The sequence below is a fragment of the Harpia harpyja genome, chromosome 4 (genome assembly GCF_026419915.1).
Source record: "Harpia harpyja isolate bHarHar1 chromosome 4, bHarHar1 primary haplotype, whole genome shotgun sequence".
Taxonomy (NCBI): domain Eukaryota; kingdom Metazoa; phylum Chordata; class Aves; order Accipitriformes; family Accipitridae; genus Harpia; species Harpia harpyja.
The window spans coordinates 21,602,679-21,674,767 of NC_068943.1; positions in this window are offsets into that span (position 1 = coordinate 21,602,679).

The following is a 72,089-nucleotide window of genomic DNA, read 5'->3' on the forward strand; positions in this document are numbered from 1 at the left end:
AAGCCACCTGTGTGACAGAGCTAATGATATATTAGTGTGATTCATCATTAGTGATCATCAACAGCCGATGATGTATTAGTACGTTGCTCCAAGGATGGCGCTATCCAGAAAGAATGAACTTCTGTAATTAAATTATGGCACAGAAGTCAATGACAAGAGCATAGTCTAACCCAGTCAACAGCAGGTAGGAACACCGGCACTAAATCAATTTGTCTAGAATTTTTTGTTTTGGCTTGCTAGTGGCAGTTGTGCAACTTTGTTAATCAGGTCTCATTACCCTTGTGGCAAATTATATTTGCTCTACTTCCTTTTCCAGTAGCATTTGGCAACACTTACACTATTAAACCCTCCAATACTTAGAGAGGGGAACATTTTTCACATAATATAAAAAAACGCAAAGCGTCTTGCCAATAGCACTGCTATGCTTTTCTGTGAAGGTGGCAAACTAGGCATCTATAAGAAGTTTTTACAGTGCCACATAAATTAACTTAATATACACTTTTCAGCTTTGCCAATTTTTATCTTTGTCATGGTAACGGTCAGCAAAAATTAGAGAGCAGGAAGCTAAGACAGACAAAATGTACTAGACGAGTAGACCACTCAGACCAACCTAATCATTTTAGCTTCAGGATTAGGTCACAAAATCCAGTTTGGAATGACAGAACTATGACAACATAAAACTACATTGTCCTCCCCTTATAGCAGACAAAAAGTCCTCTGGAAGTCTACTTCTACTACTCAACCACCTTCTTTTCGTATCCCACCTAGATGATAGGCACCTGTATCCATTTTTTTTCAGAATCTTCTTTCCCATTTTAAGCTTCTCTTAATTCTCATGTCTAGATCCTTGGTCTAACATCTGTAGAAAGGTGAAAAGGCAGATCTGTGTCTCTATGTTTTGCCCAATGTACCATGTGCTTATGGTGCAGACCCACCACTCTTGGCATCTAGCTTTCTGTCATTCATACTTCTCTTTCAGCCAGGTGAACTAAACTTGTTCAACAAGGCCAAGTGCCGGGTCCTGCACTTGAGTCATAACAACCCCATGCAGCACTCCAGGCTTGGGGAAGAGTGGCTGGAAAGCTGCCTGGTGGAAAAAGTCCTGGGGGTGTTGGTTGACAGCCAGCTGAATATGAGCCAGCAGTGTGCCCAGGTGGCCAAGAAGGCCAACGGCATCCTGGCTTGTATCAGAAACAGTGTGGCCAGCAGGAGCAGGGAAGGGATTTTTCCCCTGTACTCGGCACTGGTGAGGCCACGCCTCAAATACTGTGTTCAGTTTTGGGGCCCTCACTACAGGAAGGACATTGAGGTGTTGGAGCGTGTCCAGAGAAGGGCAGCCAAGCTGGTGAGGGTCCAGGAGCACAAGTCTTATGAGGAGCAGCTGAGGGAACTGGGGTTGTTTAGCCTGGAAAAAAGGAGGCTGAGGGGAGACCTTATCACTCTCTACAACTACCTGAAAGGAGGTTGTAGTGAGGTGGGTGCTGGTCTCTTCTATCAAGTAAATAGTGATAGCATGAGAGGAAATGGCCTCAAGTTTCACCAGGGGAGGTTTAGATTGGATATTAAGAAAAATGTCTTTACTGAAAGGGTAGTAAGGCATTGGAACAGGCTGCCCAGGGAAGTGGCGGTGTCACCATCCCTGGAGGTATTCAAAAAAGCGTAGACAAGGCACTTCAGGACATGGTTTAGTGGGCATGGTTGACAGTTGGACTCGGTGATCTTAAAGGTCTTTTCCAACCTAAATAATTCTATGATTCTAAGGACAGGGCATAAAAGCATTTCCCAAGGCAACCCAAACTCCAGAGTAAAAATTCTGTAAATCTTCGGAACAGTAGTTTGTAGGTGGCCAGTTTGCAGGCTTCTCCAAGCAGAGCATTTATGCCGCCTTGCACATCTCTATGCAGTCATATAGAATAGAATAGAATAGAATAGTTCAGCTGGAAGGGACTTACAACGATCATCTAGTCCAACTGCCTGACCAATTCAGGGCTGACCAAAAGTTAAAGCATGTTGTTAAGGGCATTGTCCAAATGCCTCTTAAACACTGACAGGCTTGGGGCATCGACCACCTCTCTAGGAAGCCTGTGCCAGTGTTTGACCACCCTCTCGGTAAAGAAATGCTTCCTAATATCAAGTCTAAACCTCCCCTGGTGCAGCTCTGAACCGTTCCCATGTGTCCTGTCACTGGATCCCAGGGAGAAGAGCTCAGCACCTCCCTCTCCACTTGCCCTCCTCAGGAAGCTGTAGAGAGCAATGAGGTCGCCCCTCAGCCTCCTTTTCTCCAAACCAGACAAGCCCAAATTCCTTAGCTGCTCCTCATAGGACATGCCTTCCAGCCCTTTCATCAGCTTTGTTGCCCTTCTCTGGATACATTCAAGAACCTTCACATCCTTTTTAAACTGTGGGGCCCAGAACTGCCCACAGTGCTCAGGGTGAGGCTGCACCAATGCTGAATACAGCGGGATAATCACCTCTTTTGACCGGTTGGTTATGCTGTGTTTGATGCACCCCAGGATGTGTTTTGCCCTCTTGACTGCCAGGGCACACTGCTGACTCGTGTTGAGCCTGCTGTCGACCAGCACCCCCAGATCCCTTTCTGCAGGGCTGCTCGCCAGCCACTCCTCTCCCAATTTATACTTGTGCCCGGTGCTACTCCATCCTAGGTGCAGAATCCACTAGGCAGGTGACCTTACCATAGAAGGATATCAAATTAGTTAGACAGGACCTTCCTTTTGTAAACCTGTGTTGACTGTACCTCATGATTCCATTGTCCTTTAAATGCCTTTCAATAACATTTGAAGTATCAGAGTGCTCTGCTTCAAGTCCCTGACGGTTTTTGAACCTCTGACCTCATCTTGATCTCTTTTCTTTTTCTTTTTCTTCCCATTTATTACACCTGGATTTACATGGATCTCACTTCCACGTCACCCTTATTTGGGGATAAAACTCCTCTGAGAAATTGAGTAGAAACAATGACCAGAGCAAAAATAAAGTTAAAAAAAAAAAAGGCAAGTGTAATTGATAGTTCCCTCAACTTTTAACAAACCACAGCCCCGGGATTTCTGAGCCGCAACTTGTCCACATCATCAACGTAATGTCCACATCACTATGTCTAATAGCCTTTAATGAACTTTTCTTCTGTGAATGTGCCTAATCTTTACCTGAACCCCTTTAAATATTTGTAAAAATTTTTATGGGTTTGAACCCATTTATATTTTTGGCCTCCACAGCATTCTGTGGTAATAAATCTGACAGCTTAATTATGGGAAGAAGTACTTTTGTTTACTTGAAGCTTGCTGCTGATTTAAAGTTCTCTGGCCATCACATTGAAACTGGACCATATTGTAGTCAGGAAGGGATGAGTCAGTGTTGAAATAAATGCAAGATTCATGGAGATAGCAAGGCATAGAGCAGGAAGGTGGCTGGTTCCATTCCTCACAATTAAGAATTCTTTTTGCCAAAGAAAGTCATGGGTTTCCCAGCTTTACTTCTGGAATTTCTGCTACAATTTATAATTATTTTAGTAAAGAAATAATCCAAGAGCTGTAGCACTCCAAAGTGAAAATGCCTACTGATTTCACGTGCCTGCAGGAGTCAAATGGTGTTTGACAGTACAAAAACTAAATCACTTTCTCGAATATAGACAGTCTCCACTACTGTGAATTCATTTGGCTAAATGTGGATGTTTACAAGAGAAATATCTACATCTGAACTAGTCACCTACAGTTATTTTTGTAGTCAATGGGAAGAGAAGGAGCAACTTTCAGAGAGCAGTTGATTTCATCCTGGATTAAACATCCATATTTTATCAGATGAATCACATTCTAAAAGTGTCAGTTCTCCAACATTTTAGAGTCCTAGACAGAACACAAACTAAAGTACTAAAACTTTCTTAAAACCAACCCTACTGTCCCTGACAAGGAAAAGTCTTACGTAGAGAATCTGAATTTAAAGCCCTGATAAATTCTGTGATGAAAAGTGACAAGTATGGTCAGGATCATGTTGACTGACAGTACTCTTCCAACCATATACACTTGGAGGAATCAAAAAGGTGATACTCCAGTAAAACACTTCTCAGATACATGATCTGGCAAATACCTATCTTGTTAGACACCTGATAAATGGAAAGGAGGACGAGTGATTAAATATTCCCATCTTTCAGGTGGAGAAGGTCCTAAATGAGAAACCAATTACCAAAGACATTCCAGTTCTGAATGAAGTCGGTTTGATTTAGGTGGATCACAGCTGTCAATACACACTCAAGTTATAGCAAGGTGACATTTTATACAATCTGATAACTCTTGCTGAGAAGTGTACCACTTCCTTTTGATGAAGAACCACTGCCCCTCTTCATTTTCTGGCAAAATGAACATGGCATGGGTGGATCAGAGAAAAGAAGAGAGAAGCCCAGTGAAAGCTAATGAAAGTACAAGTGCTTACAGGAGGGGAAAGATGCAAAATGAGAGGCAAAAATGGTGTGGGGACATGTACCTGAATGTACTACATTTTTGCTAGTGGGAAATAGCTAAGTGAGCTCTGGTAATTTCAGAGGAAATGAGGAGAAAAAAGTGGATGCCAGGTGCCCACCAAAGCAGCTCTATCACTCCCCCTCCTCAACTGGACAGGGGAGAGAATATATTACAAAAGGCTCGTGGGTTGAGATAAGGACAGGGAGAGGTCACTCAACCAGTTACTGTCATGGGCAAAACAGACTCGACTTGGGGAAAATTACCTTAATTTATTACCAATCAAACCAGAGAATGGTAATGAGAAATAAAAGCAAATGTCAAAACATGTTCCCCTCACCCCTCCCCCCTTCCCAGGCACAACTTCACTCTTGAATTTTCTACCAGCAGCGCAAGGGGATGGGGAATGGTGGTTACAGTCAGTTCATCACACTTTCTCTCGGCCGCTTCTTCCTCTTCAGGGGGAGGATTCCTCACCCTTCCCCTGCTCCACTGTGCGGTCCCTCCCACAGGAGACAGTCCTCCATGAAATTTTCCAAAGTGGGACCTTCCCATGGGCTGCAGTTCTTCATGAACGGCTCCAGCATACGTCCCTTCCATGGGCTGCAGTCCTTCAGGAGCACACTGCTCCAGCATGGGTCCCCCGCGGGGTCAAAAGTCCTGCCAAAAAACCTGCTCCAGCCTGGGCTCCTCTCTCCATGGGGCCACAGGTCCTGCCAGGAGCCTGCTCCAGCATGGGCTTCCCACGGGGTCACAGCATCCTTCAGGCACCCACCTGCTCCGGCATGGGGTCCTCCCCGGGCTGCAGGTGGATATCTGCTCCACCATGGACCTCCCTGGGCTGCAGGGGGACAGCCTGCCTTACCAGGGTCTTCCCCACGGGCTGCAGGAGAATCTCTGCTCCGGCACCTGGAGCACCTCCTCCCCCTCCTTCTGCACTGACCTGGGTGTCTGCAGGGCTGTTTCTCTTACATGTTCTCACTCTGCTCTCCGGCTGCTGTTGCTGTTGCACAGGTTTTTTTTCCCTTCTTAAATCTGTTCTCCCAGAGGCACTACCACCGTTGCCAATGGGCTCGGCCTTGTCCAGCGGCAGGTCTGTCTTGGAGCCGGATGGCGTTGGCTCTGTTGGACATAGGGGAAGCTTCTGGCAGCTTCTTACAGAAGCCCTCCCTGTAGCCCCCCAGCTACCAAAACCTTGTCACACAAACCCAATGCAACACACAAGCAATGGATAGATGATAGAAAAAGAACACATATCCTTTGGTCTTCTCAGAGAGTCCTCTCCTAAGCTAATTGTGCTCCTTGTTTTTTTGGTGGCAAGAGGCGTCAAGATGTCAGGAATGTCTTCCTTTCCTTCTTCCCCCAAAAGATACATTATTTCCAGATTACATCAGACATACAGCAAGACATACTGCTGGCATGGTCCTTGTGATTGAAAGGGATGCAAGAATGTTTTCCATCCCTCCATCCATCCTGAGCTGTCAGGTGTAAAGTCCTAAATCCTGACATGGTCTTCAGCTTCCTGTGCAGTATTAACCTTATCTAAAAATTCTTGCAGAGGCATCCACTTTCTCTAGTAAGATAGGAAGAGGTTTGGTCATACACTGTTCTTTCTAGAAGCTTTCTGAGGTGTTCTTTCTGCTTTGATCATGAAAATACTTTTGGTGCATTACCTTGGCAGCATAAATCAGAGTTCAAGGGTCAAGTACCTAATTTTTAAATAGTCTCAAAAAAAAAGTAAAGACAAAGAACTTTTATACTATATGAAAATATCCAAGAGAACTTACAATACTCTGAAACAAAAGAATGGCCTCCACAGACTTTAAACTTCACTTGTCCTGCCTTAATGAAGGAAAAAAAATAAAAAGAACCTTGAAATCTCATTAAGTTTGCCTGCTTTCCTCCAGGTTTTGTAGGATATTTCATCTTCAAAGGAATATAGAAGGCACAAACCCCATACACTTGAATTTACATAGCAATAAATAATTGTTCATCCTCAGAGGGAATAATCCAAGTGATCCAGAATTTGAAGTCCAGATAAAATTATCAAATGAAATTAGAATAGTAATCCCTTAAAATATGGCCAGTATAGGTAAAAATAAGCTAAGCAGTATAAACCAGATTATGATTTGGTTTTCAACAAAATAGATCTAAATTAACAGGATAAAAATGGAAACTGAAATGACAATATCTCAAGAACAAAGAGAGGATACTATGAGCTGAATAATTTATTTTTTCAAGGACTGACTGGAAGAGCCCAACAATGAAAGAAATACTGTTACTGATATAAATGTTGGGACATGGAAAGAAAATTGCATCTTTTCTTATTTCTTTGAAATTTTCTCCATTTCTAGTATGATATCCAGAAAGAAAATTCATTCTGCTGAGTCTTTTCCACTATCAACACTACTATCAATGCATAATAAATATGAAATAACATTCATTAAATTTAAAGCTGCTAAAACTATATTCATAGTCATATAAGATGAAAAGTAGAGGAGAAACCTCATATGTCATAAGTCTGGTCTTGTGAAAACTTTTTTGATACATCGCTGCCATAAGTGAAAAAGGGGAAAACATAAACATCATAACCTTTTTGTCACACTGTGGTAAGTACAGTTCATTCTTAATAGACTCAGCATTAATAAACAGAATAATTGTATCAGTAAGAGAACGATGTAAATCTGAGAAAGGTGTTAGAAAAATACATGGCCATACTGTAAACTTTGCTTTGATTTTATGGACTCTGTGTGTTGTTCTAGAAAAACAGTTCCATCTCTCTAGAATAAGAAAAAAAAAAAGGTGTGCCAGGATTCTTCAGAGGAAATTACTGACATTAAAAAAGCTATGGCAGGCAGGCAAGCAACACAGCACACTTTCATAACACTGGATTCCTCTGTTGCTGTTAAACAGAGTGTGACTAGGTCGGCAGGCCTAGCAGAGCAGATTCTGGTTTATTCCATGAGGTCCTGAACAGGCAACTTATAAAACAGAGCACTCAAAAATGGAAACTGTTGGAAAGAATACATGTGATTAAGCCATGGAGGTATCTATGGCAACTGAGGTTTGGAGTCTGAAGCATCTCAGCCAGCAGACTTCCACACATGAAGGGATAACAGTGAAAGAATTGAAGGAAAAGGTAGAACTCGGTCCTACTCTGCTCAAAAAGCAAAAAAGAACAGAGATTTACTATTTGGGATCTAAACCAAACAGCTTTGTGGGTGTGCAGCAATCCTACTAGTGCTGTAAGGCCAGTATTAAAAAGCTTCAGTGTGGGGGCTAATCTTTAAGCTAGCAAATCTGACTCAATTTTTCTTGTATATGTTTCAGCTTCTGCAGCCTCTGCACTATATAACAGTAGTCAAACAAATATTGGTATTCGTGTCTAAATATTGTGAAACCAAAAATTGTCTTTGTGTTGATTCAAAAGGGAATTTTAATCTCCTTTAACACCCTACAGTAAATTTTGTCCATACTTCATTATTACATCAGTAGATCAGTTTCACAGCAACAGGGAATGTCAAATACATAAACTGAAAATGTGATAGATCAGAAATTTGTGTTTAAATATAACAACAGTTCAAGCCAAAGTGCATTCAAATTTACAATATGTTTATTTATATTTCTGTGTCTGTTGAAAAGACATACAAACCATGCAGCGTCAAGGAAAGTGAAGAATGCTCTGGATATTTATGTTCTTTCAAAGCAGACAATGTAACACAATTTTTACAATAAATTTATAGTTTTCCTCAGTATCAGCACTTACTTTCAATATCCCAAAGCTAAGAAAAGGTTTAAAGACATTAATATACAATCAATATTGTTTCCTGTAAGTATTTTTAAAGTTTGATTTGATATTTTAGATGTTAAACTATCGTTAATAACTCATCAAAATGAGTACATTTGTAAATCCCATAAAAAACTTTAATCAGTATTCAGTTCTTATGGATAATTTTCATATTTAAGTAGCTGTATGAATATTAGAAAAATTAGGAAAATTTCCAAAGATTGGTTATTTTAGTATCACTCTGGCACTAGTAAGAATCTGGAAAAGAAAACAGGTCGTTCATGGGTATGAAATGATAGACAAGGACTTTCGGTCACCCAGTTTCAATTGTAGAGACGCTATGGACCCTTTCCATTCCTTTTAATCCAACTAGAATGGCATCTGAAAGCAGTTCCAACTTTTGGTTTCACAGTTCCTAAAACTGATGTATCTGAACAATCTTTCAAAGAGTTGCAAATATGCTCTTAAAATCTGTCTATAATGCCTGGCAAAGTTACAGACTTCAGACACCCATTAAGTCAAATCTGCTGAGTAGACCTGACTGCTAGAGAGCTCTACTAGTCAAGAAGAAATTAAACTACAGTTAAAATCCAAGTGTTCTCTAAACAAAAGGCACTTTCCTTAACACAGTCAACAAGTAAATTTTTTCCACAAAATTGGAAGCCGAAGGAGAACCTAACTGGAGAGAAAACACCAAGGCAAGGCAAGAAATGGGAAGAATTGACATCTATCTGCTTATGAGTAGTGATTAGATTTCACAAGGAAATAGCTGACCTAAATTCTAGCTCAGATATAACTCTTGAACTTGATAGGAATTGACCCCAACCCCAGGCTCCCACTTTTCAGGAAATATTCTAATTGTATGGCCTTTAACACCCTTTGTTGAATCTGGGAGTGCTTGCAGTCCCAAATAGAAGAGGCATGGAAGCAATGGGGAGATCTACTTTTTATATCTTCAAATTCAGGGCATTTTTCCAAACACTTAACATTTACCAAAGACACTATAACTTAGTTTGGATGACATCCTTAAATTTAGGCAACAAAATTTCAGCCTCCCTTATTTTAGACACCAACATAGACTTTCTGGATCTATTCCAAAATCTCCAGGCCAGCTAGTAAGTCATCTGTCATTGTCTTCAATTATGTGTATCAAACCTGTCTAAAAAAGATGTAAGAAGGAAAGTTGTTCTACATTGATTTTGAAATTTACCTCAAATTCCCAGCAGCAAGTGAACAATGCAACACAATCATCTCCAAACATTTTTGTTGTTAACAGAATACAATATTGGTAATTGTTAACAAATAGTTAATTGCAGTTAATTACTGCAGTTTCTGTGAATTTATATTACTTACATTGTAAGTAATACAATGTTGTATAATATTGTATTGTTGTAATACAATATTACATTACTCTACTTACATTGGCTTTTACTGTGATCCTGACTGTTCTTACTTGCTTAGAAAGGTTGAGGTCAGCCCATGTGGAAAGCTTCCAAGAAAAAGCTAGATGGTACAAGAAATAGTACTAGTGATTTAGTGGGCAATATTTTCCCCTCTGATTCAACACTGAATCAGTGCCTCTGCTTTTAAGGGGCACTCTGCAGTTGTAAGGATGATATTTCAGATGAAAAATTAGTTCTAAGAACTTGACTTCACTATTTCTGGTCAAATAAAGTACAATTGCATATATTTATCTTGTCTTCCTTGCCAAGTTGTCTCCTGCAGAGTTACATTTTGTTGTACACTTCTTTTTATATTTCATTTCAATAAGGGTGTTGGGGGTTTTTTTGCTTTTCACTTTATGGCTTAAACTACTGAGTATCCACTGGGCAAAATTACTTTGCCCCTTGAAAGAGCTTTCATGTTCTATATCCTTTTCTGTGACGACGTTTTTCTAATATAATTTTTATTGCCATATGGGTATAGTAAAGCACTAGAACAATGTTCTTAGGGACACTGTAGAATCCCTTTTGGAAGCTTTTCAGAACAAGTTAGACAGACTCTTGTCAGAGACAACATCAGTGCACCTGATCCCATTTCAATACAGAATTGGACTGAATAGTGAGAGTGGTTTCTCATGTCCTTTCAAGCTCTACATTTGTCTTATTCTCACTTTCAGAGTTGATTAGAAGGGCTCATTAAGTACTTTAAATTAAGTAAGTTGCCTCTATCCATGGAAAGTGTCAGTAATAGTACAAATAATAAAAAATAAATTAAGAAAAAATCAAAGTTACTCGTCTTCAAGTGCTTCAAATGTTAAAAGCCTAAAATGAAACAAAGTGTAGTTGCAGAGGCTTTCAAGTGATTCCATACAGGTATGTCACTGAGTTGATCTTTGACCCACAAATACTGCTTACAGTACAGTATAAATATATTGACCGTCTACATAGTCACTTTTTCTTCCTGAGCAATAATTGCACTTTCTTTCTGCAGTACTCCCTGAACATTTATCAAAACACCAGTGGAAATAAGGAACACATCACAGCATCAGCCCTCAGGAATAAAGTTGATGCTGAGAACAATAACCACGTAAGTCACTTAAAATACACAAGAGTTCAATACTAATATTTCATTAGCAAATAAAAGCAGTCAAATAGACTCTTGAGATAAATTCTATACAAAGAATTTTGGGCAATAAAATGAGTGTTTTCCTTCAAAAATGAATGAAACCAATGTAGTATAACATAAATAGTTACAAGTGCATAAAATAGTCCCGATTTCTAATTTAATTTTGAGATTGATATGTATTTTGCCAAGCTAAATAGTGCCACTTATTTGACCTCTTACTTTAGGCTGTGCAGTATTAGTTCATTTACTTAATAGTATTCCTAAATATATTTTATTACTCCAGTGAAAATGATTTATCTACTAAAAATTTATGTACAAGTAAATATCTGGGGCAAGATCTAAAATGGACATCAATCAAAATTGTTCTATTAAATTACATGGCAAGTGGCCAAATTCTCAACTAGTGTGAAAGACTTCACTTTTGTGAAAATGAGCTCAACTAACCTGTGGAATTATTTGGAGGAGTTTCTCTAATATTTCAACAGGCAACAAAAGTGAATAAAACAGTGAAAAGCATGAGAAAACAAGAACCGGGGAGGAGAAGGTGTGTGTATATATATATAACAGATAATAGATAGATAACAGATAAGAGCAGATAACAGATAATAGAAAATAGAAAATAGATAATAGATAATACATAATATAATATATTGTGGTGGGTTGACCCTGGCTGGGTTCCAGGTGCCCACCAAAGCCACTCTATCACTACCCTCCTCAGCTGCACCGGGGAGAGAAAATATAACAAAAGGCTCGTGGGTTGAGATAAGGACAGGGAGAGATCACTCAGCAATTACCATCACGGGCAGAACAGACTTGACTTGGGGAAAATTAATTTATTACCAATCAAATCAGAGAAGGGTAATGAGAAATAAAACCAAATCTTAAAACACCTTCCCCCCACCCCTCCCTTCTTCCTGGGCACAGCTTCACTCCCGTTCTCTCTCCCTCCTCCCCCCAGCGGCGCAGGGGGACGGGGAATGGGAGTTGGGGTCAGTCCGTCATACCTTGTCTCTGCCGCTCCTTCCTCCTCAGGGAAGGACTCCTCAGGACTCCTCACTCATCCCCTGCTCCACCATGCGGGCCCTCCCATGGGAGACAGTCCTCCATGAACTTCTCCAACGTGGGTACTTCCCATGGGCTGCAGTTCTTCACAAACTGCTCCAGTGTGGGTCCCTTCCACGGGCTGCAGTCCTTCAGGCACAGACTGCTCCAGCATGGATCCCCCACAGGGTCACAGGTCCTGCCAGCAAACCTGTTCCAGCATGGGCTTCCCACGGGGTCACAGCATCCTTCAGGCACCCACCTGCTCCGGCATGGGGTCCTCCCCGGGCTGCAGGTGGATATCTGCTCCACCGTGGACCTCCCTGGGCTGCAGGGGGACAGCCTGCCTCACCATGGTCTTCATCACAGGCTGCAGGGGAATCTCTGCTCCGGCACCTGGAGCACCTCCTCCCCCTCCTTCTTCACTGACCTGGGGGTCTGCAGGGCTGTTTCTTTTGCATGTTCTCACTCTGCTTTCCGGCTGCACAGGTTTTTTTTCCCTTCTTAAATCTGTTCTCCCAGAGGCACTACCACTGTCGCTGATGGGCTCAGCCTTGTCCAGCAGTGGGTCTGTCTTGGAGCCGGCTGGCATTGGCTCCATCAGACATAGGGGAAGCTTCTAGCATAATCTCACAGAAGCCACCCTTGTAGCCCCACATGTACCAAAACCTTACCACGCAAATCCAACATATATATTTTTTTTTTCAGACAGTGTACTAGCATAATACTTATGAGACAGAGAGACAAAAAGCAAAATATGTAACTGAAAGATAACTTACACAGGGTGCCTTGGGCACTAGTCCTTGGTAATGACTAAATCAAATTATTGAATAAATACAAAATGGTAACAATAATCACATTGTCAAAGTCTTTGAAATGGAATGGCTCTCTTCCTCTTTTCTAGTGCAAATGATAGAATACTCTATATGCTCATTAACAGTTAAAGACTCTGAATATGTTTCAGCTAAGCTTTCCTTATTTTTGTTTGCATTTGAAGGGTATTCTGCAGAATTACTTTATATCCAGAAAATGAATGGAAAAAAACACCTGAATTTGGGGAGAAAATTAGTCAGTACCACAAACTAACTTTAACCTTAATGTCCAGTGAAACTTAACCCATACCTCTCAGCTTTATACACTGGAAAGCTATATAGCATACATAGGAACTAAGGAATACTTTATAAATTATCCTTTTTTTTAAAGGAGTAGAACATAAAAGACTGCTTATGGTTAGAAATGAGAGGCAGATGAAGTTAATTGAATGCATTCCATATCTGAAATTATTCACTGAGCTATATAGATGTTAAGACTTCTGGCAGCTGCCAGCAAATAAGGGTAGGATTAATCTGCCCTGGTTTCTAGTCATCTGACTAGGCATGTCTGTTTGAGCTAATCACTCCAGGCTTTTTCATAGTCTGTGGAGAATGATCAGTATCTACAGAGCCAAATCGTCTCCCCTTAGGCATTTAAGAGGCAAATGAATCATCCTTAGCTTGTTTCAATCTACTATCTCAAAAAGGATAACTGGCTGAGGAATAGACTTGTAAGCTTTATATGCCTCAACCTAGGGCAGAAGAATGGCAGAACTACTTGAGGAGTAAGAAAAAAAACCTGACTTGATTACAAAGATGGTTGAGATTTGGTGTTTTCTATAACAGCAATCATGGGCACTATTAGAAGGAAAAGGCTTGTTGATCAATTCCTACCTGCTTACTTTTTTCCTTGGGCTATAATCTGTCAAATGGATTTGCAGACAGTGTGACCCAAATGAAACATATCTGAAAAATTCACAATTTTATTTTTAGGCAGAAATTCAAGTAAAAATGTATTTGATATATTCTTCACTTTAAATGCACCATTAAGCTTTCATTATATGCCAAATCCTGCAGCTCTTACTTAGTCCATATCCAGATAATGTTTGCTTTTGAAGTCAAGCATCTGGCAAAATATGAATACTCCCAGACATTTTTAAAAATGAAGATGTCAATGGGATCTGTGCTCTCTCACCATTTCAAAGGGACCATCAGTAGGAGTTGTAAAAGGCTTGGTTCTCCTAAAACATTAGGTTTTCTGCTGAAAGCCAAAAGTTCTGTTTGAGAAAAACCCAGGAATGAGATCCTATTCCTATTTTCATGTCACAGCGGCCTTCTCAGAAGTTACGATTTGAATCCTTATGCTCCTGTCTCAGGCTTCTGCAGAGTGAGTTCCAGAATTTCCCTGAATTTCTTTACTAGTGATGTGACCTTTGAAGAACTGTGATATATATCATCTAGTTCTAGTGTCCATTTTATCCAAGTTACATTTTTACATATTCTGGGAGCGATAGATGTTTATATTCCAGAGAAATGTCTAGAACTGGCAGAGAGTTTTCAATTTAGAAGTTTTAAGGAAAAAATTGAAGGGGGGGGATCTGTTTTTTAATTTACTTTGGGACTTTCTCCAGAACCTCACAGTTAACAGAAAGACATTGACTCACCTTCAGAATTTGTCTCTGGAAAAGAGCAGGTTGTCTTTGTGGTTTACATGTACCTGGAATACTGCCTGTTTGTCCTTGAGAAATGTTGGACTCCTTTTATTGAGCTTTCAGAAACATTAAATCTTATGGTGCTATAAGTTTTCTGTTGTTGCTTTGACTGTGTAATTTCTTCCATCTAATCAGTAAACCTCAAATGTTCTTCACCTTTACATCCTTTTTTGATCTTAATCCAACACCTCATCATTACTTTAAAAATAAAAAAAAAAAATAAGCTCCATCTTCATCTTAACCCTTGTTTCTAACCCCTCTTCCTCAAATGCTCTGTACACTCTTCTTGCCTTGCCATCTGCTTTGCCTCTTCCCAATGTGAAAGTTCAGCTATATTTTAGCCATTTCAGATAGCTAAATCTTGGCTGCCGATTGCTCTCCAGTTGTGATCACACATCTTCTTTCTTTCTTTTGTATTATTCTGATCATGAGGAAGGAAGTTTCTCTGATCTAGAGGCAACAATACAAAGGCAGGGATCCTGTAACATTCACAAGAATAGTTTCACAGCTTTTGTTAACTTATGAATAAGTAATACAGCAGAGCTGGCTTAACTTTCTTGTTTAAAAAAAAAGTCTTGTTTTGTTTGTTTGTTTTCTACAGGAACTACATTGCACAGGCTGATGAAGCAATTTGGAACCAAAAGCTTGTCTATTTTTTCAGTTAATAAAGATCTAATGGAAGATATTGCTTCTTCTGGCACACTCCGCCTCTAAAACTCCATAAATGTCTTTGAAAAATGAGTTTTCCTGTTTTTTTCACAGAACTATTTTGATCATATTCTAGAAAGTAAAGTAAGCAAAGAAAGTACCAAGTCCTTTAAACATGTCCTCATGTCTCAGGTCATTTATGCCATTTTCTTGCCTGTATCCTATCTCTGTACTGGGCTGGCTTCTTTGGCAGCTGGATGGAGAAGTAATTGTTACATTAAGTGCTATATATCAGCTTATTTAAGCAATGAAACTGAAACTGGATATTTCTTCTGAACACAAAAACATTAGAAACTGCTATAGAACGCATGGAAAAAATTAGCTTGTTATAATTAAAAATCAAGATGAAATTAGACAGATTTGAATAGCTCTAAAATTTGAAATATAATACAGCAACGTGTTGTGATTGGACACTGAAATAGAGGGTCTCCACACTATAAGCCAAGGCCTAAGGGTGGGTACAGAGGGTGTTTATTATTCCACTACTATTCCACTAAAATTACTCAGAGAAATGTTAGATAGAAAATGTGTTACCTGTACATAGGGCACTGTAATTTTCATCATCTTAAGCTATTTTGAGAAAAGAATGCGCTGTGAGGCAGAAGATTTATGGAATCATGTTAGACATTTCTAATTGTCTTCAAGGTTGTTATAAAATTTTGAAAATAATTTAAAGAAAGCTGTCTAACTGGGCCATCATCCCATTTTTAGTGATGTGGCTCAAGAGGCGCAGTTCAGTAGTTGAGGTCTAAATCCTTTACAGAAGAATTTTGCAAAATAATATCAGACTTTGTTATTTTCACTTGGTTAAATTAAATTTGTTATTTCCATTTAGACTACTACAAGTAGGAAAGGAATTTCTTCTTTTAAATTATAACACAATTTCTGATTTTCCTTGTGCAAACTGCCCTATGTTGACACAGTATTCAAAAACTATAAATGTTTTGAATACTGCTGATTGAACCATCTAACAATCTGGATTAATTATTATTTATGTCATGTATGCTCTGTAGAATGAGTTAAATTTGAGCTCATGGTAATACACGCTGTCTGGGTTGTTACCTGATCAAATATGACTGCAATAGAAATACAGGTATACTGGTTCTATTGCTTGATTTGCTGTTAACTGTTTTTGGCTGAGTAAGATTATTTTAACACAATATGGGGGGGGGGGGTAGTAAAAACATTTAAAACTACTGACATTACTTAAAATAAACTTTTTGTGTTTAAAAACCTTTATGTCTTACGGGTATGAAACATCTAAAGATGTAAGCAACAATTTAGCACTATTTACTTTAACAAAGAGTAGTCTGCAGTTTTACATCTTTTTTTTTTTTTTAAATCTCCAATAGCATGTACAGTTGAAAATGAGTATTTAACTATAAAACAGGAGAGTAAAAATAGATTGACTACCTTTTCTGATGGTTGAGATATTTCATAATGAATTTTAGATATGTAATACTTAAGCATCACCCTGAGATGACTAATTTTACAACACCTACCATAATATATTCTTGAAGGTGTGTCTTGTGTAGATTTTAATGGAATGAGCAGTTTTATTATCAATACAATAGCCAATAATACAAACCCTACTGCTATGTCTACATTGCTGTAATATGCACTGTAGTTCATCTATGTGTGTATCACATTTGTATGTCTGCTGTATTCTGATATAATGACATATGGTTAGAACTAATTGAATGTTTAATACATTTCATTTATATACAGATTAAAATAAGTTAGGAGTGCTATATCTTGCAAGGCTGCTATTGTCATTCACCCAAACCAACTATTTTTTTATTATCATTTATCACCTCACCCTGTGATTCAATTGATGCAGCAGTCCATTTTTTGTATGGGTTTATTTTCAAAACTGTATTTGAGTGTATGTACATGCATATTTTCAATAAAATGAAAGACAATTCACCAACAAAAGTATTGCATAGCAAACTATATGTTCTTTTGCATTCAGAACAAGTAATCTGAATGCTGAGGATCTGCCAAGATCAGTCTTTGAAATCATATCATGTTGTCTCTTGTGTACTTACTGTATAATAACTTGCCATAAAGCAGAACCTGCAGCTCAGAAGCTTAAAAGCCCTTACAGTTTAAACAGGTCTGTGGATAACTCAGATTATACTGATGTCATTTTCAAGAGTGCCTGATTTGATCCAAAACAACATTTATTTCTCAGACTCTAATTTTCCCAAAACACATAGACAGTAATAGGTAATTATTTGGGGGAAATAAATTTGTTTCCTTAGTGTAAATACATGTACTTTCAGTAAATTACATTCAAGTTTAGATAATGTTACTTCATTCATGAAGAAAGCAGTTCAAACATTACTTATTCATCTCAAGATGGTCACAGGTATTTTAATGTAGACACTTCTTAAAAGAGTAAAAAGACATACAAAGTAGAATTGCCTCCAGGAAAACTACAAGGCCCTTTCAGCTGGGCAAACCCGTGGGATAAGTAAATCTGCTGGTACCTGAATGAAATGAATAGGAAAGACTGAGAATCAAAAAACTAGTTAGACTGTGGGCTTGCAGTTCATCAGTCACCGTCATTTAAATGCATGCAAGATACAGGTCAAGCTCTTGCTGGAGAGTCAGTTTAAATGAGAATTGTGTACAGGGCCCAGTGAGTCAGAACTGGCGCTTAGTATAAGGTTATATATGGATTGACATGACAAGAAAGAAAGAAGAATTACTATCTGGAGTTTCATAAAAGAAAAAATTCAATTATTAAGGCATAACTTTTAGGTCACTGAAGAAAACTGTAAGCTGGTTGAAATTACACAGAAGCAGAAGTGGCCATGATTGAAGGCAGTGGCAAGCCAAACAACTTGTGATAGAATCACAGATCACAGAATCATAGAATCACAGAATGGTTTGGGTTGGAAGGGACCTTAAAGCTCATCTAGTTCCAACCCCCCTGCCATGGGCAGGGACACCTTCCACTAGACCAGGTTGCTCAAAGCCCCATCCAGCCTGGCCTTGAACACTGCCAGGGATGGGGCATCCACAGCCTCTCTGGGCAACCTGTTCCAGTGCCTCACCACCCTCCTCGTAAGAAATTTCTTCTTTATGTCCAATCTAAACCTCCCCCCTTTCAGTTTAAAACCATTGCCCCTTGTTCTATCACTACAGGCCCTGGTAAAATTCGCTCTCCATCTCTCTTGTAAGTCCCCTTTATACATTGAAAGGCTGCGATAAGGTCTCCCTGGAGCTTTCTCTTCTCCAGGCTGAACAACCCCAAGTCTTTCCAATAAAGATTGGTAGTTGCTCATCAAAATTATTGTATATGCCAAATTTTAGGGAAGATGGACACATTTCCTTACCCGAGAGTTGATACAATTTTTAAACTCATGTTAGGAAGGTGACTGTTTTTACATAGCAACGCATGCAAAGGAAAACAGTCAAGCTAGTCACTAGTGCCAACTTGTGGCAGATAACATGCTCTAAGTGTCTTGGTGTATCAGGGAAGGAACATTGTTTTCACACCAGAGAATCTGGCAATTTAGCATTAATATTTACAGCAAAGTGACTACCTTCTTCACTGAACTTGTAACCCTGACAAGAGGAAAAGGCAGTGACGTCTAAGCAAAGCTAGGCACCTGCTGCAATGGGACACAAAAGGTAATAACAGCCACTCACTAGGTAGAAAGAGGCAAACAACAAACGATGACCTGCAAAATACTTTTTGCCAAATGGCTACCAGATCAGTAAATAAAGTTGTGTCCTAATTTAAATGCATGTCCTCCTGCAGAACAGTGTACCACTGGAAACTAGTCATCTCACTTCACAGTCTTTCACTCAGCCTCATTTCAAAGGGGTATTTTCTCCAATTACAAATGCAGTGTCTTTTCACACTAAATTCCTTTCACCTTCAATAGCATTCCATACTTGTCCAGGATTTGCAAGTTCACATTATATGTAATTTATTGTGCTAGCAAATTATAGTCAACAAAAGGGGGGTGGGGGGGGTGGCAGCTGAATAGTTATTTGAAGTTTTCTTTACAATCAATAGAATGGGAAGTGTTCAACAAATGCCAAAGAAGGAATGAGTTTGCAGAATGAAGGGGGAAAAAAAAAAACCACAAACCAAAAAGACAGAGAGAGAAGCAGCAAAAAAATGAGAGGAGAGGAGAGGAGAGGAGAGGAGAGGAGAGGAGAGGAGAGGAGAGGAGAGGAGAGGAGAGGAGAGGAGAGGAGAGGAGAGGAGAGGAAGGGGAAGGGGAAGGGGAAGGGGAAGGGGAAGGGGAAAGGAAGTTCCAGTAATTCGTATTTTTGTTTCATGTGCATCAAATAAAAAGGAAATCCATGGATAACTGGTATTCTGGAATACTCCTTCTGTTTTTCCCTTTTTTCCTTCTTTTCCTGCATTTATTTTCTCCTTATCCAAAGTCAAATAAAACTGTTTCCAAAATCACAACAAAATTTCAGTTATATCTGCAATAGTGTGTTGACTAGATGTTTGACCCTATGTGGACAGTATTATTAATCACAGCAGCAAGGAACAATATCACTGAGCTATTTAAAATTTTAATAAATTTCCCTGGAACTTATATACATTTGATTGATAGAAACTCAACGAATCATGGCAGGAGTTACTGATGAAGTCTCAAATAGGTTTTATTATCACAGGCCCTTTTAGCTGCTGTTCTTGCATGCAAGGTAAGCAGATTAATGCAGTGAATATGGGAAATATTTGAAAGCTGTTGATTGCAAATTCTGCCCTAAACTATATATTAGAGAGGTTGACAGAAACCGTGTATTTTGCTAGGGTTCTGGTAGAACTGTTACTGACTCTTCTGTGCTGACCACCAACACTATTTACAGTGTGTTCTGACACTGTCCCATGACAATAACCATAATTATGACCTCAGGCCTTAAGATCCAGTGTGTATTTTCCTGCAATTCCAATGGGTTGTTTTGATTATGAAGTCAGGAAGACAAGTTTCAGGTGCAAAGCACTGGCCAGTTTGTATGATTTCAGCTTGAAATACTTGTGAGGATTGGAAACTGAGGCACAAAAAAAGCGTGACCCTGAAATGTGATCACCCAGAAAACAGGCAGAAGGGGTAAAAAGCCTTCATCAATTGCTTCCTTAGTCTTCACTTCAGTATTTCCTGAAGAATAAAAGCAAGGCAGCAGGAAACTTGTCTTTCCTATGCTCGTACAACACATAAAAGGGCACCTATGCCTCAGAGATGCTATCTCAATAAGAGTAATGAATGATAAGAAAGGCAAAGAAACTGGGGCAGCATACTCAAGAGTCAAGAAACCTAAGCATTATGTAATTTATCTAACATCATGTCCCTCCTCTAACAAAATTACTCCAAAAGATGTCTCAGTATATGGCTCACAAAATGTGTACAGAATGACCTAAAAGCCACTGAAATACTGAGGGAAATCACAGTTTCTAATGTATTTCATTCATTATGATCAGTACTGAAGTGTTTTAAGAAACTTCATTTTTTTCAGTAGGTATTACCCCGATTTTGGATAGTTCCTTTTGTAAATGTAGTAGTGATGCCATCTACAGGTTAAATGGGGACGAACTAAAATACCCCAACGTACAAGCTTGACACAGTAACTCATACAAACTGAAGGTTTTATTAAACACATAAAAATGATAAGCAAATTAGAATATATTGAGTTGACTAAAACACGAAAAAGAAGAAACTTTTTTTTTCTAGTCAGACTACACTACTGATAGACATTTTTCCTCCACTAACTCTTCAAGAAAAAAGAGGATTTATGTGTATGCATCTCATATCCTCATATTGATCCTCAGAGGTCAATTTGCATAGTTTAATTAACCTCTTCTAGTTCTCTGTCCTAGTTTCAACTGGGATAGAGTTAATTGTCTTCCTAGTAGCTGGTACAGTGCTGTGTTTTGAGTTCAGTATGAGAAGAATGTTGATAACACTGATGTTTTCAGTTGTTGCTAAGTAATGTTTAGTCTAAAGTCAAGGATTTTTCAGCTTCTCATGCCCAGCCAGCGAGAAAGCTGGAGGGGCACAAGAAGTTGGCACAAGACACAGCCAGGGCAGCTGACCCAAACTGGCGAACGGTGTATTCCATACCATGTGACGTCACATCTAGTGTACAAACTGGGAGGAGTGGGGGTGGGGGGATCGCTGCTCGGGGACTAACTGGGTGTCAATTGGCGGGCGGTGAGCAATCACATTGTGCATCATTTGTGTATTCCAATCCTTTTATCATTACTGCTGTCACTTTATTAGTCTTATCATTATCATTATTAGTTTCTTCTTTTTTATAGTCTATTAAACCATTCTTATCTCAACCCCCGAGTTTTACTTCTTTTCCTGATTTTCTCCCCTATCCCACTGGTGGGGGGGGCGGTGAGTGAGCGGCTGTGTGGTGCTTAGTTGCTGGCTGGGGTTAAACCACGACATTCTCATTGCTACTAGAAAAGTTACTTCAAATAATTTTTTTCTGAGGGGGGGAACCTCTGAATTTTGTCCCTTGAGTTGAAATTTTATTGAGGCTTTAGTTATGTCGAAGGAATTAAATATTTGCACAATGCAGAGGAAATGCATGGTGTTTAGTGCTTTTCTTTTTATAATATATAGGAGAACATGACTAAATCCATATTTGGACATCGAAACTATAAAAGTAAATTGGGAAAGACAGCAAGGGATGGAAGATATGTGGAAAACAAGTAACTATGATACCAAGGTAAACACAGCTAACTCATAACTAGCTGTGAAAATTAAAAAGCTTTCAGAAATATTATTCCAAGAAACTGTTCTAGGGTTCTATGAAACACTCAAGATGTTATTTTTGGCCCCCTTTAGTAATTTTTTTCCATTGGATCCAGTGAACTCACTGCTTCATCCTCTCACACACTTTTAAAAGGACTTGGAGTATTTTCCCCCCAAAGTTGTAAGAACAACACCCTTCCGGTGTAAATGTGAAAAAATTAATTATGTGTTGAATATTTAGAGGCTCTTTTACATTAATTGAATTCCTACAACCATGTAACTTTCAGCGTAAGTCACTAAAAGACATACGTAATGCTGCAGATAGGAGCTGTATTCAGCTAAATACATTTCTAGCATCAGTTGGATGAGGGGTAGAGGGAAGAACGGAAGGTGAGAGAAAGGCAAGCTTTCTCTCCAGTAGACCTGGCTTTGCTGGAAAAAAGCTTCAAAGATGTTTTTAAATCTGTATCTGCAGAAGTAGGTTTCTCTAGAGCGTTTCCAAACCTGTATGTTGAAATGGGTTGTTAGGTAGTACCTGAATATCATCATTCTGGAATAGCATTTGCAAAACATTTTCCTTGCTATCCCAGACCAAACAACTTTTCTGTATCAAAATGATCCTTTTTAATGAAAAGCGTAGATGTTTTTGCATACTTTTTTAGCAGCTTGATCATATCTTGGTGTAATCAGCCTTGGTGTAAATCTAGTCTACCTCTCAAAGGAGAGTGTTATACTGAATAAAAAATTGCATAGCCTCTGGTTTCCCATGCACAGTTTTAAAAATAATGGTAAAGAAAATTATACAGAACTGTGCTGTTTAGGCAGACTTTTAATGAATCCAGGTGATTGATAGGATTTTCTATAAACAAACAGCCACACAGAAGCAGTAAAATGGAAAGGAGGATTCATAGAATAGCATTATGCTAATCCCAGGAAACTAATTCTAGTGATGTACTACAACAGCAGCTGTATATGTTCCATTCACCCAAAACAAGAAAATATACTGCAGAGACCACTCAAAAGTTTAGTGTTACCTCGCAGTGCTTTACAGCAAATCAATATAATATGCATTTCTAGTGCCAATATTAGGATTTTGTAAGCAGCTATATAAGTTTGCCAGTTCAAAAAAGAGATGGACAACAAGTTTGCCTTAATTCATGGAAGGTAATATGGCACGTGTCTTTCTTAATCTCAAATTTCTGGTCCTAATGGAACTTTCTCACAGCAACATAATATAAAACAAACCATGGTTGCACTTTCTATGTGAGCACAACCTCCTGCATCCTCCTCTATTTGTCTTTCCCAGAATATTACTTTTCCTCTCTCTTCCTTTCCCTTCACCACACATTACCGAAAACTACTGAGCTTGAGAAAATTTGCCATATTCTAATTTCAAAACTTACCAAAAAAGGAGTGGACAGAGCTTTTGTAAAAAGCTTCAGAATATATGTCATTTGTATAAATCTCCATTATGTACGCAATTTGATTAGAATGCACATGCTGGTCTTAAACACATCTATACTGCTACAACAATTATGTGTTGTTTAGTGTTATAGTGTAATAACATATGCTTTTAAATTGATTAGACATTTTAACTATCACTCTTTGCTCTTCTCTAACAGCAGTTGTTGTGGAGATACATGATTGACACAACCAGTAGTGACATATCACAGCAGAGAATGTGGGCCTGGAGGGGGAACAAACAAATGCTGCTTGTCAAAAACACATGATCAAAGTAACCAGAGATTTCAGGGACTTCTGTTAAAAGAAAATAAACAGAAAAAATAAATGCAGACACGGAAAGAGGTCTGCAGTTAGAATTTGCGTATGCAGAACATAGAGTGAAGAATCGGGTTTTAATGTCATGTTTCTCTACAGCTCTATGTGGTAGAACAAACTCCTTATGTGGTACTTATCTATATAGTTTACGGAATTATGAAACTGAGTATCTTAATTATTAATGAGGTTTTATTCACCCACATCTGTGAAACACCTGTCTTCTTTTATGTCATGAGTGGCTAATACAAAGAAGAGGCCAAGTAAATTCTTCAGATAAAATTATCTTCTCTATAGCATATAAAATACCATTAAAATATTTTGATTTTTATTAATAGCAGTAAAACACTATTGTCATGGTTTAACCCCAGCCAGCAACTAAGCACCACGCAGCCGCTCACTCACTCCCCCCCACCCAGTGGGATGGGGGAGAAAATTGGGAAAAGAAGCAAAACCTGTGGGTTGAGATAAGAACAGTTTAATAGAACAGAAAAGAAGAAACTAATAATGATAATGATAACACTAATAAAATGACAACAGTAATAATGAAAGGATTGGAATGTACAAATGATACGCAGTGCAATTGCTCACCACCTGCCGATTGACACCCAGCTAGTCTCCCAGCGGCGATTCCCCGCCCCCACTTCCCCGTTCCTATACTAGATGGGACGTCACATGGTATGGAATACACCGTTGGCCAGTTTGGGTCAGCTGCCCTGGCTGTGTCCTGTGCCAACTTCTTGTGCCCCTCCAGCTTTCTCGCTGGCTGGGCATGAGAAGCTGAAAAATCCTTGACTTTAGTCTAAACACTACTGAGCAACAACTGAAAACATCAGTGTTATCAACATTCTTCTCGTACTGAACTCAAAACATAGCACTGTACCAGCTACTAGGAAGACAGTTAACTCTATCCCAGCTGAAATCAGGACAACTATGTAATGAAGGGCTTGTAAGATGACTTTAAAACAAAATTTTAAATCAGAAGATCATTTTTAAGGCTTGAAAACCTGTCAGATTAGAAAGCACAGAAAGTACATAGCCTGCTTGAAGGATTCAAGTACAGGAACAAGTACATTCCAAGGGATTACACAGCAGTGGCTGTGTAATAACTAATGCTAATTACATATTAATAGATTTTAAGGTTAAAATGGACTTCTAGCATCAACTGACCTTGCATGCGATACAGTTTACAGAGATCCTCATTCTCTGTGCCACCTTTTTTTTTTTATATTCAATTAAAAGTCTTCAAGGATGGAGAGAATGTACCCCAGTCTCATGTAACCTGTTTTGTTGAAAATTGCTCTTATTAAAAAAAAAAGAAAAAGTAATTGCAGTATGCATTCAGCCTCCAACTAGGGGTTCTTGATCTGCTTTCATATATTAAGGTAATCTTTAATAGCATAAATCCTATCTTCAGGTGACTTCGAAAAGTGTATTATGTTACTTCTTGACCTTTTTTTGATAAGATAAATAAGATTCTCAAATCTCTCTGTAAGATATATTTTTCAGCTTCTGAAATACCCTGAAATCTCCCCTCCAGTTGGGGAGGGCTTAACTTGAGATGTCTACTATTATCAACACCTGTACATGAACTGGTAGTGTGGCATCCTTTTGCAGCTAACAGAGACAAATAGGCTCTCTAAATGTCTAGTTCACCTGACCATTTTAAGACCTGTGTTTTGCTATAAGTGCTTACACCAGAAATCGAGTTAGATTTAGTTAAATTTAGTGAAATCAGTCTTGCACTACATACATCTTGGTTTTGACAACATAGATGACCGATAACTTCTTAACAATTCCTAACTGCTTTTTTATCAGTATAAATGACAAAACTGTTACTGCTATGAATCTGCAGTCATAGCAAGTACATGCCTGAGAGCAACTGAAAAGGGCACTATTTTTAGGTTGTCTCTTGTGAGCTGTCTGGTCAATAAGCTTGGATTTATGGAAACCTGGATACGTGTGTGGTGTACCGTTGGTGCACATCTTGCATTTTACCTTCTTGTAGCAGTGAGTGTGTTTGAGGTGCACAGCTGAGCTTTGGAATTTGGTTGTACTTCAAGCACCAATAATATTTAAGAGGTCAAAATTATGACATTCACATCTGATCTGAATATGTTTAAATTATTTTCCACTATTTTAAACTATACAGTGTGTACATTATTGTCTTTCAGGACAACAAGATACACTGTTCATGTGTTCTGAAGAGTGCAAAGATTATTTTAATCCTGCTAGGAAAGACATTTGTGCATTCTCCAGAGAATAAGAAATTCCCTCAAAGAAACTCAACAAATTCTCTATCCAACCTCTAAGGAAAATTGTTTCAGCAGTTTCCACCACAGTAATCACTAACAAATTCTATTACGGTAGGTCAAGATGTAATACTAATCTATGCATAGTCACAAACTCTTTTCTTGAGCACTTTGGCAATTTCTTACAGCTGGCAATACTTATGTATGTATATATTTTAGAGACATGACAGAAACTGCTGATCATTAATATGATTTATTAAATAAACAGGTCACATAACTTTGGTAAAGGATAAATTTCAAAATGTTGCTTGATCCTGAAAGAAATACTAAATGGAATAAAATACTTAATGTTTCCTTTTGCAGTTTGTTTTTGACTGATAACGGCTCTTACATAAGTCTATGTTGGACACGTGTATTTTCCTGACTTTAACTTCCAGTCATGGAGTCTTCTTTGGCATTCTTGTGAGATTAATCATCACTTTGGGAGTTTATATTTTCTCCTCTTTGTAGTACTGAACTATATCTTCATCACTGGGGGGGGGGGGTTGTGTGTGTTTTGGGTTTTGTTTTGTTTTGTTTTTTGATGTGGTTATCATAGGCTTTGTCTGTGCAGTTTTGAGGTAGAGAGAAGTAGGCAGTAGAAATGTTTTTCTTGGTTCCATAGTCTGTAATTTAGAGTCCTTTTGTTGAGATAATGTTATTTGGGAGAATATTCAAACAGGTAGTTCTGCAGGTGTCCTAAAGTGCCTACATTTCTTTTACAATAAATTTGGAATCGCAAAGTTATTTATGGTTAATAAAGAGTTTCCAAGCCAACGGAAAAAGTCAAGAGATGATCAGGAAGAGTGATGTGGATTTTTGTCTCTCAGAAATATTGTGTACTTTCCCTCAGATAATCATTGTCTAAAATGCCAAATACTTATCTTTAAGAGGAAATGAAATATCCTATATTATTAGTCACTGAGCTGTTAATCATGTGTCCTTTCTCTGTCATCTGATGACCAGAAAAGGGTCCTAGGACATGGAAGAAGTAGATGAACCCTTAAAATTCTCTCCCAGATAACTGCATTAGTATATAATAAAGTGGTCAATAATTATTTTTTCATTGAAATTTTGTATTGTTGTTCTGTTATATACACTTGCCATTTTATACTGAGAATAGTCAAAGCCTACCCATCAGATAAGATCTTCAAGAGATCTAGATGATTGAAATACCTGCTCCAAGATCCTCTTTACAGTTAGGCACCACAACAGCACTGAGCTACTCCCCCTTATGAAGACTATTCAGAAAGATAAAACTTGGGTCACCTAATGAATTCTACTAGGAGTTTTTCAGTGTGCTTTTGGGTCAGTTAGTATCTACATTATATTTAATTTCAATTTTTTGTCTTTTTGTGACACTTTAAAAGATATGCCCATCCACTTCCCAGAAGATTTTGAGAACTAGAACAGTAATATTCTAAAACTAATCATGACCTTTCTTTAAACTCATATAATGGTAATGTGAAACCAAAATGTATCAGGCAAACTCTATTTCAAACTCCACAAAGGATGGATAGACAAAATGGCTTAATAATTTCTAGTTTCTAATTTCTTGTATTAAACTTAATTGTATTGGCAAAATATTCATATCAAAACACTTACACTAACGAAAAAAAATTAGTTCCAAGCCTTTGATTTTTATAGCATAATTGCTAAATGACAAAGAATGTGGAATTTACATATGAGTCAGTTAAAGCATGAAGGACTCCATGTTCTCAAATTACAGAATGATAATAATAATACCTTTCATTTTTATAGCATCTTTCATCTTGGAATATCAAGATGTGTAATAACTAGTAATGATTCTTTCAAAATAATTCATGCAGTAAAGTTGCAGATAAGAAATCACTATATTGAGGTAAAAAGTATGAAAAATCCTGGCATGGATGCAAATCCAATGAAGTAAATGAAGTTCCCCCAGTTTTTTAGAGTAGTCTTCACATCAGAAGCTTACAGGAAGTTCTCTCTACTGGCATTGATGTGACTGGGATCATAGCAACATGTAATACCGAGAATGGCCTTTAAATGCAGATTGAATTTTCAACAGCTATCAGGTACCTACAGCCATATACAGAATGATTACTTTATACACAGGAAAGAATGTTCTACAAACACAGGGCTAGTTAAACATTTGGTCCTAGGAAATTTTGTTAATTAAACTAAATACAAAAATATTTATGATCTATTGCAGATATTTAAATCTGAATAGATCTCATTTAAAAGATGACATAACTCTATGCTCATGTTGCATTAGGCTTGCCATGTATTATTCTTCTTTTTCATCCTTTTCCATTTACAAGCAAAATGTTAGCAACTTTTACAAATTGTCATGCAGAAGAACAATATCAAATTCACTTGCAACTGTTAAATGTCATCAGTGATCCCTTTAGAAGGAACAAAAGGGTAATTTGTATAAAGGGTAATATCTCCCTGGATGTTGTTTTATGACATGTCATGACCTGACTGAAAACCATAATTATCTTTTGGGAATAACTGTAATCTTTTGATTAATAGGCTTTCATGAGTTGGAACTGCTTGAAGTTTGGGCTCAGATTTAGATCTCTTTTTTGGAAAAATAAATCATAAATAATTATACTGAGTCCGAGGGATCAAAATGAGTCTAAATTTAATATGTTAGAGATCAGAATAGAGACCATCTTTCTTGAAATTTTTAAATGGCCTCCTTTCACTGTATTTCTTTGAAGAGGAAGAAAAATCTTGCAAGAAAAAAAATTATTTTATTATCACTTAAGACAACTGCAGAAACAACTCAAGCTTACAAATAGGAGTATGAAAGTTTGTCAACAGATCTAAAATACGGGCTGCATGTTGTCTCTTTGGTTAATGAAGTTACATACCAAGAGGGTTTGGAGTTTTTTTGTCAGGAAAAGATCACTATGCATTCTGTACTTCATCTCTTGGTACGCAACCTCACTAACTGAAGTGAAAAAAAGCTAATGATTCTAGAAATCTTGAATTAGTGTCATGCTGCAGTCATCTTATTCTCCTAGAAATGGGAACTTAATCAAAGCTCTAATGACAATTTCCAGACACGGTAATAAAAGTAGTCTGAGTCATAGTGGCAATGTGTTGTCTTCAAACAAAAATTTTCAAATCCATTCTGCACAGCTTTCCTCCTGGAAATCCCCTGCTGTAATCAGGAGAAATATGCAGAGCCAGCTGTTAAGGCACAGTGTAGGCATCTCTTAATTAATTCTTCTTTCTGTGGTTGCACTTAGCATTCTTCTAGTAGACTGTGAAATTCTTATATGCACACAGCTTCTATATTTACAAAATACAAGTAGCCACACATAAACATCAATGAGCATAGTTTCTTATACTTAAAAATATAACGAAATATAAATATTCATATATTGCATTACTTTTTTGCCAATTTGGTATTTCAGATTGAAGAAATAGTATGTGGAATTAAGTCCTAGAAGGTTCAAGGATGATCTTTTTCTAAAAGACATCCTTTTCTGTATTTCTTCTCAGTTAGATTTTAATTTTTTTTTTTAATGTAGAGATTTTCTTGCCTTAGGTTGTACATGTTTTCCTACAACATAGTCCTTGTCAAAACAGACAGACTACTGGTTCTACTACTAAGCAACAAGAGAAATATGCATTTGTTAAAAAAATCTAAGAAATATAGTAACAAAATTACTTATTACAGTTACCTTTTCTTTATTTTTTTGCCAAACCTCATGTCCTTCACAGACTTTCTGTACTTTCAGTACACTATACAGACAGTTGATAAGCAGAATCAGAGCATATACTACTGTTATTTACAGGAACAATAAGTCCAAAATATTTTACTGCTCCTCTGTGTTAGCAGAGCAGGTCTCCAAGACCTTTTTTTTTCTTTTTACATGTTATTAGTCACTTAGCTTTTTGAGGAAGAAAATTAAGATTCCATTACTTTTAGTAATAAAACTATAACATCAGGGTTTCCCCAGTGTACTGACAAACATTAGTCTTTAGTAATATCTATACAAATAAATAGGAAAGGCCATTCTCTGACCTTGAGGGAGAACCATAGCTTTTGCCATATGATTAAAGTGTCTCCCTCTCCCTGAGAAGGACGGCCTTACCAGTAAGGCTCTTGTGTAAGGTCCCTGGCCCATGTTGTTCCCCAAATCATCCCTGTGTGTTGTGCATCAAAGTGCAAAACTATGGATCATCACATGCCAGTGCTCCGGGGCCATGTCTTCACTCTGTTTTCACTAGCATAGATATAGTATCTGGAGTATACCTGGAAATTATGTGAATATCCATGGAGATGTTAACTGCTTAGTACTTTAAAAGGATGATCCACTTTTAAGCATTTTTTGGAGCTGAGTGAGTCTGTAGAAGTTCAATGGCATATAAGAAATCTTACTAACTTGGAACAAGTGTCTCTTCTGATTTTAAAAGTACTGGTGTTTTAACATTATCTAACTACCACATATACCAAGATATTAGTAATATGCAGTTACAACTGACCCATGTAACTGCATACACACACACACACAAAAAAAAAAATTAGATTTTCACTTCTGATAGCATAAACAAGGCTCAAAGAATGTAGAGTTTTTATTTTGTCATATGATACATTTACTTGCAAGAGTGACTTCCAACTTTTCTTTTGCCGCAGGGGTCTGTATCTTGTTTTCAAGGAAATATCATGTTTACTCTGTGCTTCATAGTAAAGATAGGATATTTTTAGTGATTCAGTTTCCTAATATGCAGGAGTTAGCAGAAAATTCCTGTTTTGACTTTCAGCATGCAAAATTAACAGACAAATTATGTCAGATTCAAATTAATCAAAAGGAAGAGTCTTTAACATGTTCACTATATTTGGGTTTATTCTGTTTTTTATTGTTATTGGCTTTTCTTACTTCTGATTAGATGGACAGTGCTGAAAAATTACTAAATACATCAAAATTTTGAAAATAGTACAAAATAGAATTTTCTTATGAAGTCATTTGCTCATTTTTATGTCTACTCTAGTCAGATGACATCTCTTTCCTAATTAGATGTATAATTCTGAGACTTGAATGTATGAGACAAATATTCTTATTTTAAGGTCCAAAATTCATGTTCCTTAATGCAGGCTTAAAACTTGCTTTCGTGAATATCCTGCCAATAAGCTTATTCAATGAAATATTTACAGACATCTAGCACAAAGGGGATGCAAACTCAGCTTAAGCATACTTCCATCTCTTATTTAAGCAAGTACATAAAGACAGTTTTTGAGTTATTAACCAAGCTGTACAAGTCATTGACCTATATAATTCACAGAACGGTACCAGAGCAGACTTCTGTCAGTGGCAGATAGACTTGATGTTAAACAGTCCATCACATCCTCAGCGAATGTATCAGTCTCAGCCTATAGTAGGAGTATCTGACAACAACCCTGTCATGCTAATTGCTAGACCAAATGTTATGTTACCTTTATGTGGAGAAAAATTATTTAGAGCGAAAAACTTGGATCACCATGAGCTGGCGGTTTAGAGTGCTTTAGGGAAGATATTTACTGAAATTAATTTATGCTTTAAGAATATGAACAGCCAATCAGAAAATGTGCACAATATAAGCTGTCTTAAAATATTCATTTTTACTTTTGTGTAAAGCTTATACACTAATTTTTATGTTATCTTTGTGTGTAAGAAAGGAGTCATCCAGAATCTGCTTGTAATATAATCCCTAAAGAAATATAATTTTAAAAGACAAGGTTGATATTTAAGTATTTTTGTCCTTATCTTTTTTCACCACATAGGTAGTTTAACCGTTAGACTGCCATAGGGTATTTTTGCTTTTGCTAGGGCTATGAATAAAAGATATGTTCATGTGTAAAATCTAAATGATTAATTGATTAAAGAAAACAGACATTATGTTCTTCTAGAGAAGTTCAGGTACTTGTATGAGAGAATATAATTAAAACTTATTGATAATGCAGACCAAGGAGACCAACTGTAATAAATTAAGTGACCCAAATATTCTCATTTATAGAAAATACTCTCTCTTATTTTCATATTTGTAGTGATAAACTAAGAATGTTTTTAACCATAAGATTAAAATAGGTCTTCATACAGTATGATTTTTATATACAATTCAGTTAGATTTTCTGCAGTTCATATTCCCCACTGTATCACTCAGGACACAGAGATCTAACATAGCATTTGTTCTGCACTGGTTTATCCTACAGGGCTGGGCATCAGGCCATGGATCAAAATGTAAGAGCCATGTGATTTTAATAACTCAGCTGCTTTCCCACCAGCACCTATCCAAGAGACACGTAGTTTTTCTTTTAGCTTCCAGTTTCACATTCTGGGCACGGTTTCACCACCTAGTATTCCTTCTTGGAAGGCAGACTCCACAATTCACTTCAACCCCCAAAATTCAAGTACTTGCTTTTCAGATCTCCATTTGACTTGTAATATCCCCTCTTCAGGAATATCTGATAGCTGGAACAAAGAGACAAAGACTTCTCAGACATATGCACAAACACTCTTCCATCAAAAGCGCAAAAGATACACATCGTTAATATGGATAATTGTCATGTCTGAGGCATTCCTGTTGGAAACACTGCAGAAGTCTTGCTTGCTTTCTCCTTTAGAACATTACCTTCCCATAGATGGATTCTTGATACTGAGGGAGGTCACTTTACCTTCTTTTCCCTTCACCATAAAGTTTTTCATTCACCTTTCTGTTGCACTGCTTTTAATTAGCACATTGTTGGCTCCAGCTTTTCTCTCTGATAGAGCCTTCTGCAGATAAACTAGTAGAATTTTATACAACTTTACTGTAAGAAATATAACACAGCCTCCTTACAAGATTTAATCGATGCACTTCAAGCACTGCATGAGGATTGAAAATAATAGCACAGATGGTCAAATTAGGAAAGCAATGTTTAATTTGATTCCAGTATGACCTTTGTAACACAGGGTGTGTGACATGATCACACATGACTATTATTGTCACTATCATTTCTAATGAATGCTCAACACAGGGGGTCATGGATATATAAGTGAGTTTTTACAGCATTTCTTCTCGATACTTCACACCCCACCCAGATGCAGTTTAGGTTAGCTAATGGCAAGCTCAAAAGGACTAAACTGGTTTTCCTCAGATTCAATACAAGTTTGCAATAATTTATTGTTATAATCTTGCAAAATATTTTACACATTTCAGATGAACATCTCTAAACTCAGTTGCCTCAGGGTCTATACAGTATTTTTGACTGCAGTGATACTGCTTGCCCATCACATTTATCAAAGCCTAGGTAATGTATGGATTTCTAGGATTTCTTCAGTCCTTTAACAGGATTTTTTTATTTTATTTTTATTAGCTCATTAGCTGAGTTTCTAGTGCTGCTTGATTTTCTAGTAAATCTGCCTAAGGTTACTAGTCTATCTTCTTTCCACATCAGCATGTCACCATAACTTTTATTCTAATCAATTGCAAAGATGACCTACAGATTAATTGAATATGCAGTCTTGCTTTTTGATTAGTTCTCAAAACCCAAACTTTTCTCCTTTTAGCAATTTGGTGGTGGTGGCGTGTGTACATGAACAGACTACAGTCCAGAAAAGTTCTTTGCTTCTAATCTTTCACGTTTACTGATACTTTAGTTCCTACACCCTCAATAGACAAAAAAATAAATTAAAGAAAACTGAATACTCCATCAAAAGCAGCAATTCCTAAAAGTCGGTGTATAACTATCACTTCCTTTTCAGATATTAACCCTCAATAGGGCAAAGGAAATTCCTCATCTGATGGCTGTTTCCTAAGGTATGCTGGCACCTTCTTCTACTCTCCGGTATCAGAGACAGGAAGGACACAAAGCAAAACTCCAGACCTTTCTACCATATCCTTTCTACTATATCTACTTATCTCCTCCTTCTAAAAGGTCCTTCTGTGTTTTCTGTAAGTGGGATTTTCCTACCTCCTGTTGGGGGGAGGGCTTTTTCTTTTTCCTTCCCCTTCTCCCTAATGTATCTGATTAACATTTCTATTGTATACCTTAATGAGTACATCCTTGGTTTCAGGCTGCTTGGCTCTATTACAGCTTTCTGAAGGCACATTGTTAGAATCATGAATATAATTTTAAAGGAACAGTAAATGTGCAGCCTTCTTTCTCAATTTATAGTTGACATTATTCTGTAACCATCACCTGATGGCCACAAATGTGGTAAATGGAATGGGATTCTCTAAGTAAGTAAATCTCCTTCCTTCATTGTCCAGTCAGTTCTTGGCTTTACATGGTCTATTCTTGCAGTCCCCACCACAGGAAGAAGACAAGGTTTCAGTTTGACTTCAAAAAGGATAGAATATAAGCAGATTCTTAAGGACAATTGCAGTATAGGGATATGTCTCTGAATCCAAACCTTAAAATGTTTTGTCAAATGTAAGTAGACATTATTCTTTTTAGTACAGAGGAAAGAAGCTTCAAAAGGCTTGAGAGTGTATCAAATAAGCTTGCTATAAATGCATTAATAATTAATGTCTGAACTAACATTGTCATCATCCTCATGACCTTGATTCAACAAGATCTAAGGTCCATTGGAGTAAATGGGACTGCTGCATGTTTCTCAGAGCTTTACACTTTTTATAGTGGAATCATTAATATAATGAGGAGGACAAGTAATCTTAATTATAGTGTTACTAAATTGAATAGTACATATGATTACAAGTGACAACTCTGTGTGGCTATGAAATCTAACATGTTAAGGTTCTTTTTGTTTCGTTTTTTTATTAGAAGTTTCTAAAGGATAACAAAGAAAAGTTTTAATTTGGTCAATCACTTTAATATGAAATCTGAAAAATTTCTTTTATTTGGAATTGTGTTATTATAAAACATATTTCAATTAGGAAGAAAAACTATTGGAATAAATTTAAAAATAAAAAGACATATTTCATATGCAGTCAAAGAAATAGCTTCATTTAGCTTATGATGGTCATACTGTAATAGTATGTCTTTTTTCCATTTTGTCAAAAAAAATTTACTTTCATAGATCTATTACTGACAGAACACTAATATACATACTTATCCTGATATAATCAAAGATACAAATGCAGAAACCAAAAAGCAATATAACAATAGGAATACTGGCTTTTTTAACAAAAATAAACTACAATATAGTGCAATGGTATGCACGTATACAAGAAATATCAGATACTAGAAAAATATTTCAGATATCTCCCAAAATTATGATTTTTTACAATTTTTGTGTGACTTTAAACCATTATTTTCTTCTTAAAACATTGGCATTGAAGGTGGACCTGATAAGCAGCTGAGCCCAGAAGACCAATTCAGGGGACAAGTTCAAGGTGAGTTAAAACCCTGCCCAATTCTGTAGGTATTTGAAAAAGAGGCATTTATTTTTTAACTAATAAAATGTGCTACATGCCCAGAGTTCTGCACTTGGTTATGACTAGAATTGTCAAGACTGTCTTCTGCTTGTAACTACTTCACACAAAGTAGTTAGTTTTGTGTCTATGTCTTGAGAAGTGTTTGAACCAGGTTTGGTTTTGTGTCTATGTCTTGAGAAGTGTTTGAACCAGGTTTTGACCATAGCTAACCCACACTGTAAGAATTAATTAAGCTCAGAGGGACAGTCACATCAATTTTTGTGTAAAATCTCTGGTGGAATAACACCTGGTAATATATGGGGATAATGATAGGGATGTTGTCATTTTTTTGTGCTCAATTTAGCATAACAGATTAGCAGTTAGAGTTTATGTTCAAGATGGAACTAGACTCTGTGTCCTTTTAAGTCTCTATGTACTTCCTCTGGATTCAAATCTTAATTCTCCTTTCCCAGAGAAGAACTTAACCACCAGTCTGGGAAAGAAGGAATGTATGTTCTCCACATTTGCTAAACCAGTAGAACAATGCAGAAAGATGACAGAGTCTTAAGAACATAGGGAAAGCAGAATAGGGTGCATGACCTGGTAGCCTGATATTTGAACTACTAATTTGGGAGCAAGAAAGTCCTTAAATCTGACTTCTGCTCCTACAACTGCTTACATGTTTTCCATTTCATAATATACAAATAAAATTTTTTAAAAAAGCCACTTTCTCAGATGAACAGTCCCATCAGTGGATTAAGAGTAAAGGAACTTCTTACGCTTGTTCTCTCTCATCCCATAAATCTTAAATTCTCAGCTGCAGTGTCAAAGCTCTGTCAGAAGAGCTGGAGGGAAAGCTCCCTCCCTTTCCACTGGTTAAGTCTCTCTCCGGGGAAATGCAGGTTTGAACAGCCTCAGGCTGAGGAAGCCACAGAAATGAGATCTGTTACATCTTGAATGTGTGCTCTAGGCTATCCTATGAAAGGTGGACAACACTGACACTTCCAGATGTGTTTCAAAGGAGGCAGAGAGGGAAAAGATCCAGTTCACACAGAGAAAGACTGTCAGCCTAAAAGGAGAAATTTTCACCCTGTTAATTGCCATCTTAAATAACCAGGGAATTTTGAGCAGTGAAGGAGATGCCTAAGTTCCCTCTCCTGTTTTCTGTTGGTTAATTTGTGTTTCCTTGCTTACTGTGCTGGCTAATGGAAACCTTGATTCATAGTGTTGAATTCTTTCCCTAAAATGTAGGTGGAATTTTAGCAGCTGATGTGAAATTAAAAATTTTATTCTGGGAGCCAAATAGTTGCATATGGATATGGGCCCTATTTCTCATTTCCCTAGCACATGTTTTTTATTTTCCAAGTGCATTTTCCCACGAGTCTGAAGAATTCACAATGTACCTCTAGGTCCACCTTCTTTCCCTGACAGATTACTTGTCACAAAAACTATATTTACCTAACCAAGACCAATCTCCTGCTGCCTCTACGGTCAATGGAGACAGACTCACAACTAGAGAGCAATTCACCTCACCAATAGTTTATTTTATTGAAGTCACTGTTCAGATATGCCTAGCTCTCTTTCGGGACTATAGAGAGAAAGTAGATATTTAAACTAGCTTAAGACTATATACTTAACTCTGGTATGCTTACATTATATTACATTACAAGAATTCTATTTTATGTGCTATTATATAAATTCATATAAAAACTAGGTTTTAAAATCTGAAACTGATCTGTTTATAAACAGTTTAGAACATTCAGTCCTGATCCACTGGCGTAAATAACTAGTATCTCTGTATAGTAGTATATAATTGGTTGATATACAAACAGAAATTATGTATCATATGGTAGTCAGAGATGTCCTATCTTTGGGATGCAGTATTGGGTTTTAGAGGTCAAAAAAGGATCAGATGCTGTTTTTGTTGAATACTGTTGAAAATACATTCTTTTTTAAACTTTCCGTTCTCATTGTTTTCAGACGGTTTTATAATGTTACATGAAGAAGTCTGGGTTGGTGACAGAATGCTGAATAGTTGCTCAGTACACTTCCAAAAGATCTGGAATCAGGGCTACAGATTATGATTATTTGCCCTGGTGTTTTTAACTGATATTTTTAATACCTTGAATTGATATTTTTTACAGAGAGAACTCAATTTGCAATGAAAAACTGCATCCAGTGATTTGTAACAGAGAGAGAAAATACTAATGCATATAATTTCTATGAATCGCATGCTTGTATATTGGGGGTGGGGAAGAAAGAAACACCACACTCTAGAATGTGTATAATGCCAAAAGATAGTTGCTTTCTCTGTTAGATGCAAATTCCAAAAGAAAATTCAAGGAGATCTGGATGATGTTAAGTATTTTAACACTGCAAACAGTGAAACACTGATGCTCTGTGGAAAATACACAGGCTATTTGGTATGACTACTATATTTCTTACATCACTACAGTAATGACAACATAATTTGATGGAGGCAAAATTGTTCTAAACACTTCTGAAAGCCTATCTTTGCTCTGAAGAATTTATTGCCTAACTAATGATTTAAAAAAAAAAAAAGATATGCTGTTATTCCTATTTCACTAGGAATGGGTCAAAGAAAACTAAACATTCTTTTTCATAGTAAAGCCATGTCTGTTTCAAAACCACCAATGAAAAAAAAATTCTAAGTTTTAAGCAGAAATACATGAAAAGCCAAATCTCATGAGTCATGGGCTTGAAGCATTAAGGCCTTCTTTATTCTCCAGTTGTTCTTTTCTAAATTGTTTAGTATTACAGGTGTTGAAATTCTGCTTTTTCATAGTTCCATGAAATTGTTCAAGTACAAGCAAATGCATGAATATGAACAAAATAAGATCAGTCTTCATCAGCAGGAACAGTAGTGACACTGCTGTGTTACTAGACAATACTAAAGGTGTGTATGACAAACACTTACTTTACACTTGGTCCTGAACACTTCCTTTATGTAAGAAAGACATATCTGAAAACAAAGATTTTAAACATAGCTTATTAGCGAAAGGAGATAAGCACACTAAAGTCATAATCTGATAATGAAATTGCTTAGATCTTGTCAAACCAACCAATAATTCCTTTTAAATTTTATGTATCCATTTACAAAGGCCACAGCTGCAATTAATTACGAAGGAAGTAACCATAATCAATAGATGTGATTAGTGTATTTATATTCTAGACTGCAACAGTTTTCAACTAAAGCAAATGTAAAGTTACAACTGTGATGCTATTAAAGGCAGCCTGGCCAAATTATGAATGGCACAGCACTAGCCTGTCTACGCCTCAACCCTAGCATGAAACCTCAGAGTCCTGTGTGATGGCATACCTTATTTCATTTTGAAATGCCAAGAAATAATTGTTGAGGAATGACTTTTTTCAAGATTAAATATATAACTCCTGATAAAAAAAACTTCAGAACAACAGGGGGTTTTAATATAAGTCTGTCGTAGGTGTTGAAGAAACTACTCTGTAGGCATCATACTCAGATAATTTCTTTTTATCCATTTCTGCACACCTTTATTCAAGCTCAGTATCTACCAGTTGCTGGAGTTAATTGCTTAGGAAGTAGAGTACTGAGTAAAGGCACCCCTCTATTCATGAAAATTAAAAAAAAAAGAAAACAAAAGTGCAAAAGGCTCTCCCTTCTGCATCACTTAACTTGATTTTTATTACAAGTATGAACGTATGATGCTAAAATAAGAAAAAGGTCACGATTTTTGCAGGTCAGTTGGTTAACATCAATGGATCACTAGCTGGAGACTGAGGTTTTGTAGACATGGTCAGCCAGTAAGGCAGAGGGAACTGAAGACTACATGTCTGGCATGGTGATATCCCCTGGTCAGAAGCCATCAAACAATAATAGTGGCAATCATGAGAGCTGCAGGAGCTTAAATCAAACCCTGACAGCAATGTGTACATGGTGATCACCCCTGTGGATTCTTCCACAGATGTTTTCAGGCAAATCATCAGAGGTACCCTTCTTCTGAGGCCACTAATATCACCTAGTCTTACACTCAGCTTGAAAAAGTCCAACTGAACAGCAGAAATTTGATAGAGACATAAGCAGTTGAGAGCAGTGACTTGCAAAAGCAGGAGTAGGCAGCCTAAAAAACTGGTAGTACTACCGTCCTCACATATGACCCAAATGTTCACAGGCATGTATACATCACATTTCACAAGAATTTTATGCTATGGTTTTTTAACAAAGAAGTAAAAAAAAATAAAATTGGAAACCATAGATTTAATATAATTTCTTTTGATTCTACCATTTTTGCTCAGTTCTGCACATGCATGTGTGGAATCAGTGAAGTATTTTGTCCAAAGTAAATGAGGCTTGTAATTAGAATCACCTTCTCCTTTCCAATAATTTTGCTGATTCCAGGAGCAGACCTGTATCATTTCTAATACTCCAAATGACTAATATGAACTGGGCAGGGGTACATCTTGTCTTCACACAGCTAGACTTTAGATGATATCTGTATTTGATGTCTACGTCTGAGCTCATTTTCTAGATTTCAATTATGGTCAATGAAGAGAAAGGTGTAGTTAGAGGCAGTAACACATTTAATCTTAAAATAGGCATATAAAATCACTTCTCTGAACTGACCCCTGGAGAATTCCATTTCTCTTTACAAACAATAAAGAGAGCTCAGTTCATTTGCACTAATGACATTATCTGTATAGTAGGTTTATAAAATAATTTGTGATAAATTGTGCTCTAAATTGAGATTGTTTCATTTTCTCCCATTAGTAAAATAACAAGTTGTCATCCTTCACTCTACAAACAGCCGCTGCCCTTTTCTGTATCTTAGTTCAAAGTATTTCCAAACGTACTTTCCATTGTTTTTATTTTTAGTAAAATACTACTTATTCAAAAGGCACCATGTCATTTTAAGCTTCTTTCCCACCTTCATTTTCCAGGTCATATATCACTAGTTGTGCTTTTCTCTCTTAAGGGAGCTCTTCTGCTGCTTTTCCTTGTCACTTCCACCCAGTATCTATTTTGTTTCTTCAAGCTCATTCTGAGTTGAAGATGAATTTACAGTCAAAAGATTATGCATCCAAAAGTAGAAACATAACATAACCAGCTGTTTGCCAACTAATCACCCAAATCAGCTAATCTTAATTTAGTTAGATAGTTTCTAAACCTTATACATCTACTACTCTTTACCACAAAAAGCAGGCATTAAACAAATTAGTCCGAACGGAATGCTAACCTCTGCTTTCACGGAGAAAGAAATAATTTAGGATTTCATGACTATTATCTCCTCAGTTCCATGCCTGTACAAAATAGCACTGCTACAGGGAAGGTAAAAGATGCTTTCTGTCTTCTCTCCACTGTACTTCTTTCAAGAACAGAGGAAAGACAGATAACTGTCACAAAGCATTATTTGACTGTTTGAAAATATCAGAGGCTCTTGTTGTCAGTTTTCATTTAGGGGAATCCAAAGTTTTAGGTACTTTAAAAAGTATATTAAGTTAGAAATGTGTCAGCACTTTGAGACTTTTTATTCCAGTTTTGTTTTTCCTGTAAGAAACAAAAAGACTTAAAATAATACTGCATTGTCCACAAGTAGAGCATAAAACAAAACCAGCAGACTAGTTCTCCATTAAAGTCTTAACTATGATTTCTCCAATCAATGGTGATTAACAGGGTACTAAAAAAATCAGAAATGCCAGATAAGCCTGGTCTCTTTTTTATGTGATTATGAGTAAATTGAGATCCAATATGTTGATATAATTTACGTAAACTATGATAATGCTCAACATAAGTGATCATGCTATTAGAATTAAAAATACACACACAATTCATGTACTGCATTTCAAATGGATTAAAATTCCCAGACATAACTAAATAGAAAACTATCATCAAATCAACTGTTTCTACTGGAATCCTGTAGTAATCTGTGTTTTTCCCAGTGCTAGTCTACTTTTTATCAATTGTACTGAGGCAATGAATGATTAAAAATATTGCAAGAGACATGTAAAATTAACAAAAATGTTCATAGAGTTGGAAGACCGGGAAATATAAAACACATAGTTAAACTGATAGAATTCCATCTAGCTTTTCAAAGTTGGAGTATAGTGTCTTCCAACTCATCATACAGAATTACAAATCATTAAACTGTCCATATCATTGTACTATGCTGTGTAGTCATTCTTGAATAGTCTGCTACCCTCTACCAGGCCAAAGAAGACAACATGACATCAATGGTCATCTCTTTCAAACCAGTTGTATTATTTAATTTGTGATGTGTCCTTTTCTGATCACTACAAGAATCATTGTACCATTTCATTTCAAAAGCTGCAAGTCTTTGGATAGTTGTTTTCCTGAAGTCTTTCATATTTGATACATGAAGACTCATTATATACACATCTTGAGTGGTCTGACTGCTGGGTTTAGCGAAGTTTTATATACATATATACATCTTCCTTGGAAGTTACTAGGTAACAACTATGCCAGATGAATCCCGCTTATAAGCTCCTGAGATAAAACACTATGCAACTTGACAAGCCTTTTCCATTCAGTCCTTCACACTGTAATGAGAGCTTTCTTTGTCCTTAAAAGGTAGTTGGAGATCCTCCAATTGACCTATGCTTGTCCCAGTATTCAATACCCAGTATTTGACAGTGATATTACTGATATGAGCTATAATGATGATGAAAGCATGCACTTAATGATTACAAGCTAGAATTGCAATTGCTTAAAACTGCAAAGATTCAGCAACTTGCAAAACAACAACAACAAAACAGAAATCAGCAGAGTTCACAATTATTCCCATAATGACTAGCATTGGAATCAAACCTGCATATAAATTGTGGGCATCTAGTAAATCAGTTCTCCCACAGTAAAAAAATGAGTTCCCCCGTTTGTCAAGGGAGAGGGCAGGAGTATTGAAAGATTTACAGAAGAATATTGGATTAATCTAACTTGGAAGTCTGAGTAAGGGATACCGATTCTCATTCTATAATATTAAATAATTGTTTTAACGTATCAGAAGTTAAGATGTTATAGAAAATACTTCAGAAACCACATTGCATTAGTGAGTTTGGTTATTTTAAATTTAGAATACATTCTTCTTTTTGTTCATTGGGACCTGCATGAATTTTTTTTTTCATTATTTAGATTACATAGCTTTTAAAATGCAGTATATTAGGGAAAAACTATAGAAGATTAAGCAAAACTATAAAACTCTAAAAAAATTAAAGCTCTCCTTAAGTAGCTGGTCAGATATAAAATTACCTGATATAATGTTTGTTTGTTTTTCATAAAAGAAAGCCTATATTTTATTAATGGATCATTTAGCAAATCAGCATAAATCCATATATATGTTTCAAGTGCATTAGTTATAGATAATGATTAATTCTACTGATCCACATTAGAATAGGTTTATAATGGCTGCATTATAAATAGGAGGAAAATGACATTATATTTCTAGCTATTTCAATTATCTGAGTGTGAATAATTTTTAGGATGAAGTCTGAACAATTATATAAACAATATTTTTTCTATGAGATGTCTTAGTGTAAGGCCATATAATGTCCTTGGTCAATGTACACAACTGCCATTGAAATCACCAGCAGCTCCATTGTGGTTAGGGACAATATATAGCTTTGTTTGCTACATTGTAAGTAATGTTACATATCAGCCATAATGTACTCCCTAGGGGAAGAAAAAATGTTGATAATATGCTTCTAAAATTGCATGTTCTTCTCACAGCCCCAAAGAGTAAAAACACATAAATTCCTGTGGGGGTTTTTTGTGGTCATTTCGTGTACTAGATATCTATGAAATACATTTCTCATCCATATTTAAACCTTCTATCTGGAATGAACTTATAAAAGCAGTTTTGCACATTAAACCACTTTTAAAAAAAACAAAACAATATCCCTAAGTGGAATTCCTAAAGATATTCCCAACTCACTCACTCTCACTTCTTTTTTTTTATGAAGCTTGGGGGAGGTATAGGGGGGAAGGAAAAAAAAATGTTTCCTTTAGGAAAAAACTCCCTCAAAAATAATAGGGACAGAAATTAATTAAATAAGGTGTTTCAAAATACTCTGAAAAGTTTTCTCTGTGCACAGCTTTTCAAATGAATATCAGGTCAAAAGTGGTCTTTTTGTGTTGGGTCTGGAATTTTGGCAAATCCTTTGTTTCTTTTTTTAATTCTAAGGTAAGGACATTAAACCAAAGGGGTATAAGAAGCTGCAGACTATGGTGGCTTTACTTCTTTCCTTATTTACTATAGACTTTGTCATTCGTTCATCATCACTTGCATTTAAATAATTTGTCCTTCACACTTACATATTTTTGTATTTATTTTTACCAGGCAAGGTTTTACATTTTTGGTGGCCACCTCCTCGGTTAGAAGACTGCATAGATTACCTGTTCCAGCTTTAGTTTACATCCAAATTAATGTCACATCTGTAACAAAATGGTACTCTCTCCTATTGTTAAACACTGTAGGGCCAAGGTTGGCAAATTAGTTAGTATTAGCATATAGACCTTCTGGCAGGAAAAGAAAGCTTTCTACTTGGAGCTGGGCATTCAGCTGGGTCTGTCAACTCAAAGCTGCCACTGGCCTCATTATCTCATTTGTCTTAGTTAGTCTAAATTGGCAGTTATGTCTTCATGGCAAATGTTTGTTTTTACAAATGAGCAATAGAGCAGTGAGTAGAAGACATAACACAAGGACTTTTTCCCTGAAATTTAATTGGAGAATGCTATAGCTGGTGACTGCCTTCTCTGATTTTAATTCCCAGGCAGTTTTGAAAACTATCCTTCTCTTTCCCGACTCAGTAAATGTACTGTAAAGTTATGGAAATAGAGGTTATGAAACTAATGTTAAATACATTTCTCTTCTTTCTCTTTTGGATTTTTTTTTAAATAACATCAACATGTCTTGCAATGAAGTATTTTGGAAACCATAACTAGATCAACAAAAAACATTGCCACGGTCATGATGATGTATGTACACCCCATTTAACAGGGCTGACAAGAATAGGCAGGCAGGAAGGTTATACATCTTATTAAATAACATCACATTGCACTCTGGGCCACAAAATGACAATGATAGAATTTTCCAGTTAATCAGCATAGAAAGGCATTGCACAAAAGAGAGCTATAAAAGTTACATAATATGCTTTTATGCTTAGTGATATCTGGCACTGCAATCTCACTTCCAGTCATGTTCTCAAAATGACATTTCTAAAGCCCATTTTAAGTCCTAAGAACAATTTCCTGGCATAAGAAAAGTCCTTTCCCCTCTTTCAAATTTGCGCACATCTCTCTTCAGAATGACAGGGTACTATAAAGGGGGTTTGGCCCATCTTTCTGGACAGTTATGCAAGAACAAGTGAAAATGATTATGCAAAATAGAAGTTATTAACCACATTTTTCTGAAATGTATAATAATGCCAGAGTAGGTTTTTTCCCCAAGGGTATAAATAATGTATTAGGGAAATAAGTTATTTACCTTTTATGATTTAATCATCTTTCACTGAAGAAATGCTCAGCTGCCTAAGAGCTGAGTTGTAGACCTGTGAATCAGGTTTAGTTCTGGTTTTCATCCAGTGAGTGTGTAATATAAAACGCATACAGTGCCTGCAATGCACAGTTGCCTTTCCAAGCAGAGTAGACTAATTATGCTGTTGAATTAGGCCATGGCTTGCATATTCCCATCGTAGACCTCTGAAATTTGTCACTGCATAACTGGAAGATCTGGAGGCAGGGAGAATCCTTATCCAGTTCAGCCTTCAGGCCCACTGACAGTATAATTTTTTGAAACTGAAAAGGTCTTCCTGTGAGTGTTTATTACACATTTCTTACATATTTGTCATGGCATCTACAACTGCCTTTCATGAAAGACTCAGTCCCATTAAGATTTATTAGGCATGCTGCCAGGTTATCTATACATTCAGGTTCTCCATTAATGTGCATATACTTTGCCTGGCTTATAAATAAAACTGAAGTTCAGGCTAAGAGATAGATCCTTGGCTGTTCACACAGCAATTTTGGACATATGCAGAAGGAGAAAATAAACTGACCAATAAACTTGTAAGTCTGAAAGGAGGAAACATAAGTCATCTAACATCCAGAGAAGAGGAAGAAGGAAGGTAAGTTTTAGCTTTTCTAGTTGACCTCTAAAATGTTTTGGATTTTCTGGAAGCTACTAACAAATGAAGTTTCTGGGCAATTTCCTTAATGTTTCTTTAATAGTAATATTTCTTTAATGTTATTTAGATGTAACTTATTTCATTCTGTTATTCAGAAACAGTAGTTTACAGTATTATATAGTGCAGCTTCCTAGAAAGGTATGCATATTGTATTACCAGGTTATGCAGTTATGTTTCTTCTAAAATAATTGAATAGCTAATAAGAATTACATGAAATTTAAGATATTTCAACATTTTTGCTATGGAGAAAAGTTAAGGTTGTTAACTTTAACTGATGTTAAGACAAACAATTAAGTGATATATCAATTTTTGACATGAATATTACTACATATTAAAGCTTTTCAAATGTCATGTCTCTAATATAATATATGTATATTTAAAATATTTATGTATAGGTGTGACATTTAAACAAAAACCTTTAAGTAAAATAAGTAGTTTGGACTGTGCTATTTACAAACACCACCATTTTCAGCAAAACAAGTCTTAAGTGGTTTGGCAGGGAAAGATACCATCTGATGATTTGTTGCTGAAAAAAATGACTAAGCTGAGGTCAAAATAAGTGTTTAACATTTATTAACCTGTTTTATGAACAGATTATTTAATAACATGTTCATTATGGTTTGCACTGCCTGACTTCTGATCCCCTGCCTAATTTTTTAGAAACGGCACAGTTCTTGCAAGATACAGCTTTTCCTGATGATCAGACAGGCATGTTAGGACAGGTTGCATTACTTATTTAACACAATATGCAGAAAGCTAGAAGGATGCTCTAGTTTAAAGGCATTTGTAATTAATCTTCCAGGTAGAAAAACCGTATTCTCTTCAACTTCATCTTCATTGGCCTAGAACCCTCTCAAGTGGAATCTATACTTCATCCTATCTTCAGGACAAAAAAAAAGACTGGAAAGGCAGGATTAGAGTGCAAAAGTCAGAACTAGAGGTATGCCAACCGAACAACTCTGTGATCAAGGAGTAGCAGCTGGAAAAGAAGGCAACAGAATCTCATAAGAGGGGAAAGCTCATGGAGAGACCAGAAGTTGATAAAGTAGTTATGGAGCATTGATTTTTCAGTTGTATACAAACGTTTACAAATACAAGGAATCACAAAGACATGGAAGAAGTCAGAGGACTCCTGACATAAAACCAAGTAAGCAGAGACTTGAAGAAATACCAAGAAGACAGGTCAATAGGGGTAGCACAGGAGAGCACAAGCACCAGAAGGTTTCTGGAGAGCATTGATGGTAAGTTCCTAGCACAGATAAATAAGGAGAGGTATAGTCTGCTGGACCTTATACAGACAAGGAAGCACTTGTCAGGAATCTGAAGGCTGAAGGCAGTTTTGACTGGAGCAACCCAACTGGTACCCCCTGCTCATGACACCTGGAACACAGTGTTGCCAGGATATGATGACACCCATTATGGAACAGGGAAGCATAACAGCACATGAGATATTCCTGATGGCAAAACCTGTGATCCCCTGGTGTTCAGGGATGCCTCCTGTGACTGTTCACTCAATTCTTTCTCAGATTTGACTAACACGCAGCCCATGCTAAGGGCTGAGGTATCCTGGGAGCAAAGCCATTAAGTCAAACGAAAGCAACAGGTAGGCAGGACCAGACATAGCAGTGGACAGGAAGAGATAAAGATCATTATGCAGCCATTACCACCTGCAGCTTGCTGTCCCTTGCAGTCAAAATTCTTGCATTTTTATTGTCTGGCAGCCTCTTCAGAATCCACTAACTTAAGGTTTTTGAAGCTGATCCAACAGCAGCCAGACTGCTGAGGACTTCATGCTTCCCAGTGTGGTAAAAGGGAGGCCTGCACCATGATGGAGGGGGAAGGTGGACAACCCTCACTGTTGGCTAGAGTAACTTTGCACCAGCTCTGCTGTTATTCTTCCTCTGAGGACTGACTCGTGTGCTTTTTAAAGTCAGAGTCTAGATTATTATTATATTGCTTACTGATTATTAAGAATTTGACTCAATCTGCAGAGGGTCCAGGTGACTGAAAAGTCTAGGTAACTGAAATTTTAGATAATAGGAAAGCTATGCTAATGGCTAGAAATTCTGCACATTGATAAGCTATGCTGATTGCTAAAATCTTTGTATGACAATAAAGCTCTAAGTATAACTACAACCCTGTAGCCAGTTTTCATTCTATCAAGCATCCTTAAAAGCACCTGCCTGTCCCCATAGCATTGGGTAGCTTTGGATGACAACCACCATGAGATGGTAGAATTCAAGATCCCGTGAGGAGGGAGTAGAGCAAATAGCAGGATCACAGACCTAAACTTCAGGAGGGTAGAATTTGGCCTCTTCAAGAATCAACTTGGAAGAATCCCATGGTAAGTGGATGTGCAGAGAAGAGAGATCCAGAAGAATTTATTAATTTTCAAGGATTATCTCCTTCAAGCTCAACAACAGTCTATCTCAATGAACAGGGAGTCAAGCAAAGGTGCAGGAGCCTGCATGGATGAACAGTGAGCTTCTGACTAAACCCAAATATGAAAAGGAAAAATACAAGAGGTGGAAGCAGGGACAGGTACACAAGGAGGAATATAGTGGCACTGTCTAAGCATGGAGGGATGAAGCTGGGAAAGCCATGGCCCACCTGAAGTTGAATCTGATGAAGGATGTGAAAGTCAACAAGAAGGCCTTCTACAGGTCTATCACTAGCAAAAGGAAGACTAGGAAAAATGTGATCCCACTGCTGAGTTGGGTGAGGAACCTGGTGATAAAGCATAAAGAAAAAAACCTACATATTCACTGTCTCTTTACCTCAGTCTCTTCTGGTGAGATCAGACTTCAGGATCCTTAGGTCCATGAGACCTGTTTGAAAGTCTGGAGCAAGCAACCCTCAGGGGAGGAGGTTAGGGAACATTTTTTAAAAAATTAACATGCACAAGTCAATGGGACCTGATGGGCTGCACCCACGAGTGCTGAGGGAGCTGTTTGATGTCATTGCAAGGTCACTCCTGATTATCTTTAAAAGGTTATGGCAATTGGCTATCTTCAAGAAAGGCAAGAGTGAAGATCTAGGGAGCTACAGGCCAGTCAGCCTCACATTGTTCCCTGAGAAGGAAATAGAGCAAATAATCCTGGAAACTGTTTTCAGACACATGAAGGTTAAGAAGATGATTGTCAGTAGTCAGCATGGATTCACAAAGTCAAAATCATGTCTGACCAACCTGATATCCTTCTAATGATCAGATGAATGGTTTGATGGATGAGGGGAAGGCACTGGATGTTGTTTATCCTGACTTTAGTAGGGCTCTTGACCCTCTCCCATAATATCCTAATAGACAAGCTGATGAAGTACAGGCTAGATACATGGAAAATGAGGTGGATTGGAAACTGTCAGAACTGCTGGGCTCAAAGGGTTGTGATCAGAGGCCCAAAGTCCAGCTGGAAGACAGTCACCAGTGGTGTAGCCCAGGGGTCAATGCTGGGGCAATACCCTTTAAGGACTTCATTAATAATGTGGATGATGAGACAGAGCACACCCTTGGCAGGTTTGCAGACAATACAAAACTGGGAGGAGTGGCTAATATATCAGATGGTTGTGCTGCCATTCAGAGAGACCTGGACAGGCTGGAGAATTGGGTTGAGAGGAATCTCATGAAGTTCCACAAAGGCAAACAAGTGCTTCCCCTGGGGTGGAATAACTCCACCCACTAGTACATGCTGGGGGACAAAAAGGTGAAAAGCTGCTTTCCAGAAAAGGACTTGGATGTCCTGGAGGACACCAAGCTGACCACAACTGAGCAATGTGCCCTTGCAGCAAAGAAAACGAACAGCATCCTGAGCTGCATTAGAAAGAGCATCACCAGCAGACTGAGGGAGATGATGCTTCCTCTCTACTCTGCCCTGGTGAGACACATGTGGAGTACTGTGTCCAGTTCTAGGCTCCCAAGTACAAGAGAGACATGGACATGCTAACAAAAGTCCAGCAAAGGGCCACAAAGATTATTAAGGGACTGAAAAATCTGACATAGAGGAGTGTCTGAAAGAGCTGGGATTGTTCAGCCTAGAGAAGAGAAGACTCACTGGGGATCTTGCCCATGTGCACAAATACCTGATGGCAGGGAATAAAGCAAACCAGTCCACACTCTTCATAGTAATAGCCAGTGACAGGAAAAGAGGCAATGTGCACATACTGAAATACAGAAAATTCTGCTTAAACATAAGAACAAAATGTTTTTACTGCAGGATCGATCAAACTTTACAGCAGATTGCCCAGAGAGCCTATCAATCAAGGCTATCTCCATCCCTAGAGATATTCAAAACCCAACCAGACATGGCCCTGAGTGTAGAGAAATTCCACGCGGGGACGGACGACAGCACACCAATATGATGATCAAAAAGTCGCCAGTTTATTGAGCATAGCAGATCATTCTTATACAATTCTCTAAGTTCCTCAAAAGCTCTGACTGATTGCTGCATGCAAGCATACAGTGTCCACGCACATAAACATAAGGCATAATTGGTTATACTAACTCTGTACACGCGCATAAACATAAGACATAATTGGTTATATCAACTAAAACATGCGAAACTTGTCTCAGTCTAATTGGTCAAGATAAACTGCCAAATTGAGGTTCTTTGTGCCAAGTTCCCTTTATCGTGGAATGTGCACCTGTGTTCTTCTAATTGGTAACTTTCTTTTTTTGTCTTCTTGTTTGTTCTGTTCAAGGCCTTCTAAAGGCATCTGGAACGCTCTTGCGACTGTTAGCTAAATATGTGTCCACAACACCTGAGCAACCTGCTTTGTCTGACCTTGTTCTGACTAGAGCTAGACTAGGTTGGACTAGATGGTCTCCAGAGGTATCTTCCTACCTCAGCTATTCTGTTACTCAATGGATAGTTTGGTCTCTGATACCTAAGAAATACAGTATCACAGACACAAAACATTACCTTAGAATATGATCTCTAAGTGGATATTGGATCCAAGACTAGTATGTCATTGTTTGAATTTTTGAGAGGCAATTATATACAACTTGGACTCTAGAGACCCCCCCAAGTTTAATTGCTATTGTAGCTGGAATACCATCCATATAGGGGCTTTTGAAAAAATGCTGAGAGAATTTGACCTCAAAAAAATTTGGAGTAGCAAAAGAACAGGCTGGAAAGGCTATCTATTGACCTGAGAAGCACTATTGGACCACAGTTTAGGATCAAGTTAGGAGTAATTTTCATTTACCTTTAGATTTAACCAGCAACATTAGGTTTTTCTATTAATTTTATTTTCTGCCAGCTACTAAATATTTCCGATGTGGCAGATTGCATAATATTGCTGAGCACTTCTATGGCTTATAGCATTTGAAGTACCTTCAGAATTTGTCTTCAAATCATTCTATGCCTGGCACTTCATTAAACACAATGAGCACTTCAGCATACCAAAGCCCTAACAAGCACTAATACTTCCAGAATATAACTCTCAAAATAGAGAGGAACTGAATGAATTGTATAATTTCTTAGCAATTGTTGAACTGATGGCCGTGAACCTCTCCTCAGAGGGCCTGTATCTGCCCTCAGGTACAAGTTGAATCTCCACTGAGTCTGTATCTTCACTAGATCCCAATAACAAAACAGTAGCAATGGCATTGCAATTTCCACATTGATCATATGTCTTGTCACTGCCTAAAGGAAGCACATTTACAGAAGACAGAACCATGCTGAATGAATCTTTGCCCCCTCTGAGAGCACTGCCAAAACGAAGTGTGTGAGTTCTTTGTTATGTGAAGATGTATAAAGAAGAATCTGACATTGAAACAGTGTCATCACTTTGTTTCACATAAAGGAAGGAAACAGCCATCCAATGACAAAGACTCACAGTCAATATCAACTCCCTTTAACAGATATCAGAAAGCTGGCATGTTCTACATCCCACTTTCCAGTATCTTGAGTCATTATGTCTCCAGGTCTCTCTTTTCACACACACAGTTCAGAGCCTTATTTTCCTGATAGAAAGCAAATATTGAGCCAGTGTAAAAATTGGAATTTGTACCCTTGGGAAATGTAGCAATGGAAAACATAAGCCTGAGTGTTAAAAGAATTCTGTTCATCAGAGCATGAAAGCTAGCTGAAACAAAGGTTCCTATTGTACATTTCAAAACCCAGGTCCTGCTACTTTTATTGCCCTTTCACTATAATTGTATTGGTCTTTGCTTTAGACAATGTCTACGATTTTTAATTCTTTTGTATTTCAATCTTTTCAGAAGACTTCAGAATTTTGAGATTTTTTTCCTTCTTCAGCAAACTTTGAAATGCTTATATCCCTATTGTCATTTTTTTTTCCATTTATGTATGAAGAATGAGTTTCTCTTGATGCCGCTGATCACAGTGTTTGAAAAAGTAGTTTAAGGACTAATACTATGTCGTGCTTTGTCAACAGTCACTGATATATAAGCTGTTAGCTCCTGAAGGCCCTTCAGAGCCACATCCTTATTAAAGACATGTGGAAAAGCTGTGTTCACTGTGGTCACTGTTTTCACTCCTTCTCTTTTTTTTAATAATGATTTACATTACTGCACAAAACGGCTGTTATAAATAAACCAACAATGTGTGCGACTCATGCTGGAGGACAATAAGGCATTGGATTCATGCTCTAAAAGTCACTGTCTTGTTGTATGAAGTTAATATTCCAGTTCTTATTTTAGTTTGTGACAGGGTCTTTAAAGACAGATTTTAGGTAGCAGATCTGCTGGCATGGGGGGGATTTATTCTTTTTTCTTTGTCTTTATAATGCTCTGAAGCTCTATTTATGCTTACATAAACCAAAGCTACTAATATGACACTATCCTTCAAACTCTATTTTATTTATTCACATTTTAGCCTTGTTATCAGGAGGGAGTTGACTGAGCTTCTCTCAGAAAGGGAGCTTTTGCTTTCCAATATCAAGCAAATGGAAGTACTTACATAGAATGTGTCATTCATATTTTCTTCATCTTATGGTATATTTGAGTCTCAAGAGAGTACAGCACTTCTAGACTATTAACAGATCTGCAAGTCTTCTACAAGGATTTACTTATCATTGCTAAGATGGCACTTGAGTCCGAAACTAAAACAAGGAGCACAGCAGAATAATACAGCAGCAGATTTAAGTTTCCACTTGTTCAACATTCCTTCTAGTATGGACATCTTCAGCGCCCCTCACTTCTTTCTGCAAACGCTTGAGCAATGAAGCGGGGAATTCTTCAATTCTTTGTTCCTAGAAGTGTCTCTTCAGTGCCCATTACTTTTTTATGCAAATGCTTGAGCAACGAAGCGGGGAATTCTTCAATTCTTTGTTCCTAGCAGTGTGCCTTCTTAACTCTCTTATGAGAGAACTGGGACATACAAGTTTGAATTCTGTCTAAATTACTAGTTTTTATTTTTAATCCTACAGATGTTCTCATCAGTGACAAATTACTTTCTGAATCTTGCCAAGCTCTTGGCCTTGGTGATATAATAATCCCATTACATAAAGTTCCTTTTCTATGTAGTCAGCTACAGTTCAATTTGAGATGTTACACTCTGTACATGTGCATATATGTATTTGCATATATAATTCTTACTATTATTATGTTGGAATATTGTTACAAACAGAACAGAACCTTGTGCTTTGCTTTAACCTTTCCATTAGAGTGAACTATTGCAGCGCCTTGACAATGGTACTTCAAAGAAAAATAGCCTTCCTGCATTCCTGAAAGAAAGGCTTGCTTTTACACTATCTGAACATATCTGTAGAAAGATCAGCATAAATAAAGTAAATAGAACTAGTCATACAGTTTCTGTTCAAGATGCCTCAGAAAGAAAAAAATTAACCTGGAACACTGAAATCTACTATTCTTCATCAGACTGTTTTGAGCATCTTGGCAGTGAGTTCTACAGGGCAAACATTCATTTTGCAATGATATTTTTTCATTTTCAACTTTAAGTTTTCTACTTTTCAGTTAACTAAACATACTCTTGAAAGCCCAAACCATTTGTGTTCATACAAACCTTTCTACACTGTTCACTTATTAACATCTAATTTGTCTCTACTTCAATAATCAATAAACTAGAGGCTCAATAATCCATAAAATAGAGATAGATTATAAAAAAAAAAATTTATCTGTTCATGAGCTGCAACATCTCATGGCAATCTCTGAGTCTCTGAGTTCAGAGAAATCAATGGAAATTTACGTGAAATTAATTACTATTTGTGATAAGCCATAAAGAAAAAATGTATGAAAAATATTTATGTGAAAATGATTGATCTCTGACTTTTTAAGATTTAAGTGCTGAAAGTGTTTTGTATATTACACATAATTTTGTTGATCAGTTATAAAATGCTCCATGAATTAACTGTCTCTGAAAGTGATTGTCAGCACCTAGAACTTAAGTTAACAGTAAGCATTCTCACTCTTAAACAAGATTGGACAAGTTTCAGTTTGAGTATTTCATATAGTTTAAATTAGCTATGAAACAAAACATACATAGAATCAGAAAGTTGTAGTATGTGATATAATTACACAAACAATGTTTAAAACTATGCTTTGGAAGAACAGAATTCCTTCAAAAGCCCTATTAAGAAAATATTTCTGATACCAAACTGTAAGTACTTCTATGAAAACTGAAGATTATCTGTTCAATATCAGTACTGAGAATTTTTACATTAGGAGACTCAAACTTCTGTCACTTTGAAATTTTCCTAGTAGGAAAGGTCAGATACTCAGAGATGTCTACATACACCTATCCTTGAATACCTGAACAACTCCTCATATGAAAAGCCGGGCCTGAATATCTGGTCCTATTGTATCAGAGAAGCTTGCATATTGCTTTCTAGTGTTAGGCAACCTTTGTCCTCTGTCTACTGACCTTTATACTGCCATTCAACTCTTTTACACCTGTTTCTGTACTGGTTCTCCCTAAATTGCACCTTTTGACTCATATACCCTTATGACTGCTGAGCTCTCTGGATATGTTCTCAAAATACTTCATCAGGATGGAGTCAGCTTGCTACTGTGTTACTTAAAAAAATCTAAATCAATGCAGCAGCTTAATCTAACTACAGATGGTACCGGTACCCTTTTCCTCTTGAACTTTGCCTCTGGAGTGAGTTACCTAAGCCCTCCTTTTCACAATGTCCTGGCTGCGTGCAGTCTTAATGGGATCTAGGATCTCAAAAGCAAAGAATCAGCAATTCTAGACCAGGGTAACCTTCCACAGTCTTCTCTGTTGTTGGAAAACAAGTTTTCTTCTTCTACCAACTTCTAACTACATGATAACTGTCACTTGAGATCTACTAAATGTTATTACCTATAATATGTGCAAGTTAGTTTTTGCCTTGACAATAGCACTTTTCATCCATCTCTAGTACTCCCACTGTATGTTTTTATGTAAGTGCATTGTGGACAGCTATCTCACAGTGCTGCAGTAGCAAGTCTCCAGGTGGAGTGAAATCTGACTAATTTATGGACCCACCTTTCACATACATTTTTATCCTGTAGAAAATACCTGATACTTTTCACATATAGAGATGAAATAAGGAGCTACTGCCAAGTACTGTTGCCGAAATCCGGAATAAAACTCCTTAACAGCAATGAGAAGTTAAGAAGCAGGCACTCCTTTATTGCAGCGCTGGGCACACGGGGGATCGCTCCACCTATCGTGTGCACCTGTCTGATTTAACTATGCAGGTTAAATGTACACCTGTTATACATATTCACTAGATTTCCGAGAAATGTTATACATAATCATTAGTTTTCCGGGAAACTATTAACATATGTAAATGTTCTTTACGCAAGCGCAGTGAAGGTCTCTGGTGGTCTTTCATAGTCTTCCTCACTTGTCTGCTTTTTGACCTCTCAGGTGATTCTGCGCACTACGATTCTCACCATCATCTATATTAGTTTACATAAAAATGCATACTATGTCTATTCTTAAATTTAACCTTTATAATGATTGGTCCTTCAGTCACACCATCTTATTAATATTCTTATGTTAAAACAATCATTGGTTAATCTCACTTAACTCTACTGATTGGAATCCTCGATACTCAGATCGAGATGGGAGGGGTAAGGGGGTTTCCAAGCAACAAACTGGTGTCCATGACGGTTTCCTTAGTTTCCTAAAACAAAACACTACAAACCAACAAATCTTTGTCAAAGTTTCTGTGGTTAACTGATTTTAGACAATACTTGAATTCTTATAGTCACACATAGTACATTTTCTAAAGTTCCTAAATTCCTATGACTACATTTCAAACTTAACACTCCCATACCTATGCTTCACAATTTTCTACTTCTTAATCAAACCAAACTCTTATATATATATAATTGGATTTTAATTTCTTTATCAGAATATTTTCAACAGTACCACAGAGGAAGATCCTGTATAGCTATATTTAAATACCAAAATTTAGGCATTTGGGTGGGTTTTAATTAATGAAGACTTGAAAACTTCAGGTGAACAAAAATAACTGTCTATTTTCCAGTGAATTGAATTGCTCTCTAAGCTCCCTTCACTAGTTATTGCTAGAACATCATTGACTGTAATGGTAACATAAATACCTAGATAGATGTAGAATTGTGCACTGAGACAACTAAATTTAATTACCTGCAATCAACATCTACAATCTACAATTTGGGAGCTGAATCTAGTCCCCAAGTACAAGGAAAAGCTGCTTAAGCATGGGATTCAACCCTTGCAATATTTAAATGTATACAGCGAAGATATCAGCTCAAAGTCTTGTCAATTATCCATAGCAAAGTTTAGACTCTAGATGGATCTGAAGAGCAAACCAAGATTCAAAGGTCCCTCCACAGTTAGTGCAGAGGATTATTGCTGGTGGTGTTCATAGTAATGGATAAGGAACAGGAAAATGGAAAAAGTAGGAACTAGAGGCTACAAATGCTGATGTATTAATGCTAGAGAAAATCATATAAATCATAATGTAAAACTGCTCAAAACTAATGTAGTTCATCACTTAAAACCATCCTGTACTCTGCAAAGTTTATAACATCCTATTTTGATCACAGTTTAATTCTTTATCCTGGATGTTTTATGTCTAGCACATCTTACACAGGCTTTGCCCTAATTACCTAAAATAGTTCTCCTATAGTAATGTAAGGATTTCAATTTTACACCTCCTGGATTAAAAATCCACAACAGCAGGCTGTGTATGTGTGATTATTTCCTCAAACTGGATTTTAAATCATTTTAAAACAGGCTTAGTCAGTTCCTGTAACTGTTTGGGGTTTGTTTTGTTTTTTTTTTTTAATTATTATTATTACTTGTTACTCCTCTTAGTAATTCAAATAGTAATTTTCTGTAATTTTATATGTACTGTTCAGACTGGCCTCTTCCAGAATTTACCTTACAAATATGCGACAAGAAGCAGTCCATAGAATTAGAAACTTTTCTGTAATATTTCACTTTAGTATGTTGTAAAATTATTTAAAGCATTATAATCTCCTGCTCTGATCTGAGGAAACTGAGGCACCAATAGCTAAAACAGACATTGCCAACCACTAAACTAGTGGCAGAGACAGGATGAGAACTCTTTTGCTCTCAGACCAAGAATTTAGACTCTTAAACTGGTGTGCCAATCCCCTGCTCACAGCCCTAGCAATGCCTGATACTCCATCCCGAACCTGATGTTTCAGAAGAATTCTGACTTTGTAAGCGCTGATGCCTACCTCTCAGCCTATGCTTATCTTACAGACAATCGAGAGAAATAGTCACAAATAAGATCTGTTCACCTGACCTCTTTCAGAGCTCTATTACTGGAAAAGATTCTTCACATCTAGAAGTGCTTTCTGTCTTCATCAATTATAAAGAGTATTTCAAGTAGCTAGCACAGATGTAGAGGCCTACAATGTAGCTATTTTCATGTATTTTAAAAAATGTCACCCTGCCGTTTTTCTCTGTCAAAGTTGCCTACGCAGAGTAACCGACCATCATTCGAGACACACAAACGTATATGGAAATCCACATGGGAAATCCTCTCTGTGTCACAAGACCTACGGAAGACCCATGACCTTCTGCAGCCGCTGCTAGCAACCAGGCTCCTGGCCTCTGCAGAATTTCCAGTAACAGTGGCCTCTGTAGGCAACTGAACTGAGACCAGTCAATCTCCTCTTCCTCACTTCCACTTCTGTAAATGTCTTGCAAACTGTGTTCACTGAACATGCAAACTGTCATGCATCCCTTTCCTCCTTCTCCAACTAGCCCAGGTCCAGCTTTTCCTGTTCAGCCTCAAAATGAAAATGTGCTCTTCTCCTTCCAGTCTCTGCTGAGAACTGACTTCTTTTTGTTTAGCTTCTCCTGCCCTTCAGACCTCAATCTAGATATCATCTATGCAGGCACTAAATTAATATAAAGCTAGAAGCAAAAGAAGATATAAAAATATGTACATACCTGTAACATACATCATGTTTATCATACATTTTTTATTAAAAAAAATTCCAGGGTCCCATATTCCCCATTTTGTCCCTTCTCTCACCCTTCACCTTGCATCAGATTATGCCAAATCAAGAACATAAAACCTTTGGGGATTTTGCGAGTTAAACTCTTTACCCTTGAAACAGGTCAACTATATATGGCACTAAAATAAAAACAATGCCAAAAACAATGTTAATGATTCTTTGCACTGTAAAAGCTGTGCAAGGTCTTGAACCACCAGACCACATGAGTCATGCACTAGCTTAAAGATAGGCACTCAGGTCAAGGTAATAAGAACATCCTCTTCCTACTTTTTCTATTACATATGCCCATTCATTACAATACTCATATTTATGCACAAGCCTGCGAGCATCAGCAGCAGCAGTAGTGCAGATGATCAGTATAGCAACACTTTTAATATTAGCCACTTATTTAGTATTCAGAATTGTTTGTCTGTTGAGGATTCTCTTGAAAGACACTAAAGAGAGAGACTACAGCAACACATTTTTTAAAAAGGTTGTTTCTTGAGGCATTTTTATTTCATTGTTAATTCAGTTCATTTTAATGATACAACTAAAAATCTTAAAAGCATTGTTTCATAGAAACCACAGATTTTGACCTCAAAATACTGAAGTACCACCATTAGTTATTCTTTTTTTTTTCTTTTTTCTCTTTTTTTTATTTTTCATTTAGAATTTCTGTACAGAAGTGGTTTGTCAATGAGAGGAAAGGAAAATATATATCAATGTTTCCCTGGGCTAATTCTTGGCCCTGCTGAAGTCAATGGCAAAATCCTAAATATCTTCCATGAAATGAAGATCTGACCATATTTCTCTCTGGTTTAAGGAAATCTGTCAGTGTTAGGCATATGGCCTCTTCTATGAGAAATCCATTCACAGAAGTGGTCTAAAGGGAGCTACCACAATCTTTCTCCCATTCCCAATGCAATGGAGCTTTCCATTATTGTCTGTATTCAGCAATATTTTGTTTCACAATTATTTTTAGTATTTTTAGCAGCTTTACATATTATACTAGAAAAAAAGTGATAGAAATATGGAAAATTAGATACATAGTAGAGCTCTTAGGCTTAATGTGGTTGCTTACATATAGCAATTTTTTCTGTTTGAGATTTCCTTGCAGATCCTGCCCAGCCTCTGGCTGCCACTCTGATTGATAGATTATGAATGTCTCATAAGTACTCTGCTGTATCTGTTAGCTGCATACAGATGTCTCAGGCATTTGCGGTTCTCTCAGGTGGCACTAGATGCCTGTGTCTGGACAGTTGAGTCACAGTACTCAGGCATGATTCTGTGCCAGGTAACGGACACCTCTAACTGGGGATCCAAGCTTTCCTTATCAGGCAAGCTTATATATGCAGCTCCTCAGAGCTTGATTTTGCTGCTTACACTCAGCTGCTTTGGGTACTGACTCAGAGCACTTTAGTCATCCTCAGGGCATCCAAGGCAGCGAGACAAGTTTCTCGTAGATATGAGATACAGCTTGCAAAAGACCAATACCCTTCTAGCATGATAGATAGAGGTGAGGTAGGATACCCAATGACATGTCCATTGGCCCTAAAAAACTATGTACAGACTAATGAATTGACCCTTACATTTACGGTCCTGCCAATGGGAACTTAAACTTCTATAGTGGGATTCAGTTGACAAACCTGTATCCGATGTCATGCCACACATTCATCTGGTGCTGGCAGATATCACAAGGAACGTACAGAAAACCTTCATTCATTGTATCAGCATCTATAGGCTAAATAGGATGCTCAGCAGTGCTAGCTAGAATGACACTAGATGTTTATAGTAGGCAACCTAAACCTTCAGTTCTGTTACCCATGGGGACTCACTCACACGGAGAGTAGAATTGTCCAAATAAAGATGTCTAGTACTGCTTTAGATTAACTCTGCTGTAGCTACTGGCAAGTGAAGCTACAGCAAGGCATCCTCTTTCAGTTCCATGTAGATTTGGATTCTCTTACCTGTAAGGCATTTTTTGTGGAACTGAATCCTGCCCCGATACATAGAAACCTATTTCTAACTGCAGAGGTATCACATAATCCTACCATCACCTTTCTGAAAATCGACTTGCTCTGTTTAGTACCAGAGTTCAGAAGAAGGCTACGCAAAGCTGATCTCAGGTTACATAGGTACATGTTGCTTCATTTTGGCTCCCTACTCTAACAGTCAGGATAGCTGGATGCCTGACTTAAGTAGACTGAATCTCCACTCAAATGGATATAGATTTTAAGCATTTCGAATTGGTTTTCTACATAGTGAATAGAGCAAGATGTTGCCTTACTTAGGTAAATTATATCATATGTTCCTGGAGATATCTAGCCAACTTCAATGATTGAATCATTAAACAGGTGTGTTGGGTTGAGATTAATGGCATCCTGGAATATTTATTTTTTTCTATTGACTATAAAAGGAAGCAAGATGAGTAATGCAAATGCAGATATTGCAGTACAAATGTCTAGTTAGCAGACACGCATTCTGCTTTGGGTTCCTATTTTTTCCCTTCTGCTCTTCACAGTGAAGTCAAAGCCCAAAATCTAATGCTTTTACTTCAAGTTATTTTTATGGATTTTTTATACTATTTTGCTTCCTAATCACACTCCTAATTTATTTTGTAAATTTTCAAGTTATGCAGTGATATTTTACTAAGCAAAACCAGAAACTTTCTAATTAAAATATCTTTGCACGGAAGAGTTCAATCTTTTAAAGAGCGGATATTATACTTGCTGCTGTCTCTTTGATCAGTCTTACAATATGTGATGCTCATTCTGAGTTGATCAGTATTTTTTTTCTCTAGTAAAGAATTATTTTATTCATTTGAAAAGTTCTGGGATTTGTATTACACCAAACTATTATTAGAGATCTACAAGCTTTATGGAAATTATTTAACTCACACAATTTATATAGTCTTGATTGCCTCATCCAACACAATTTTGGATTATGGGAAAAAGAGACTATTTCAAACAATCCAGTTCCACAAGGGAATGATCTTTCATGAGTTAGAGGACAGGAGAGAAGGTAAATGTTGGCTCTGTGGGAAGATTGACTCTGGGTTCCATCCTGAAAGACTACATACCACCTTTACTTATGTGGTGGGTTGACCCTGGCTAGACACCAGGTGCCCACCAAAGCCACTCCAGCACCTGGAGCACTTCCTCCCCCTCCTTCTTCACTGACCTTCATGCCTGAAGAGCTGTTTCCTCACATTTTCTCACTCCTTTCTTCTGGCTGCTGTTGCCCAGCAGTTTTTTCCCCATCTTAAATCTGTTCTCCGAGAGGCGCTACCGCCGTCGCTGACGGGTTTGACCTGGGCCAGAGGCGGGTCCGTCTTAGAGCCGGCTGGCATTGGCTCTGTCGGACACAGTGGAAGCTTCTAGCAGCTTCTCAAGAAGCCACCCCTGTAGCCCCCCCCATTACCAAAACCTTGCCGTGCAAACCCAATACCACTTAATACGCTGGTTACCTATTCAGCTGTCCGTATAACATCTGTATATGAGCTCCTATGTACTGTACTTTCCACTGAGAGGGTTTCAACCTGTAATCAGTCTCTTTCAGAAAGTGCTTGCAGCCTGGAAGGTCTGGGGCCAAAGCTACCCCAGAAAAAAACAGTTTGCAGTAAGCTATATCTGAAGGCTCTGAAGCTGCTATCACACAACTCTGTTTGCCTGCCTTTTTTACAAAAACACTTTTGTTAGATCTGCCTTGGATCTACATGAATTTACACAAATTAATAGAGTTCTTATCTAAATGAATAGACATATGCTGGCCTAAACTGGAATGATACAGAGAGAGATTATGACCTTTGCATACCAGATATCTGTTCTGGTCAATTTCTGGCAGCAATCTGTAACAGAATCTGTTAAAATTGTTCTTGGGGCAAAGCAATACATATGAACCTTTTTTCTTTTTTCATAAGCAAACCAGCTTTTTTTTTTTTTTCTTCCCCCCATGCTTATTAATGGAATAGGAGAAAAATGGGAGTACTTCTATTTAGGACATTTTGGCAAATCATAAATTATAGTTCCTTTTGTAAGAAAGTGGTAACCAGACAGTATGGTTTGTACACCTCTGTGCAACTTGTTCCTGCTTAGTTTGGATAATTATTTAAATTAGATTTAACATTAAGTAAATAAGTATATTTGAACAGCCTTCGCTTACTGCCAATATTAGCAACTGTCACTGTACTTTTACTCCACTGACCTTTTAGAATCTCAGCCCATTTACACACTAAAACTCCATTAGTGTGTCTGATCAGATTGCATGTCTGGGGCTATAGGATGATTATCAATTATAAATTATTTGAAGGGGATGTATCATTGTAATATATTTGCCTGATGGATCTTCCATAAAGCTCACAATTGGCATAGAATGAGGTCGTGGGGATGTTATTCAAGTTAAAGTTTCCATTCTTAGTTTCAAAATCTCTGGAATCTGGCTTCTATTTACATCATACTTACTGGAAAATCATAGCAATGACCCTAACAATAAGAATACAAATTTAACAATTCCCCTTCTAGAGTATGTAGTGGTTTTCAAAATAACAAAGAAAAATGTCTCAAATTAGAAAAGAATCAAGCATAGTATATATGCATTATGTATGTTCATGAAAAGAGAAAGTAGGAAGGATGTTTCACACTGTACTGGGTGGTTCCCCAGAACTCAGTTACAAGGAACAGGAAGGAATCCTTTATAATCGGATAGTAGGAAAACTTAAGGAATATGAAAACAGTCATAACTTTTTGTGTTCTTCCTCTCTTCTTGGATGGTGGTAGAGAATTAGAGTAATCAACAGCAATCTTAGCACAGTTAAGACAACTTCCATCTAAAGTTAGTAGGGGGAAACTCTAGCTCAGAGAAGAAGAAACAATCTATATCAGCATAACTAACTACAAATTTCTGCTTCTTTTTTCTCTCTTAATTTTCTTCAATAAGCAAGCCTATTCTACTATTTCTGGATAATATTATATGTAACCTGTTTCATCCCTATACGTATGGCATAACCTGTGAAGCAAATACCCTGTTTCCTTGCGAATTGCTCTACTGTATCCAAAGAGCCATATTAAGCCTCTACAGAACCTGCAGCAACTGATTAGAAAACTAAAGTTCAGGACAAAGTGAATTCTTTCAGTGTCCCCTAGCAGCCAGGCAGGACTCCTGACATGCAGAAAAGTTGTAAGGATCACACTGGAACAGAGGAAGTACGGCATATTCATTTTATCAGCTTTAGAAGGGAGGTCCTCTTTAAAGTAATGATAATACAAAGATATGTCGAAGGTATTTGTGATCCATTTCAAAGGTTCTGCAAGCTAACAGGACTGACGCATGACAGATCTAGTTATTTAAAAACAAGAAATCAGATACCTTTGATTCATTTAAGAAAAATCTTTGCACTGTGCTCCAAATTTAAGATCTATCATCTAGATCATCCAGATGCACTAAACGCATTTTGTCACAATAACATGGAGTTGACCACACACATTCAGTAAATGGAAGTATTACTATGCCAGTATTAATCCTTATCATGTGCAGTTTTCAATTGTTAAGATACATGTAGTTGTACATACCTTTCAGCTTAAAAAAAAAGCTAATTAAAATCTCTGACTGCCTTTTATAAAATTTATGATGCCCTGGAGACCCTTTCATCCATAGATGAAGAAAGAACACATAGAGTATTTGTAGTTGTGACTGATCCCAAAAACATGCCACATTATAAAAAAGAAAATATTTTTCTATTTCTAAACATGAAGATGGTAAACACTGTGCCAAAATGATCAAGAGTAGAAGTATAAGAAGTGGGTATATTATGCATACTATTTGTATGACTTTACTGAAATATTGCATTAAACCATATCAAATTATATTGAACTGCACCCTACTTGAGGTAGGGTGTAGGGACTTTCATAGTGTACAGTGTCACCATAAGTAAGGCAATAGGGACCAGATTTATCTCAGAGAAAGGTAGGAAGCTTACTCTGGGTCATAATTAAGTTGGTGTCCTAGTTCCTTCAGAACGTAACTGGCTCTGTGATAAAATCATAAGGGCCTTATTCTAGACTCTGAGCACAACTGGTCAAGTGGGATTACTGTAGGAGTTAGGGTAAAGCAATACTGTGTGTGATTTACTCTCACTTATTCAGTATTTAAAGGGTAGTCCTCTGAAGCAGCTCATATGTAATTAGTATCAAGCCCGTAGTTCACCCTTCTTTATGTATTTAGGATATTACCAATTATTACAGTCTTGTTTCATTGTAATAAAGGGCAAAAATCCACAAAGAAATGTCATATTATGTATGAGTTCCTTTCAAAAACCTGATCTCTGAGTCAGTGCTCACCCGGAGATTCAAGTGCCACTTACTGAATTAACAGCATCATCTCTTGTCAACATGTTAGCTTTTTTTTCTCTTTAAGTTTTCCAAGAACATTCTAGTAGTGAGCAATTTTGATATTAGCTAACCTACATAACTGGCTGGAATGAAACAAGACAGGATAAGTGTTAAAGCTGTGAGCCTTGAGAGCCGATCATTACTTCTTTGAAACCCTAAACCAAGTCTGAATTCCCATTTAGATGCTTCATTATAAAAATACTTCCTGAACCAAACAGGACACTGAATTAAAATCTGCACTGCTTAAGAGTCTAATGTTAATCCACCAAAATAAATGGAAAAGTTACTATTAATTTCAAGTCCATTTTTGGACCAGATCCAAGAAGCATAATTTCCCCCCTCTTACAAACAGGAAGTGGTTCTTCATGCAGCAGTTAGCTCCTGAGCTTCAGTGAAACCTCTGAATGAGTAAAATGTTATCCTACATACATTGCTGGATCGGAGTCAATTTGTTGCCCACCAGGACCCCCAGGTCCAGATATTATATATCTGACCATATATCAAATTAAAATAATCTTGTTTCACATTTCTGGCAGTCGCTGATTTTTCAGAAAATTCTTATCTGCATTAAGCATCTGAAAAGTTCTTAATTTTCATTCCAGATGGAAATTAATAAACTTCACCAAGGGGCAGATGCCTTGTCTTTCAGCCTGTGAGCATTTTCAATGCTAGAAAGCTCATCAATATATTTAAATGAGCAATGATATCACCAAGGGTGTAACTGGTCTGTCTTCCATCAGACATATCTGAACATGTTGTTTTGAGTAGTCAATAGGGAGAAACAGGGAAAATTTGGCACAGCAGTCTCACCTATTGAAAATAACTATGAGGTAGATGTCTAGTTAGGTAAGATGAATTGCACTCTAAGGATCCATCACAGGTGAGGACAGAGTAAGTGGCAACCCACAGTAGATATAGATCGTGGGGTTTATTGAAGAACCAAGCAGATTAGAGCTTTGGCTCCACTTTTACTTGCTCACACATTCACTCACTCATTAATCCCCCTCCAGCGTTACATTCATAGGTCTTACCATGCCTTCCCTGCAGGCAGGTCACTGCTGGGCCAAAAAGGTTCTTGCCATGCTGCTGCTCACAGTCACCAGCCTTGTGTATTACTGCGCAAAGTCCCTGGCCATCCCCCAGCATTTGTCTCCACACAGCTCTCCAATGGCTGGGATTTCACCCACTTCCCAGCTCTTTTCTTCAGCCAAGATCTTCACCTTCTTACAGAGACCACTTCTTCCTAAATCTAAATAGTCAGCGTGCAGAAGCACAATATGTGATCAGCCTTCTGGTGGGCTGACCATGGCTGGACACCAGGTGCCCACCAAGGCCACTCTGTCACTCCCCTCCTCAGCTGGACAGGGGAGAGGAAATATAACAAAGGGCTTGTGAGTCGAGATGACAACAGGGAGAGATCACTCAGCAATTACCATCATGGACAAAAGACTCAACTTGGGGAAAATTAGTTTAATTCGTTGCCAATCAAACCAGAGTAGGGTAATGAGAAATAAAACCAAATCTTAAAATACCTCCCCCCCACCCCTCCCTTCTTCCCGGGCTCGACTTCTCTCCCAAATTCTCTACCTCCTCCCCTTGTGTGATGCAGGGGAACAGGGAATGGGGGTTGGGGTCAGTTCATCACACATTGTCTCTGCCGCTCCTTCCTCCTCAGGGGCAGGACTCCTCACTATTCCCCTGCTCCAGCGTGGGGTCCCTCCCATGGGAGACAGTCCTCCATGGACTTCTCCAGCATGAGTCAATCCCAAGGGCTGCAGTTCTTCATGAACTGCTCTAGCGTGGCTTCCTTCCAAGGGCTGCAGTCCTTCAGGCACAGACTGCTCCAGCGTGGGTCCACCGTGGGGTCACAGGTCCTGCCAGGAGCCTGCTCCAGCACCGGCTTCCCACGGGGTCACAGCCTCCTTTGGGCATCCCCCTGCTCCGGCGTGGGGTCCTCCCCAGGCTGCAGGTGGATATCTGCTCCACCGTGGACCTCCCTGGGCTGCAGGGGGACAGCCTGCCTCACCATGGTCTTCCCCACGGGCTGTAGGGGAATCTCTGCTCCGGCACCTGGAGCACCTCCTCCCCCTCCTTCTGGGCTTCCCCCAGACATAGGGGAATCTTCCAGTAGCTTCTCACAGAAGCCAACCCTGTAGCCCCCCCACTACCAAAAGCTTGCCACGCAAACCCAATACACATTCAACTGTTCTGTCATGCAATATTTTGTAATATCTTGTAAATTTGTCAGCGGTAGTGCCTCTGGGAGAACAGGTTTAAGAAGAGGAAAAAAACTACACAACAGCAACTGCAGCCGGGAGAGAGGAGTGAGAAAATGTGAGTGAAACAGCCCTGCAGACCCCGAGGTCAGTGAAGAAGGAGGGGGAGGAGGTGCTCCAGGCGCCGGAGCAGAGATTCCCCTGCAGCCCGTGGTGAAGACCATGGTGAGGCAGGCTGTCCCCCTGCACCCAAGGGAGGTCCACGGGGGAACAGATCTCCACCTGCAGCCTGGGGAGGACCCCACGCTGGAGCAGGTGGATGCGCAAAGGAGGCTGTGACCCCGTGGGAAGCCGGTGCTGGAGCAGGCTCCTGGCAGGACCTGTGGCCCTGTGGAGACAGGAGCCCACGCTGGAGCAGGTTTTCTGGCAGGACCTGTGACCCCACGGTGGACCCACGCTGGAGCAGTCTGTGCCTGAAGGACTGCAGCCTGTGGAAAAGACCCATGCTAGAGCAGTTTGTGAAGAACTGCAGCTGTGGAAAGTACCCACATTGGAGAATTTTGTGAAGGACTGTATCCTGTGAGAGGGACCCCACACTGGAACAGGGCAAGAGTGAGGAGTCCTGCCCCTGAGGAGGAAGGAGCGGCAGAGACAACATGTGATGACTGACCATAACCCCCATTCCCTTCCCCCTGCACCACTGGGGACGGTAGGTAGAGAATTTGGGAGAGAAGTCGAGCCCAGGAAGAAGGGAGGGGTGGGGGGGAGGTATTTTAAGATTTGGTTTTATTTCTCATTACCCTACTCTGGTTTGATTGGCGATAAATTAAGTTAATTTTCCCCAAGTCGAGTCTGCTTTGCCCATGACGGTAATTGGTTGAGTGATCTCTCCCTGTCTGTATCTCGACCCAGGAGCCTTTCATTGTATTTTCTCTCCCCTGTCCAGCTGTGGAGGAGGAGTGATAGAGCAGCTTTGATGGGCACCTGGTGTCCAGCCAGGGTCAACCCACCACAGAATTTTACAAAATTCTATGTTGCTAAAGTTGAACTGTTCCATATTCTAGACAAAAAGCAGTATCATTTTGTCTCTTAAGAAATTTCTAGTATTTTTATTTTGTCACATTCTAGCACCCCAAATGTTCTACGTGCCAAGACCTCTGAAAACACCAGTCACTATATCGCTGATTGGTCTGAGGGTGAAAAATTCTGCCTGCAAAAAACACTGGTACTCAATGAAAGCAATACAGAAAACAAGGGTCAGAGAAGGCTGACAGATGGATGGTTAATTTGTTTGATGAGGCTCAAGGCAGGTCAAATGGATTTGTGTGTATTCGGTGGTCATAATTTCTCTGAAGCAGACAGGCATCTCTCTGCTTGTTTTTTATCTTATAAGGAGAGCTGATGGAGAATTTGTATTGTCCAGCTTAGAAAAAAATGTGCATTCTGTATCTCATGATCATCATGTATTGGAGATGAGGAGGATGATTTTAGCTGCAAGATCACTCAAAACTCCAGGCAACACTAGGAAAGTTCAGGGAAACCACTTTGCTCCTATGTTCTCTACCTTGCACAACAACAGATTTCAGTATTCTTGCTTTGTTAGTCACATTTATAGACAAGTACACAGTAAATATTTCTTGTTAAAACTGCCACATCCTTTCACTTTGCAAAAGAATCACAAATGAATGCTCAGCTTTAACTTCTAGGTACACTAGTAGCTGTGTTTGAATCTTTCCTCCCTTCTTCCAAAGTTTTTGAAAACTTCCAGACTGGCCCTTCAGAAATGACAGATATGTTTTGGCACCGCTATATCATTTATCCTTTTATACTTATGTTTAGCGTTGACAATGCAGAGGTCTTGTAACTTTCAATGGCTGGAGGAAAGCACATATGGGTACTAGCAATGTCTCTTCTTATAGAAAACTATAAAAGTTGTGCTGTTGTAGCATTTGTTTGCAATTCAAATTGCACTCTTCAACATGTAGTTTACCTGACATAAATTTCAACTGAAATGAATTACCACTGTAAACCAAATTGATTTTGACTTTGTAAACATATGCCACAAACATTTCACACTTTCAAGTGATGGGCATTTTTAGTGGGCTATTATAATGAATACTGGTTATTATTAACAGAAGCCAGATAAAATTAGTTCAGAAATGTTTAATGCATGGCAGTCAGAATTGCTAGTTCTTCTAGTGTTATATTTTTGTCTATAAGTGCATGATTTAGATTAGCTCTTGGATACATATGCTGGTGGCATGAATGTGTACATCCCCTCTGCAAAATCCTCTTTTCTCCTCAAAGGACTTTATTAGCCTACTGAGAAGTTAAAGTCTACACTGAGAGCTGACAATGAGACAGAAATACTTAGAAACAGATCTTTGTGTTGGAGTATTCATTTACTCTCTTACATATATGCCTCATTCATGTCTCGTTCTTGCTATTGAGAGGTACATTTTACGTTTCAATTTTCAAGATCTATTTGTTGACAAAATATTTTAAAAACAATATTTGCTTGAGTGTTCCTCCCTCTCTTCAGTTCTTGGTGACTTTGCTATTGGATTTTAAGAACTAGAAGGTGAAATATATTGGATAACACAGTCAAATACCTTGTCAAATACCTTCGGCTTTGAAGGGAATCTGTAACATTGCAGATTTGAATAGATTTCAACTCAAATAGTATTTTAGTAGATAAGTGGATGGATCAGATCAAAGAAAATAAGAGGCTTACATCTGAGACAAACCAAATCAATAAAAAGATTTAATACAATAGGGGTCATAATTTCATACAATTTATTTATCAATGCTTCCTTGTTTTCAGAGTATGTTTGTTTGGCCCTTGTGGGAGAGGCATTTGTTTTTATGCTTCTCTTCACTTTCTGATAAATGGATATTGCATTCAGAACAAAAACACCAGAAAAAAAAACACAAAAAAACCCTTTATTAACTTTATTTCTGTGCAATAACATACAGATTATAAAGAACAGCAGCAACAGAAAACATTATGCTATACTGACCACAGTGGTCAAAAAGAGAATCACAAACTTAATATCACATACAAAAGCTGTGACAAATTTAAAATTGTATTTGGGGGGGGGAGAACAAAGAGAAAGATTTCACAGCTCCATCCAGTAAAGTGATGATCAGTGATTATTCATATTTAAATTGAGGACATACTTTAAATGCTTAGTCAGATCTGATCTTGAAAGCTTAGCTTCTTGTAAGTTTAAGTTCTTAAATGACACATATTGTTTCACATGGGAATTCTGAGAAAAGAACTGTAACTTAAGAGTGGACCTGTTCACATGTAAATATGTTTTAACCTTCAAAAATGAACTAGAATAGTAAATCACAGATTGTTCACTTCATATATAAAATTAATTTCATACTAGACCTTCATATAATACAGGACGTAAACTTACGATTTCACAATTTTTCATAGTGTTGCCAAAGCCAGTGCTCTAAGAGGACCAAGTCAGAAAAGCTCTATATGAAAGAAATAAATTGTTTTGCAAAAGGGTCCTTAAAATTAATAAATCGTCAGGGGAAAAAATAGCCCATTTTGGCCATTGATTACTAATAGATTTTTCATTATTTAGACTTCTATAAATTTGTTATTTTTAATTGTTTGATGGACAATAAATGTGAAAAATTGCAGCCTGTGGGTTGTTTCCCATAGCTACTCAAAATTTGCTGTACGTGATTAGTCATCACCATCACATGGTATTGTTTCTGCTTCTGGTAGAGTTACTGTAAAGAGAACAGTAGAGAATAACAAACACCAAATAACAAATACATATGTCCATATGTGAATGTCTTTCTTCTCATATGAGTAAGTATCTACAGAAAAAATGGTATTCCCCCAAACATCCTTACAAGCAAAAACTTGTTTCTGTAAATATTTACAGTTTGCACATAAAAGCAGCTTGAAAACAGTTAAAGCAAACACCCATCTGGAATTTAAACAAATATTTGTAAACATTGTTTTAATACATTTCTCCATATCTGTCTGCATACATATTTTACCCTCCTATACTTTTTAAAATGCAGAGGAAAAAACCACATGAACCATGGAGCTTTTAAACCAAATTTCATATTATATTTTTTGTATTTGCCTTATTCAGTGTATGAAATAGACCTAGTGTTTTCTACAGGGGAGCCTTGATTGTTTTTTTTCATTCATTAATCTTATGTTTTTAAAACCTGTAGCAAGTACATCATATTTCTCTGTGAATGTTATCATTTTATTCCCTGACTGTTGTCCTATGTAGTAGGGAAAGTAATCAACTATCCAATTTTTGTTGAAAATCACAAAAAGACTGTCATATAAGCTATAAGAAAGTAATTTCCTGAATTCATTGACCTTTCAATTGATATCATAACACAGCATAATCACTAGGCATTCAAATTAGCAATGTAACTCAACATAGACGGGTAACAGTGAAATCTCAAGGGTTTGTTGCCTGAACAAGACCACAGCACTGTAGCTAAAAGGGTAAATGTGCTTCATGTTTAGGGATGACCTTTAAGTCCCACAGCTGCCTATCATATGTCATGTTAATCAGCCCTGTTGTTGGGTTCATCTGCTTATTTTATCCTTCTTTTTTGTGGAAGTTCAGTTTTCAGTCAGGTCCAACGCTTCTGCCAAAGGTGCAGCCCAGGTCTGTGTGCTTTATTTTCTGTTAATGTAGGCTTACAGTCATCTGCCTGAGGAAAATGTTCAGGCACTGAAAAATAAAAAAATTTACTCTTAAAAACTTTGTCTTTTAAATGAAATATAAAATACAAGGAGAGTTTCATAACGCTTATTCTTTGACACGTGTTTGATTAATAGTAGGATTCATGCGACAGAATTTTTACTTCCTTAAGGTTAAACATCTAACTTAACTGTTTATAGTCTGAATAGTCAACAGAGAAGAACTTGGCACTCCCAACTTTTTCTAGATATTATAGTACCTAACCAAAGATGAGGCAAAATAATGTCTACATAGAGGTGTCTCTCCTTTTCTGTACTGATGATAGACAGCAGCAGCCACTCTCTCTGATGGCAAGGAGAAGAACTCCACAACAAACAGGGAGAACTCCAGGACAAGTTTTTAGATGAGGTCACTTTTGAGTGAAGAATTCAAGGTTTAAAAGATATTGTTTTTTACAATGCCTCTTCTATTTGCACTTACAGACTGTCTAGAAATGAAAGTGCAGCTGCATAATTTCCTTTGGCTGGACCCACAAAATTAAAGATTTTCAGTTTGTGTGCCTTTGAAATTATACATACATGTGTACAGAGACTGGATACATTCTTCACTATGAAGGTAGTGAAGCACTGGAACAGGTTGCCCAGAGAGGCTGTGGATGCCCCATCCCTGGCAGTGTTCAAGGCCAGGTTGGATGGGGCTTTGAGCAACCTGGTCTAGTGGAAGGTGTCCCTGTCCATGGCAGGGGGGTTGGAACTAGATGATCTTTAAGGTCCCTTCGAACCCAAACCATTCTATGATTCTATGGTTCTACATCTGGCAGGATCATGGTTCAGCATTAATCATGTCCCATGAAAACAGAGGAAATTATTTAATGAAAAACAAAATTAAAACAAAACAAAACAAAGCAACTGATTAACTTAACCAGTACTTAA